This window comes from Pan paniscus, chromosome 8 (genome assembly GCF_029289425.2).
Source record: "Pan paniscus chromosome 8, NHGRI_mPanPan1-v2.0_pri, whole genome shotgun sequence".
NCBI lineage: Eukaryota > Metazoa > Chordata > Mammalia > Primates > Hominidae > Pan > Pan paniscus.
Window position 1 is genome coordinate 25,832,500 of NC_073257.2, and position 71,692 is coordinate 25,904,191.

Genomic DNA, 71,692 nt, shown 5'->3' on the forward strand with positions numbered 1-71,692 from the left:
ACCTGAGGTTGGGAGTTCGAGACCAGCCTGACCAACATGGAGAAACCCCGTCTCTACTAAAAATACAAAATTAGCCGGGTGTGGTGGCACATGCCTGTAATCCCAGCTACTCCAGAAGCTGAGGCAGGAGAATCGCTTGAACCCAGGAGGCGGAGGTTGCAGTGAGCTGAGATCACGCCATTGCACTGTAGCCTGGTCAACAAGAGCGAAACCACATCTCAAAAAAAGAAAGAAAGAAAAAAGAAAAGTCGATTCCAGCTGGGCACAGTGTCTCATGCCTGTAATCCCAGCACTTGAGGAGGCCGAGGGGGGCAAATCACCTGAGGTCGGAAGTTTGAGACCAGCCTGGCTAACATGGTGAAACCCCATCTCCACTAAAAATACAAAAATTAGCGGGGTGTGGTGGCGGGTACCTGTAATCTCACCTACTGGGGAGGCTGAGGCAGGAGAATCTCTTGAACTCTGGAGGTGGAGGTTGCAGTGAGCCGAGATCATGCCACTGCACTTCGGCTTGGGTGACAAGAGCGAGACTCAGTCTCAAAAAAAAAAAAAAAAAGGAAAGTCGATTCTGCCACAGCCTGTCTAGTGGCCCATGTTTGCTTTGTGCACAAAGCTTGGTAGCTAGTGGTGAACAGACCTTCCACCCTGCTGGCCCCCGCTTGGTATGGCTGTGTAAGCAATTCTTGCTCACTGATTTTAAAAATACCATGTTTGAGGCAACAGCTTTGCTTCATGGCTGCAAAAATCTCTCCCCTGGTGAAGAAGCTACCCCGTGGGTATACGGCCTTGTGGTGGGGAGAATAACGGTCCTTCCCAAAGATGTTCACGCCCTAATCCCTGGAATCTGTGGCTGTTACCTTACCTGGCAAAAGGGATTTTCCAAATGTGATTAACGTTAAGGACTTTGATAGGGGGATTACCCTGTATTATCTGGGTGAGCCCACTGCAATCATGAGTCCTGAAAATGGAGAAACGTTTCCTGGCTGTAGTAAGAAAGAGATATGCCAGCCAGGTGCGGTGGCTCATGCCTGTAATCCCGGCACTTTGGGAGGCTGAGTGACCCCCATCACTTGAGGTCAGGAGTTCGAGATCAGCCTGCCCAACATGGTGAAACCCCGTCTCTACTAAAAATACAAAAATTAGCCGGGCATGGTGGGAGGTGCCTGTAATCCCAGCTACTTGGGAGGCTGAGGCGGGAGAATGGCTTGAACCTGGGAGGCGGAGCTTGTAGTGAGCGGAGATCACGCCACTGCACTCCAGCCTGGGTGACAGAGCGAGACTCTGCCTAAAAAAAAAAAAAAAAAAAAAAAAAGAATTAAGCAACATATAGGACTGGATACTGGGTAATGATCAACGTTAACATTTTATAGGCCGTTTTAATTTTTTTTTTTTGAGATGGAGTCTCGCTCTGTTGCCCAGGCTGGAGTGCAGTGGCACGATCTCGACACACTGCAAGCTCCGCCTCCCAGGTTCAAGCCATTCTCCTGCCTCAGCCTCTCCGAGTAGCTGGGATTACAGGCACCCGCCACCATGCCCGGCTAATTTTTTGTATTTTTAGTAGAGACGGGGTTTCACCGTGGTCTCGATCTCCTGATTTTGTGATCTGCTGCCTCGGCCTCCCAGAGTGCTGGGATTACAAGCGTGAGCTACCGCGCCCGGCCTCATTTTTTTCTTTTCTGTTTTTTTTTTTTTTTTTTGAGACAAAGTCTCGCTCTGTCACCCAGGCTGGAGTGCAATGGCACGATCTTGGCTCACTGCAACCTCTGGCTCCCGGGTTCAAGTGATTCTCCTGCCCCAGCCTCCTGAGTAGCTGGGATTATAGGTGCGCACCACCACACCCGGATAATTTTTGTATTTTTAGTACAGACAGGGTTTCACCATGTTGGTAAGGTTGGTCTCGAACTCCTGACCTCGGGATCTGCCAGCCTCGGCTTCCCAAAGTGCTGGGAGGACAGGCGTGAGCCACTGTGCCCGGCCAGGCCCTTACAATTTTCTACGGGCCTATGCTTGTTCTAAAAATATAATAGTAGAAAACACACTGGCTTTTCTGCAATCAGATCACTAATAGAGTGAGTTTTCTGTTTTTTTTTTTGTTTTTTTTTTTTTTTTTGAGACGGAGTTTTGCTCTTGTTGCCCAGGCTGGAGTGCAATGGCGCAATCTCAGCTCGGCACAACCTCCGCCTCCCAGGTTCAAGCAATTCTCCTGCCGCAACCTCCCGAGTAGCTGGGATTACAGGCATGCACCACCATGCCTGGCTAATTTTGTATTTTTTTTTTTTTTTTTAGCAGAGATGGGGTTTCTCCATGTTGAGGCTGGTCTCGAACTTCTGACTTCAGGTGATCCGCCCACCTCGGCCCCCCAAAGTGCTGGGATTACAGGCGTGAGCCACCGCACATGGCCTTTTCTGTTTCTATGAAGCTTTGATAGGCTTCATTACATGCAGTTTCTCCTAAGCATAAAACTCCCTCTGAAAGCAACAGGACTTAGAAAGGACAAAAACCATGGAAAGCATCAACTGTGTGTTCAGTGCTGGATGTCATATTTAAGGACTGTGAAACATAGGGAAACTTACAGCACCTTCCTTACCCTGAATTCACAGACAAATCAAAGCATTTGGCATTGGCAGCAGGCTTGGATTCCAGGCAATTCCAGAACCAGTCTAGATGCCTATGGGAGCACCGTCTCACCTACTGCTTTACCGAATGAAAACCTTGTGTAATCCATCCACTCCCATCCTCATTCAAGACACAGAGATTTAAGCATAGATAACAGGATATTCCCAGGCTTCACTTTTAACAGGACATTGGTGATTTTCACTGTGCCCCTTGGCATATGTAATGACTATAATTCATATGCGGATTCTTAATGAGAAAAATTTACAAATTACTGTTCAAAGTAAATTATGTTGTCTATGCAACCACTGCCTAAGCTAGAGGAAAGGGTGGGCTGGGTGTGGAAGTGAGCAACTCAAGGATATATACACACAAATATACACAAAAACACACACACGGACACGACTGGTATCTGAAGCGTCGATGACTACGCTTGCTCTATTACCTAAAAATAAAGTGCAGCACAGTATAGCTATTCTGGTCTCTATACAATTAAAACTAAGATTGAGAACTCAGATATAACTCTTTTAAAGGGAATGCTAAATTCAGACTGAAAATGCCTGGCTCATTCATCTATAAACAGAACAATTTGAAACACATTTATTCATTATAAAGCATGCAGAACTTGGAAGACTATAATCAACTATTTTTAAAGACTGAGCCAAAAAGTACATATTGCTTATACAATATTTCAATTTTTCTTGGACTGAAACACAATACCTCAACACAGCCTGTGCAAATAAGCAGCTTCAATATTCCTTCAGATTATTCCTAGTGCCTGAATGACTCCACCATGATCCAGCTGCCTCAGGTTGTATTCACTAATTCTATGCATTCTAACAGACTGTATTTTTGGATGCAACTATACTATATGATTTACAGAAAACAAATCAGTATACCAAGATAAATACGCTTCAGTGTGAAGTTTTAAAGTGCTACCAGAAAGTCAAATCGACTACTTACTCTCCACTCACTTTTAAAATTTTATTTTTTGTAGAGACGAGGTCTCACTATGTTGCTTAGGCTGGTCTCGAACTCCTGTGCTCAAGTGATCCTCCTGTCTCAGCTTCCCAAAGTGCTAGGATTATAGACATGAGCCACCATGTCTGGCCTGTCCACTGACTTTTAAAATGTTCTGCATAGATTTTGCCAAGAACTCCAATATTCAGTGACAATCATTTGAGTCTTCATGGAGCTTCCAAAATACAGGTCTTTCTGCTGCCTTGCTGGGCCGTAGCTCAGATGTGGGAAGTAAACAGAATGGTCAAGATTTGGTCGGAATGGTCGGTAAGAGAATGGTCGAGGAAAAAATTCCTGCAAAATATGTTGCAAAAGGCTGGGCATGGTGGCTCACACCTGTGATCCCAGCACTTTGGGAGGCCAAGGCAGGCGGATCGTTTGAGCTCAGTTCGAGACCAACATGGCAAAACCCTGTCTCTACTAAAAATACAAAAATTAGTCAGGCTTGGTGGCATGCGCCTGTAATCCCAGCTACTCGGGAGGCTGAGGCGGGAGAATCACTGGAACCTGGGAGACAGAGGTTGCAGTGAGCTGAGATCGCACCACTGCACTCCAGCCTGGCTGACAGAGTGAGGCTCCGCCTCAAAAAAAAAAAAAAGTTGCAAAACCAGGTCCTCTTACTTTCCCTGCCTTCCTCTGCAACATTCCTTTTGAGATCAATTTTTTTTTTTCTATTATACTTTAAGTTTTAGGGTACATGTGCACAACGTGCAGGTTTGTTACATATGTATATATGTGCCATGTTGGTGTGCTGCACCCATGGTTCTGAAACTTTTTTGGCCATAGCCCCATAGGGTCCTTATTTAAGATATTCCCAAAGTCCCACACCCCAGAAATTCTGATTCTGTGAATCTGGAAAATCAGGGGCAGGAATGTTGCCTTCTAACACCCCGGGTGATTCTAACACAGGTGGATCTGGGCCACTATGCAATACTGGTTTTTGTTTGCTTGTTGAGACTTGAGTCTCAAAAGAGCTTGAGTTTGTTTCTTGAGACTGAGTCTCTGTCGCGCAAGCTGGAGTGCAGTGGTGTGATTGCAGGTTGCTCACTGCAACCTCTATCTCCCTGCTTCGAGCGATTCTCGTGCCTCAGCCTACCCAGTAGCTGGGAATACAGGTGTGCGCCACCAAACCCAGCTAATTTTTGTATTTTTAGTAAAGACAGGATTTCACCATGTTGGCAAGTCTGGTTTTGAACTCTGGACCTCTGGTCATCTGCCCACCTCGGCCTCCCACAGTGCTGATATTACAGGTGTGAGCCACCATGCCCAGCCAACACTGCTTTAAATACAAATTCTTCCTCTTGGGATCATAAGACTTACACGGACCTCTAAGTACCCAACATTTTCTCTTTATAAATATCAATCTTCACAAATATTATTTCCTTAAGTACATACTCCACTTAGCTCCCTCCTCTCAATAGGCCTGCCACTGAGGAAAACACCAGCTCTCATGGCACAGGCTACACTGAAGTTCAGTCATCGTTATTTAAAAAAATAAAAAAATAATAAAATAAAAAAAAGCTCAACAGTAGGTTTATCTTACTCAGAGGTTTCCAACACACTTTATTTTGCAGACCACTGGTTTGTAGCTTTTGAGGACCAACATCTGTATCAATTCCTATAAAATGTCCAATCAATTTCAGTTCCGTAGCAGGCTCTTCCATACTGCACACCATGCTTATGGCTGGAGGTCCAGTTACACATGCATGAAGGCTGCCTGGCCCGCTGGTTCCTGGAGGAGGGCGCGTCCGAGTTAAAGCCTCTTCCAGGAGCTTGAACTTCCCAGGGGTCATTTCCTTTGGCAAGAAGTCAGTTTACATGTGTGGCTTTGGTGCCTGCGAGCAGAAAGCACCAGAAATGGGCAGGATGTGCTGCTTTTTCTCTCATGAAGATGGGCACTTGAGGATCCAGCGCCCTTGTGCTTAATGACAGGAATCCCTCCTCATTGCTTAGTAGGTTAAAATATAAGGAAGCCTCCACTTTATGAAACACAGAGAACACCCTTTTAGATTGCCTATTTATTCTAGAACTACAAAATTTAATTCAAGAAAATATAGGTCCCATGAAAGACTTAAAAGTTTTATAAAACTAAAATCTAGTTTTTCCCGATAAATTGTACTTTAGGCAAAACCCTCCCAACGCTTCTAAAATAATACTAAAAGGGGCATCTCATTATACAAGAGCAATTTAAAAAATTAAATATTTATTTGAATAACAAGTTTAAGTTCGAGCTGCAATGTTGGCAATGCAGGTTTTTAACACAGATCACAAAAAGCGTGCACAAAAAAGTACTGGCGCAAAGGACAAAATAATGCTAAGAATTAGGCCAAATAGCTCCTGATTTTAAGAAAACAAAAGGCCTGAAATCACTATACAAAATATAAAATGTATTAAACACTACCATCCACAGAACAGTCTTTATTATTGATTATATTTAAAAATTATTTGTGTAATTATATATTGAATTGTAAATGAGTATTATACATGAACCTCCATTTGGAAGGCAATTCCTTGTAGCACTATAGAACATCTAATCACATTGCAAAAAGTATCCTTTTTTGTTATCGATAAAACAGTTAATGGTATTACTGTAAATATCAGGAAGGCTACAAAAAAAGAAATAAGATTTCTTTTTTGTCTTCAAAGTGTTTTCCATGCAATGAAGCACTTGCTGTGTTGAACTGAATGCACTACTGGAGAATGTTCTGGGTCCGAGATGCTCTTGAGAGACAAGACTAGGCTTTTCAAATCAAACACTCAAAGGAATCATGCAACCCTCTTATGACTGGGATACCGTCATGTGCCACTTACCAATGCTGTCTCTCCAGAAAACCATTCAAGACGCTTAAAAAAAAAAATCAGACTTATATGATAAATATACATAAAATGAAGACACCAACTGCTATTTGACACGACTACGGGTAATGCCTGTGCTATGTGAAAGCACCTTTAAAAAGAGCCTATGCGGCAAGAGATAAGTGTCTAAAGATTCAAAATGAATCAACAGTATTGGATAACAATATAATTCTCAACTCAGAAGCTGCCTCAAGATTAGGTGCATCTTCAGTTAATGTAACAGGAAAAAAAGGCAATGGATTTTATTTTATTAATTGTATCCACTTACAAACCAACCTAAGGTCACCCCGATGTGTAGACACAATGAGATTTTTGTTGTTTATAGTCTTTAATTGAAGTGATAAGGGAAATAGATCTATTTAAAAACAAAACCAAACAGCTATTTCTGTCTAGATTAAGAGGTGGCCCCGGGTGTGGGATTCACATTTTGAGTGGCCACTTGTGGTGCGACCTCGATGATCCGGGGTTTGTCTATGATTCTGGCTGTGCGGTTGCCCTTCTCTACAATCCCAATAATCCATGCTTGGTGGCCTTCACCATATTTGGGGGACTTTATCTCTGCACAGAACCGAGCTGCTTGCTCACGTGGTAAACAGATCAGAAGGCCGCCTGGCAAAAGAAAACAAGAATGACTGTTAGTGTTGACATGACAGCAGCTTCTCTGCCTCTGCTGCTTCTGCAGAGATCCAACTTCCATCAACAACTTGCTGCCACCTATATGCAAGTAGCTCTTCCCATTCAACTAAGCAGCTTTTTTTTGAGACAGGGTCTCACTCTGTGGCCCAAGCTGGAGTGCAGCGGTACAATCACAGCTCACTGCAGCCTCAATGTCCTGGCTCAGGTGACCCTCCCACTTCAGCTTTCCCAGTAGCTGTGATTACAAGTGTGCACCACCACACCTGGCTAATTTTCTGTAGAGACAAGGTTTCACTGTGTTGTCCAGGCTGGTCTAAAACTCCTGGACTCAAGCAATCCACCTGCCTTGGCCTCCCAAAGTGCTGAGATTACAGGAATGAACCAACACTCCCAGCCTAAGAGGCCTGTTCTATGCTGTAATTAAGCAATTGCTAGTAAACTCCTAACACACACACATATACACTCCAACTTTCAACTGTGAAAATGACCTATTCGTGAACCACATAACACTGTGTAGGGGTAAGGTGTTTGGGGCTTCAATAACCCATGTGGTAGCTATTTTTTCCAAGCTACACTGAAACAAATATTGACAAACAAAAGGGAACTTTTGATTCTCTACATTGACTCTCTCATTTTACCGAGAATGCTTTTTTGTATTTTTAGAAAATTTAAGACTCATGAAACAGTGTATGCCCCAAAGTATCTAGGTTCCAGTCATGACTCTGTCATTATATCCAAAAGACAAACACTATAAAATACATTAAAATAAACCTTTGTTGCTCTTTCCAGTAAATAGGCCAGAATTTTTTTTTTTTTTTTGAGATGGAGTCTCGCTGTCTCCCAGGTTGGAGTGCAGTGGTGTGATCTCGGCTCACTGCAAGCTCCACCTCCCGGGTTCACACCATTCTCCTGCCTCAGCCTCCTGAGTAGCTGGGACTACAGGCGCCCGCCACCACGCCCAGCTAATTTTTTGTATTTTTAGTAGAGACGGGGTTTCACCGTGTTAGCCAGGATGGTCTCGATCTCCTGACCTCGTGATCCACCCACCTTGGCCTCCCAAAGTGCTGGGATTACAGGCGTGAGCCACTGCACCTGGCCAAAATTTTTTATTTCTCTAAGTAGAAATAAGATGATGAGGAAAAACTGTAGTCTACTTCTACAAAATGTAAAAACCTTGTGGCTGGGCATGGTGGGTCACAAGTGTAATCCCAGCACTTTGGGAGGCCGAGGTGGGTGGATCACCTGAGGTCAGGAGTTAGTTCAAGACCAGCCTGGCCAACATGGTAAAACCTCGTCTCTAAATTAGCTGGGCATGATGGCACAGCCCTGTAATCCCAGCTACTCGGGCTGAGGCAAGAGAATCGCTTGAACCGGGGAGGGGGAGGTTGCAGTGAGCTGAGATCGCGCCATTGCACTCCAGCCTGGGTGACAAGAGGAAAACTCCATCATAAAATTAAAAACTTCCTATTTCTGAGGAAAGGAAACAAATTTAAATGGCTGGTAACATTCGTCAATTCATTCAATTTCCATTCAGTGCCCAATTATGTGGCAGACACTGTCCTGGCCAGAGCCTGAACCAGCAGGGGAAAAAAACCCTGCCCTGTTGGAGCTTACTTCTAGAAAATGGTTTGTTTTTTTAAACGGGAGGCTGAAGGTCCTCTATAAAGGCGGTGAGAGGCCTGGCAGAGTCCTGAAGCCCCCTCGCCACAGCACAGGTCGACGTGACCAGGGCTTTGTGGTCCCAGCACTGTGGTCCCTTGCCCCGGCCTACTACAGAATCTCCCAGGCAGCCTTCACAGATGCTGAGGCCCAGGCCCACCCGAGATGGATCCCACCGTTTTTGGGAGGCTGGGGCTAGGCATGTGTATTTTTCTTTTTTTTTTTGAGACAGAGTCTCACTCTGTCGCCCAGGCTGGAGCGCAGTGGGGCGATCTCGGCTCACTGCAACCTGTGCCTCCCGGGTTCAAGCGATTCTCCTGCCTCAGCCTCTGGAGTAGCTGGGATTACAGGGCACACGCCACCACGCCCCGCTAATTTTTGTATTTTTAGTAGAGACAGGGTTTCACCATGTTGGTCAGGCTGGTCTCGAACTCCTGACCTCGACCTCCCAAAGTGTTGGAATTACAGGCGTGAGCCACCAGGCCTGGCCGGCATGTGTATATTTAAAATCCTAAGGTGATTCCACTCTTTTGCGGGTAGAAAACTAGAGTTCTAGAGGAAAGGAAACAGAAAAAGAGAGAAACCGAAAAAAAGGGAAAAACAGGGAGACTTAAAAGATGAAAACAGTAAAGGTAAAGGGAACAAAGAGGGCAAAAGAAAAATGGTACTTCAGGAGGATGCGCCATCTGGCTCCAGCTGGGGCTGCGGGAGTGGGAACGAGCGATGGCGAGCCTGTAGGCTGTGGGTGGTGGCCTCGGCGGCCGGCAGGCCATGCTGGAGCATCTGCCATGATGAAGAGGACGACGTCTCACAAGTTCCGGACAGATGTGGCCACCAAATTAATGAGGAAACAAAAGGAGCTTAAGCTTAGAAAAATGATAAGGGATATAAAAGCTCCCTAGGAGTCAAACTACTGGGGCGTATGGTGTCAGACCTGCACTGCTGTCTGACGGCTCTCTCTACCTACGCTTGCTCCATCTCCCGTTTATCCTCCATTTATGTTTCCTCTAATAAATTACTGCACATCTAAGAAAAAAGAAAAATGGCACTTTAAAGACATAATATCCTATTGCATTCTTTTTTATTCTATATCATTCTCTTTTCTTTTCTTTTTTTTTTTTTTAAGGCAGAATCTCGCTCTGTCACCCAGGCTGGAGTGCAGTGGCGCAATCTTGGCTCACTGCAACCTCTGTCTCCCAGGTTCAAGTGATTCTCCTGGCTCAGCCTCCCAAGCAGCTGGGATTAAAGGCATGTACCACCACGCCCAGCTACTTTTTTTTGTATTTTTAGTGAAGATGGGGTTTCACCATGTTGGCCAGGCTGGTCTTCAACTCCTGACCTCACTTGATGTGCCTGCCTCAGCCTCCTGAGGTGCCAGTATTACAGGCAAGAGCCACCACACCTGGCCCCTTTTTTCTCTATCATTCTTAAACAACGTTAGACAATTTTCAAGGAAAAAAATATCACCTGTTCAAAGTAACCTAGGGGTATTACAGTTAATTTCAAATGCGAAGCTTTCGGTAAAAATTGAATGCTACCTTATTTACCCCATCACCATATTCTTGCATCAAAAAGAGCACAGGCCACTCAACTTCAGCAAGGCTGCTGGATCCGCCCAGGATGGCGGGGACCAGACCCACCGGGAGGAGGAAAGGCACCAGCTGCTGCGGAGGCCGAGGTCAGCAGCACGGAACTCGAACAGAGTGGGGGCCCACTCGGGGTGGGGCTGCTGCTTTCTCGCTGAGCCTTCTGTTAGCCTCACTATTTAGTCCTCAGACGCGCCCAGCATCCTGTACCTGAAGTCTCCGGGCAGGTCCCATGCATGAGGCCGAACATGTTTCCGCAGGCCTTGCTCACCGCAGCCATCTTGGCCAGCACCGGGAGGTTGTGAATTACAAACGACACCTCGTTCCTCTGCTGCTTGGCCAGGTTCTGTGCATGGCCCAAAATCCCGAAGCCCGTGATGTCAGTGGCGGCGTGGGCATTGAACGTGTGCATGAGTCCTGCAGCTGGGAGAGAGAGGGGGCGACTCTGAGAAAAAACACCTTTCCTCAACTCAAAAATCTTACGTCCACAATTAATCTGCAACTTCCTTACTTGTCAGGGAGATGACGTATCGGAATAATGAAAACGCAATGTAAAATCAACCAAAGACATAGTGAAATTCCAAAAGTTCTTATTTCAGTTTGAGCCACCTGAAAACTATCAGAAGCTTCAATCAATAGTAGTTTTCCAGTAAACTAAAAAAACTATGCAGAGGGATTATGATCTCAGTGGAAGGTAAACCAGCCAAGACCATCCTAAAACCAAAGACTGGCACTTTTTTCCTTTTTTGAGATGGAGTCTCGCTCTGTCATCCAGGCTGGGGTGCAGTCGTGCGATCTCGGCTCACTGCAACCTCTGCCTCCAGGGCTCAAGTGATTCTCCTGCCTCAGCCTCCTGAATAGCTGGGACTACAGGTGCGCACCACCACGCCCAGCTAATTTCTGTATTTTTAGCAGAGACAGGGTTTCACCATATTGGCCAGGCTGATCTTGAACTCCTGACCTCATGATCCGCCCGCCCTGGCCTCCCAAAGTGCTGGGATTACAGATGTGAGCCACCACACCCGGCCAAGACCAGCACTTTTTAAGAAGGCCTTGCTCAGCATCAAGGTACTCCTGCTAAAGGTGAATTGCGTGCAAGTTTATTTTTAAATTTCCTTTTTTTTTTTTTTAAAAGACAGAGTCTTGCTCTATTGACCAGGCTGGAGTGCAGTGGCATGATCATAACTCACTGCACTTGGGCTCAGGCAATCGTCCTGCCTCAGCCTCCCAAAGCGCTGGGATTACAAGTGTGAGCCACTGCTCAATAATATTCCATACTACAGATACACTACATTTTGTTTATCCATTCATCCACTCACCTACTATTATTTAATTATCCATTCACCCGACCTATTATTTAATTTTTAAAAAATTTATAGACTTTATTTTTTGGAGCAGTTTTGCGTTTAGAAAGAAATTAAGTAGGAAGTAACAAATCCTCAGTGCTCTACCTGATCCCCTTCCTCTCCGATAACCTCTGGCCACCACTGATCTTTTCTGCATCTCTACAGTTTTGCAGAATGTCATGCAGTTGGAATCCTTCTGTATGGAGCTTTTTCAGACTGGCTTCTTTCACTTAGTAATATGCACTTAAGATTCCTCCACATCTTTTCATGGCTTGATAGCTCATTTCTTTTTACTGCTCAATAATATTCCATCATACAGATACACTACATTTTGTTTATCCATTCATCCACTCACCTACTGAAGAAATGAATGGCTGCTTCCAAGTTTTGGCAATTATGAATAATGTTGCTATGAACATTTGTCTGCAGGCTTTTGTGTGAATGTAAGTTTTCAACTTTTTTGAGTGAATATCAAGGAGCACAATCGCTGCATCATATAATAACATATTTAGTTTCATAAGAAACTGCCAAACTGACTTTTAAAGTGGCTGTGCCAGTTTTCAGTCCTACCAGTAATAAATGAGAGTTCCTTCCTGTTTCTCTACATCCTTGCCAGCAGTTGGTATTATCAGTGTTTTTGGGTTTTTTTTTGAGACAGGGTCTCACTTTGTCACCCAGGCTGGAGTGAGGTGGTGCGATCACAGCTTACTGCAGCCTCGACCTCCTGGGCTCAAGGGATCCTCCCACCTCAGCTTCCCAAGTAGCTGGGACTAAGGTGCAAGCCACCATGCCCAGCTAATTTTTTGTATTTTTTTGGTAGAGATGGGGTTTCACCATGTTGCCCAGGCTATTCTCAGTGTTTTGGATTTTAGCCATTCTAACAGGTATGTGGTGGCATCTCAATCACTGCTTTAATCTACAGTTCCCTATTGACGTACCACACTGAAGGTTTCCTTTTATGCTTATTTGCCATCTGCGTTATCTTCTTTCATGGTGTCTGTCAAGGTCTTTGGGCCATGTTTAAATTGAGTTGTTTTTCATTATTGAGTTTTAAGAGTCCTTTGTATATTGTGGATACCTGACCTTGAACAGGTATGTGTTTGGCAAAATTTTTCTCCCAGTCTGTGGCTTGTCTTTTCATTTCCTTAACAGTGTTTTTCACCGAGCAGAAGTTTTTTATATTAATAAAGCCAAACTTAGCAATTTTTAAATAGATAGTGCTTTTGGTGTTATAAAGTCATCACCAAACCCAAAGCCACCTAAATTTTCTCTGATGTTACCTTCTTCCAGTTTTATATTGTTGTGTTTTATTTAGGTCTACGAATCATCAATATGGTCTGGCTCTGTGTCCCCACCTAAATCTCATCTCGAATTGTAATCCCCACATGTCAAGAGAGGGACCTGGTGGGAGGTGACTGAATCATGAGGGCGGTTTCCCTCGTGCTGTTCTCGTCAGGGTGAATGAATTCTCATGAGATCTGATGGTTTTGTAAGTGGCAGTTTCCCCTGCTCTTCTCTGTCCTGCTGCCTCATGAAGAACCTAGGTGCCTGTTTCCCCTTCACCATCTGCCACGACTGTAAGTTTCCTGAGGCCTCCGCAGCCATGTGAAACTGTGAGTAAATTAAACCTCTTTCCTTTATAAATTACCCAGTCAGCTGGGCATGGTGGCTCACGCCTGCAATTCCAGCACTTTGGGAGGCCAAGGTCAGGAGTTCAAGACCAGCCTGACCAACATGGTGAAACCCCGTCTCTACTAAAAATACAAAAATTAGTGGGGTGTGGTGGCGTGCGCCCTGTAATCCCAGCTACTCCAGAGGCTGAGGCAGGAGAATCGCTTGAACCTGAGAGGCACAGGTTGCAGTGAGCCGAGATCGCCCCACTGCACTCCAGCCTGGGTGACACAGTGAGACTCTGTCTACAAAAAAATAATAATAGGCCGGGCACAGTGGCTCATGCCTGTAATCCCAGCACTTTGGGAGGCCGAGGCGGGCAGATCACGAGGTCAGGAGATCGAGACCATCCTGGCTAACACGGTGAAACCCTGTTATCTACCAAAAATACAAAAAATTAGCAGGGCGCAGTGGCGGGCGCCTATGGTCCCAGCTACTCGGGAGGCTGAGGCAGGAGAATGGCGGGAACCCAGAAGACAGAGCTTGCAGTGAGCCAAGATAGCACCACTGCACTCCAGCCTGGGCGAAAGAGCGAGACTCAGTCTCAAAAAAAAAAAAAATAATAATAATAAATGAATAAATAAATTATCCAGTCTTGGCTATTTATAGCAGTGTGAAAACACACTAAACATTCATTTTGAGTTAATCTTCATGAAAGGTGTAAGATCTGCATCCAGAATAATTTTCTTCATGTGAATGTCCACTTGTTCCAGCACCATTTGGTGAAAAGACTCTTTTCTCCAATGAATTGCCTTTACTCCTTTGTCAAAAATCAGTTGACTAGGCCAGGTGCAGTGGCTCACGCCTGTAATCCCAGTACTTTGGGAGGCGGAGACAGGCGGATCACAAGGTCAGGGGTTCAAGACTAGCCTGGCCAACATGGTGAAAACCCATCTCTACTAAAAATACAAAAATTAGCCAGGCGTGGTGGCAGACGCCTATAATCCCAGCTACTTGGGAGGCTGCGGCAGAAGAATCACTTGAAGTCGGAAGGCGGAGGTTGCGGTGAGCCAAGATCCTGCCACTGCACTTCAGCCTGGGCGAAAGAGCAAAACTCCATCTCAAAAAAAAAAAAAAAAAAAAAAATCAGTTGACTATAATATGGACCTACCTCTGGATTCTCTATTCTGTTCCTCTGATCTATAACTTTTTTTTTTTTTGAGACATGGTCTCACCCTGTCACCCAGGCTGAAGCGTAGGGGTATGATCACCACTCACTGCAGTCTCAACATCCTGGGCTCAAGTAATCCTCCCACCTCAGCCTCTCGAGTAGCTTAGACTACAGGAATGCACCAGGCGCAGCTAAAGAGACGAGATGGGGTCTCACTATGTTGCCTAGGCTGGTCTCCAACTGCTGGACTCAAGTGATCCTCCTGCCTCAACCTCCCAAAGTGCTGGATTATAGGTGTGAGCCACTGTGCCTGGCTATAACTTTCTTACAAGTAACAACAAATTACAGAAAATTTTTATTTCCAAATGAATTGTAAAACAATAGGTAAAAGATAATTGTGGTACATTTCTCTGGTAGAACATTATTTAGTCATTAAAAATTATGTGTACTGTGGCTCACGCCTATAATCCCAGCACCTTGGGAGGCCAAGGAGGGTAGATCACCTGAGGTCAGGAGTTCGATACCAGCCTGGCCAACATAGTGAAACCCTGTCTCTACCAAAAATACAAAAATCCACCGGGCATGGTGATGCGTGCCTGTAGTCCCAGCTACTGGGAAGGCTGAGGCAACAGAACTGCTTGAACCTGGTAGGTGGCAGTTGCAGCGAGCCGAGATCACACCGATGCACTCCAGCCTGGGCGACAGAGTTAGATTCTGTCTCAAAAAAAAAAAAAAAAAAAAGTTTACTAGGATACATAATATGGGAAACATTAGTCATGTCAAAACAACAAAAGCAGGCACTCCAAATACATATACTTATACTAACCATTACATAGTGAAAACTTATACTAACCACTACTTTAAAACAACAATAGTAAATCACCAGCCAAACATGAAAAAAAGTCCTGGAAGAATACATAAAAATGCTAGCTGGAGCTGTTTTGGGTGGAGGGACTATGGACAACTTTTTTCTGTACTATTTTCCATTTTCTAAAAACTTTTCTATAATAAGCATGTAATTCTTTTATAGTAGAAAAAATGTATAAAATAAATGGGAAGAGAAGACATATTAAAAAACGCTTTCTAAACATAGTGTGCCATTGTAAACTGTGGTGAACACTTTGGAAGACAGTTTGGCACTATCTATAAAAGCTGAGCCAGTACTGATCTCTTACACGTGCCTCAGAGGGCTGGGCCAAGGAAGTCCCTAGCAGTCGCCCCAGTGTGAAAAGGAGAGCAGAGAAGCCAGTGGAAAAATCAACACAGCCAAAAGGAATCTACTACAGCTACATATAACAAGGAGACTCTCAGGAACAATGGTGAATAAAACAAGTAAAAAAAATGCAAAACTAATTTGCTGCTTAAGAACACAAGGGCTGTGCAATAAAAATATTCTAAAATGCAAGAAAATAAACACAAAATTCAGTGGTTACACCTAAGCAGGAATGCAGGGGATGGGTGGGAGTGGGGGCACTTCTAGACTTCCAAGGTTATGTTCTGGAAATAGCTCCAGTATCTTAAACTTTCTAAATTTCCATTCTGAATGGTTTGCTTCCAAATCTTACATAGGTAACCCACACAAATGCTTTCTAGAAATAGTTCCTCTGGTATGTCAGAAGTTAGGACTTCCTTCTTAATTATAAAGCACTGTAAGTCAGGGACCATCTGCAGTGATCTATGGAATGCCAACCTGGTACCAGGAGAAGACGGTCTGTAGTCACTGGCCAAAAACCTGGCCACCTACCCTGAGACAGTATGTGGCCAGAAAAGCCTAAGACATTTACTGTCTTGGACCCCTGGGACCGAAGCGCCCTTCCCACCTGTCATACCTGTCCTGTTGAGCCTCGCCATGTTCATCATCGCCTCCTGGTAGGCCAGCTCTACATCTTCTTGGGTGACCACTAGTTTAATCTTATTCCATTTCTCAGGCTGATAATAGAAATGTAGGTGAGGGAGAGAAAGAGAGGAAAATGTGATTAATCTTTACTTCTAGCAACTGAGAAAAACAGCAACTTTTTCTTATTTAACTTCTAGGGACTTTAATTCAGAAAACTGAATTTTCCAACTCTGGTTTTTCTGTGGATAGTATTTTAGGTGTCCATTAGACCTGTCAGCATGGCGTCTTTTCTGTTCTCATCCCACATTTCTGTAATCAAATGCTGTGATTTATTGGGTATGTGTAGTCTAGCGGGACACACGGTGGCACTGCTGTACATGCAGTGTAGTGTCCTGCTAGTGGAGAAAGGCTCCCCCATCCCTGACACTCCCTGCCTCACCTGCTTCCAGTTCCCTGCTAGCTCAGGCCTGGGAGGTGGGGCTGGAAGGCACCTCTGCGCAACATCCCCGCAGTGGCCTTCTGCTCTGCTCCCCATCACAGGGGGAGGAGGGAAAAACTGCTAAAGAACGTGGCAGCCTTAGAGAATTTCTCTACCCTGCTACATCAAAAGCTAAGATATACCAGGTTGATGAAAGACGTGCAATTATTGATTATTCTCTTTCAACTGTTTCTCAGGACTGGTAGTTTCAGATGATAGTTGTAGAAATTAAATGCACCATGATATGTGAGAATATACCCCAATCTTATTAATTTGTGAGTTGTTACGGCAATGAAGAAAACCAATCTTAAAGTATGATTATAGCTCACTGGAAAAATGACTCATGAGACATATCCTCATTATAGATAGATTCATTCTGCACAAGAGAATTATTTATCAAACTGTTCTGAGTTACTAATCAGTTTAAAAAGACAAAACTACCAAACAAAAACAACCAAAAACTGCATAAAACAATTTAAACTGTCAATAACCCTGGTTTTATTTATACCCCAAACACTACGCCTTCCACCAATTCTCTTTCATATTATTTCTTAGTGATGTTTAAGACATGAAAGACGAAGCTATCTCAGGGCCAAGTAAACAAAGCTAACCCCCTGCCGAGCAAATTCTTTACAGAAAAATCTTAAAGCTCCAAGCTGGGGCTTACCTACTGCAATCAAGCATTCAATATGCAAAACTGTTATTTAAAGACTATGAACAATTCCTAGGATTTCTTTAAGGACTTGACTAATATTAACTCCCTGGATATGAAACTAAAAAACCTCATTTCCCAAATCCGCCAACAAAAATTACCTGCAAACGTACCATTCCCCTCCCTCCCATCACAGCAGTGGTTTACTCACGATATCCAGCCACTGGTGCACAGCCACTGCCACCTGTGTCCCCAGGGGTTTTGTCAACACCAGCACGTCCCCTGGCACTGCATTGTCTGGCCTGAAGAAAAGAAAAGGGCATGTTCTAGCCAAACTAACCAAGGAGATGAGCTCATTGTTATTAACACAAGAGAAGGAAAAATCTGTCAAAAATATATCTGCCTTTGCATTTACTTAAATTGAAGCCAACTACCAGCATGTATGGGACAGAGCCTTGCAACCTGCTACTGAGGCTATTGCTGGAACAAAACATTCAGCCGTCAGGCTGGACACAGTGGCTCATTTCTGTAACCCCAGCACTTTGAGAGGTCAAGATGGGAGGATCACTTGAGCCCAGGAGTTCAGGACCAGCCTGGGCAACACAACAAGGACCCCATTTCAAAAATAATATACATATTTTTAAAAAGAATGAAACATTTAGCCTTCAAACGTTTCATCAGGCCCAGATTTCCCCTCGACCACATACGAGTGTATGTGTAATTTTCACTACAGACCCACTAGCATTCAAAAGCTTCTGAAACAGAGAGTGCTTCTTTATGATCACTGATATGCTAGAGACTCAGGACGGATTTTTCGGCCCAGGGGTTTGGTGGATTTGCAGGCAATCTGTGGGTCTAATGTCTTGGTGATTTCTGCCTCCAGGTTCTCAAACTCAGACTGACCGATGGTGAGTTTCCTACCTGGCACCCAGAAGCCTTGGTGGTCCCTGTCTTAGAGACAGAAGGCAATACTAAAAAGGCACCTCTAAAAGATGACAACTGGTGCCCCGAATGAAACATCTACCAGACTTGCATTCACACTACCAGGAAGCAGGTCTGAGAGTTGTGCCTTTCGCAGCTTCAGCAGCTGAGCTCCTGAATCGTTCCATTCCCCGATGCTGGCCTCCTCAGGTACTCACCCAAGTCGATGAAAACAAAGCCAGGGCCACAGACTTCAATACCAACACCCAGCTCCCCAGCTCAACCTATACCATTTGTATCCACTCTCAGCTTTGAAAAATAGAATTCTGTGACTACGCAAGAAACTTGTTTTCCAAAAACCAGACCTGAAGACATAAATGTCTTCGAATTCAGACTCAGTTGTACCATAAAGTTGATGTTCTTTTTTAATTTTTTAAAATTATACTTTAAGTTCTAGGGTACATGTACACAACATGCAGGTTTGTTACATAGGTATACATGTGCCATGTTGGTTTGCTGCACCCATCAACCCGTCCTTTACATTAGGTATATCTCCTAATGCTATCCCTCCCCCAGCCCCCTACCCCCGACAGGCCCTGGTGTGTGATGTTACCCGCCCTGTGTCCAAGTGTTCTCATTGTTCAACTCCCACCTATGAGTGAGAACATGCGGCGTTTGGTTTTCTGTCCTTTTGATAGTTTGCTTAGAATGATGGTTTCCAGCTTCATCCATCTCCCTGCAAAGTACATGAACTCATCCTTTTTTACGGCTGCATAGTATTCCATGGTGTGTATGTGCCACATTTTCTTAATCCAGTCTATCATTGATGGACATTTGAGTTGGTTCCAAGTCTTAGCTATTGTGAATAGTGCTGCAATAAACATATGTGTGCATGCGTCTTTATAGCAGCATGATTTATAATCCTTTGGGTATATACCCAGTAATGGGATTGCTGGGTCAGATGGTATTTCTAGTTCTAGATCTTTTTTTTTTTTGAGACTGAGTTTCACTCTGTCACCCAGGCTGGAGTACAGTGGCACGATCTTGGCTCACTGCAACCTCCACCTCCCGGGTTCAAACGACTCTCCTCAGTCTCCTGAGTAGCTGGATTACAGGCGCCTGCCATCGTGCCCAGCTAATTTTTTGTATTTTTAGTAGAGACAGGGTTTCACCATGTTGGCCAGGGTGGTCTTGAACTCCTGACCTCAGATGATCCACCCGTCTTGGCTTCCCAAAGTGCTGGGATTACAGGCATGAGCCACCACGCCCGGCCAAAAGACTGACTTTTCTTAACAAGACATCAAACGTGGAAAGAAACTTCTCCAAAGAAGATACACAAATGGGTGGTAAGCACATGAAAAGATGCTCGGCCTCATCAGTCATCAGGCAGACACAAATCAAAACCACAAAGACATTCCACTTCACACCCAGTAGTCTGGCTAGAATCCAAAAGAGACAGGAAAACAAGTACTGGAGGGGTCACAGAGAAAATTGGAATCCTCATACATTGCTGCTGGGAACGTAAAATGGCGCAGCCATGTTGGAGACCAGTCTGATGATTCCTCAAGTTAAACATAATTACCACATGACCCAGTCAATTCTTAGGTATACACCCAAGAGACTGGAACTTATGTCCACACAAAAACTTAGAATGTTCATGGCAGCATCATTCCTAATAGGTGGAAACAACCCAAAGGTCCGTCACCTGAGGAATGGCTAAATAAAGCAGGGTCCATCCATGCAATGGATTATACAGCCATGGAAAGGAATGCAATACTGATTCATGCCACAACACGGATGGACCCGGAAAACATTCCGCTATGGGAATGAAGCCAGACACAGCATGTCATACTGCACGATTCCATTTCTATACAATGTCCAGAACAGGCAAATCCTTAGAGACAAAAGCACATTCTTGGTTGCCAGAGGATGGGAGCAGGAGGGAAATGGGAGTGAGCTACAGGGCTTCTTTTTGGGGTGATGATAACATTCTGGAATTGGATAGTGGTGATGGGTGCACAACCTTGTCAATACTAAAAACCAACACATTGTGTACTTCAAAATGCTGAATTCTATGTTATGTGAAATTTTGTTATGTGAATTATACTTCAACTAAAAAACCTAAAATGTCAGCCGGGCGTGGTGGCTCACGCCTGTAATCCCAGCACTTTGGGAGGCTGAGGCGGTCGGATCATGAGTCAGGAGATCGAGACCATCCTGCCTAACATGGTGAAACCCCATCTCTACTAAAAATACAAAAAATTAGCCGGGCGTGGTGGCAGGCGCCTGTAGTCCCAGCTACTCGGGAAGCTGAGGCAGGAGAATGGCGTGAACCCGGGAGATGGAGCTTGCAGTGAGCCGAGATCATGCCACTGCACTCCAGCCTGGGCGACAGAGTAAGACTCCGTCTCAAAAACAAAAACAAAAACATCTAAAATGTCTTAAAAATAGGATTAAAATACTGACACATGCTACAAAATAGATGACCCTTAAAAGTATGCTAATACTATGCTAAGTGACAAAATCCAGGATGGAGCAGGAGGAGTGAACAGTGAGAGCAGAGGAGGATGGGGTTTCTTCCTGCAGTGATGAAAACATCCTAACATCAACTCCGGTAATGGCTGTACAACTCTGAGTATACTCCAAACCACTGACTCTTCAAATGGGTGAATGGTATAGTACGCAAATTATATCTTAATACATCTATTTTTTTTTTTTTTGAGATGGAGTTTCGCTCTTGTTGCCCAGGCTGGAGTGCAGTGGCGCGATCTTGGCTCACTGCAGCCTCCGCCTCCTGGGTTCAAGTGATTCTCCTGCCTCAGCCTCCCAAGTAGCTGGGATTACAGGCATGTACCATCATGCCCGGCTAATTGTGTATTTTTAGTAGAGATGGGGTTTCTCCATGTTGGTCAGGCTGGTCTCAAACTCCCGACCTCAGGTGATCCACCCGCCTTGGCCTCCAAAAGCGCTGGGATTACAGGCATGAGCCACCGCGCCCAGCCTTGCGTTCTTGTCTTTTTTTTTTTTTTGGAGACAGAATCTTGTTCTGTTGCCCAGGCTAGAGCGCAGGGACATGATCTCAGCTCACTGCAACCTCCACCCCTGGGGTTCAAGCGATTCTCCTGCCTCAGCCTCCAGAGTAGCTGAAACTACAGGCTTGCGCCACCATGCCTGGCTAATTTTTGTATTTTTAGTAGAGACAGGGTTTTGCCACGTTGGCCAGGCTGGTCTCAAACTCCTGACCTCAGGTGATCTGCCCGCCTCGGCCTACCAAAGTCTGGGATTATATGCGTGAGCCACTGCACCTGACCTTAATACATCAATTTTTAAAAAGAGAGGAGAGAGAAAAACAGGTCAGGTGATATGAAACAAAAATCAACTTACATGATAAATTCATTGGGCTGGCAGACAGTGGTAGCCACTCCTCCCAGGACAATCCAGGGGTTTAGTACTGTTTGGCCGCCTGTTACAGATGTTCCTGCTTCCTCAGCTGCGTCTTTAAAACCTTGGATAATCAGAGGCATCACTTTATCCCTTTCCTAAGGTTGAAAAAGGTACAAATAAAAAGTCAAAGAATTCTGTTCAAAACCCAGAAAAGAAGGTTTTTACACTTACCGTTATAAAAAGAACCATAAAATCCTAAAGGAAGTCCTCAAAGTTTACAGACAGGGAAGGTTGTTAGGGGCCAGGCATAATCGCTCAGGCCTGTAATTCCAGCACTTTGGGAGTCCGAGGTGGGCAGAGAGCTTGAGCCCAGGAGTTTAAGACCAGTCTGGGCAACGCAGACAGACCCCTTTCTCTACAAAACATGTAAAAATTGCTGGGTGACCGGGCACAGTGGCTCATGCCTGTATTCCCAGCAGTTTGGGAGGCTGAGGCGGGCAGATCACCTCAGGTCAGGAGTTTGAGACCAGCCTGGCCAACATGGTGAAACCCCGTCTCTACTAAAAATACAAAAATTAGCCGGGTGTGGTAGCATGCGCCTGTAATCCCAGCTACTTGGGAGACTGAGGCAGGAGAATTGCTTGAACCCGGGAGGCAGAGGTTGCAGTTAGCCAAGATCGCACCACTGCACTCCAGCCCTGGGCACAAGAGTGAGACTTCATCTCAAAAAAAAAAAAAAAAAAAAAACATTGCTTGGTGTGGTGGCATGTGCCTGTGGTCCCAGCTATTCCAGAGGCTGAAGTGGGAGGATGTCTTGAGCCCGGGAGGCTGAGGCTGCTGCAGTGAGCTCTCATCACACCACTGCACTCCAACCTGGGCAACACAGGGAGATCTTGTCTCAAAAACAAACAAAAACAAAAGCTAGAAAATATTTCACATTGTCATCATTTTATCCAATGCTGGAAGATGTTCTAGACAACAATGTAAATAAAGCCCAGACACCAACATTGTCTGGACTCAGTGCACAGGACCAGCCCTAGGTCTGATGACTGCTGGAAGCCAGCTGTCCAGTGCTCCTCGAGAATCTCAAGACTGGCTTCCTAAGCACAGGTCCCCTGCCCTGCAGTAGGCATCCATCCTACCAAGGCTTGGCTGCAGGCTATGAGTAACCCACACTGACAGAGCCTGCGCCAAGACCACCATGCACCACTGATGACTACAGCCCATGTTCAAGGGCAGGAAAGAGCCTACTGGAAACTCAAGTTTCTCTAAGGCAGGGCAAACTGCTGGGGGCTCTTGGGACAAAAACAAGTACCTGTCTATCTAAATGGGAATTCATCTCTGGTTCAAAGAACAGGTTCAGGCAGCAAGGGCACAGAATGCTAGGCGATGACACAGAGGTGTGAGCCCCTGGTGGCCCTATCCCCTGTCACCATCTACATCCACGACATCCCCAGCCACAGCAGAGGGAGTGCCCTCTAAGTGCCACGTGTCCCACATCTGTAAGGCTGTGCCTGATTCACACTGAGGCACCATTACTATGGCCAAAACTTTATTTTAAAAAATGCACAGGTCGGGCGCGGTGGCTCATGCCTATAATCCCAGCAGTTTGGGAGGCCGAGGTGGGCGGATCACGAGCTCAGGAGTTCGAGACCAGCCTGACCAACATGGTGAAACCCCGTCTCTACTGAAAATATAAAAATTAGCTGGGGGTGCTGGTGTGCCCCTGTAATCCCAGCTACTTGGGAGGCTGAGGCAGGAGAATCGCTTGAACCTGGGAGGTGGAGGTTGCAGTGAGCTGAGCTTGTGCCACTACACTCTAGCCTGGGTGACAGAGTGAGACTCTGTCTCAATAAAACAAAAAAATATATACACAAATGCCTTGGGCCGGGCACGGTGTTTCACGCCTGCAAACCCAGCACTTTGGGATGCTGAGACAGGTGGATTACCTGAGGTCAGGAGTTCGAGAACAGCCTGGCCAACGTGATAAAACCCTGTCTCTAATAAAAATACACAAATTAGCCAGGTGTGGTGGTACATGCCTGTAATCCCAGCTACTTGGGAGGCTGAGGCAGGAGAATTGCTTGAACCCGGGAGGCGGAGGTTGCAGTGGACTGAGATTGCGCCACTACACTCCAGCCTGGGCGACAGAGTGAGACTCCTGTCTCAAAAAAAAAAAAAAAGCCTTGGTTTCAGTCTACTGGGAAGAGAGAAAGGGAGCAGGTGGCAGAAGTGCAGAGATGAATAGGCCAGGCTTCCTCATTTTAATTTACTGGTAACTGCCAAAAAGTGGAGAGCCAGAAGGAGTGCAGGGAGCCATATGGCCTGGGCTCCTCGCTTTCTAGATGGGAAACCAAGTCTAACCAAGGCCAGAGATGCCACCGGGACAACACGGACCAGGCAGCAGCCGGGTAGCTCCTACTTACCCTGTCGGTCATTTTATTACTGACTCCAAGGAGCATCAGCATATTGTCACATTCCGTGACCCCCATTGCATAGAGGTCACTGAGGACATTGGCACACGCTATCCTGCCCTGGGAAGAGAGGGAAACGTGAGAAAGGACGACCGGGGACTTTCCATCTGCAGAAACTGAGTGAGCCATGGAGTGGACTCCACAGAGAACGTGGGGACTTTCCAGGAGTAGCAGCTACTGGGATGGGGTCCTCAGTTTCTATGATTTGCAGACTGGCAACCTTTCCTGCATCACAGAGTCACTAGGCCATTCGTTTTTTCTCAGACATTCCTGTTACCACCTCTTTCTTGTGCAGGACAAAGAATGTACCAGTTTTTCTCCATTCTAAATTTTAGAAGTCTGCAATTTATTTAGATAGGGGAAGGGGTATATGTGCAGCGAATGAGGAGGAGAAGCAAGGTTAGAACCGACAGTCTTGGGGGAAGAGCTATGGAGCGAAAAAGCCTGCAAACAACTCTCCTAAAGAAAAGTTGGAAACAGCCACATATCCCAAACAGATTCTAAAAATGGCTGGCTTTAGTGGTTATAGAGACGGAGATAGTCTTTGTGCACTTGGATTAAGTAATGTTTGCAGCTTAGGCTGGGTGTGATAGCTCACGCCTGTAATCCCAGCAATTTGAGAGGCCGAATCAGGTGGATCACTTGAGGCCAGGAGTTAAAGACCAGCCTGGCCAACATGGCAAAATGCTGTTTCTGCTAAAAATATAAAAATTAGCTGGGCATGGTGGTGCACACCTGTAGTCTCAGCTACTTGGGAGCCTGAGGCATGAGAATTGCTTGAACCTGCGAGGTGGAGGTTGCAGTAAGCTGAGATCGTGCCACTGCACTCTAGCCTGGGCAACAGAGCAAGACTCTGTCAATAAACAACAACAACAAAAAAAAAACAAAAAAAAATTTTGTAGCTTCTTTTCAAGGATGTATGAGATAAACAGAAAAATCACCTTAAGAAACAAATAAAAAAATACCCAGGGCTGAAGTCATATTGTTTTCAAAAGAAAAAGAAGCATTTCCCAGTAAATGATGTCATTTTATTAGGAACTTTAAAATACAATTCAACAGAAATGTGGTAATGAAGATTTTTTTATTGCCACTGGAGATTTTTAAAAGTTAAGTTGCCCTTATCTAAATTTTTATCTTTTGTAGACAATAAAGAGAAAATACAAATTTTCCTTCTGACATAAGGATAATCAAACTCCCAAGTGTTATCATTTCCAATGGCTGTTTAATTGCTTGCTTTATGCTTTCTTATACATTCCTGGAGGTCAGCAATGCAGCTCAACAACCATCTGTGGTGTGGCCGCACTTTCAGTACCATCAAGCCAGTCCACAAGGCCAACAGGTGGTCTACAACTCGCACAAGCCAATCGCTAGTTAGGGGGGTGGTGATTTAGCGCCCCTTCTGTTCTGGGTGTTCTCATTTTAGGAGACGCTGGAAAACAATGGACTGTGGTTTTAGCCATCCCTGCCACCTGGTCATGTGGGACCTGGGCTGTGGCTTACCTGCCCAGTCTCAAGAGTATTGCTCCAGAGGAGAAAACGGACGGATGTGCGGAAGAAATATAGGTTTCCAATAATCTGGTATTTGTCACTGGTACCTGAGGGTGAACACCCCCCACGTGGCTGCCTCATGATAAAGTCCCTACAGTGCAGCCTGATCCCACTGTCCTTGCCACACACGAAAAACACCTGGCATTTTATAGCAAACCGGATTTTCCTAGTCTCTCCACTGGCTCCTCCTGGGTGGTAGCAAATTGGGGTTAAAGGTTGGGTGGATCAAAGGGTGGCTGGCTGCAACTACGCAGTGAACAACTGGGGAACACACCTCAGCAGTGTATCATCAGTAGCCAGGAACTTTAACTCAGTGGTCAGAAACCTACTATGTACAGCGGCACATCACACGGTGGTGGGTGTGCAGGTGGCTGGGTTGAGTGAATTAACCAGATATCCGAATTAATGTTTGAGGCATCTAATTGTGATGAGATACTAGCTCCTTAATCTCTTGAAGGAAACATTTAGGATCAGTCCTATTACAGAGGACAGTAACATCTCCAGCCTAAAACACAGGGGTGATGGAGGTTACCAATGTCAAAGAAGAGAAGGTGCAAGAAAGAAGAAAATGACAAAAACAGGCCATTGACACGCTACTAAACAAGAGGTGTTCTTACTCACAGCATGTACTCAGGTGCAACAGCAGCAGAGGGCCTTCCCTGCTTCCTCCCTAATTGCTTTATGCCCAGTGCCAAGTGTGGGCAGGGGACAGGCCCGACTTCAGCAACTGCAGGAGTCTGGGTAGGGTGGGGCAGTATAGTCGGGATATAACAGAAATAAAACCAAAACCCCACAGATACATACAAAACCCCAGCCACAACCCAAACCAAACGAATAAGCCCTTCCAGTCACAAAAACACATCGGCTCACGCTTACCATCATGTAAGGGTCGTCTACGATCGGGTAAATGTAATCTGTGGTTTGAACCAAGGAAAGCCCACCATGCCTCAAAGGAATGACACAAGTATCCATTCCAATGCCTGTGGAGATGGAAGTCATTAGCATCCAAAAATAAAACGGGAAAGCCATTTCATTTTATATCACCAGTGCTCTGAACAGGAAGAGCTCATAAGATACTTATGGAAACTGCAGGCTGCCAATGAAGCCATGTGTTTCCTATCAAGAAGCGTAACTGAAATAAACGTGAAACATATCCAGCTTAGGATGGAAAATACCAATGAAAATGTTACTCATCAAGACTCAACTCCAATATGGCATAGTTTTAATCCTTAATGATGCCTTGAATAAAAATCTTTTTCACTGTATGACTTTTATTATTTTACTGTATTACTGTAGCGTGTGACTGGTACCATATACAACTTCTTTGAAGATGAGAATCCTATAAATGGAACTTGGGTTATCTTAACTATAGTTATTTTGCGTACATCTTTATAGACATTATCGTATTGTCCCATCAGAAACTATGTAAAATATTTTTACATTGAAAAATGCTATTATTACTTATACATTTTAGTCAAAAGTGAAAATGACACACACAGATGAAATGAAAGGACAAATCCCAATCGACAATTCAACGGAAATTTCCAATCAAGCCTGGATATAAACACTCTGGCATCTATGTCAGAGGAGTCCCAAGACCACCAGTAGTAGTCAAGATAGGCTACTCCTTGTCTTGGAGATAAGGCTGTACTCCTTTCAAAATTACTTGTAATGCAGGCATTTTACAAACTCAGACTAGCATTCCCACCAAGAAAGCTGAACACAGTGAGCAGCCCTACACCCCTCAGAAGGACACTCTTCTGTCCTCTTATGAGGACAGCTGTTCCTTGGTATCTGTGGGGGACTGGTTCCAGGACTCCCACAGACACCAACATCCACAGATGCTCAAATCCCTGATTTGAAATGTCCCAATATTTGCATATAACCTACACACATCTTCTCACATACCTTAAATCATCTCTAGATCACCTATGACACCCAATATGATGTGAATGCGATGTAAGTATTTGTTATGCTGTACTGTTTAGGGAATAATGACAAGACAAAAAAAAAGTCTGTGCATGTTGAGATGCAACCATCCACTTCTTTCCCTGCATATTTTCAGTCTGTGGTTGGTTGAATCCCCCACGAGGATTCCGCAGATACAGAGGGGGATGCTGTACTTCTACTTTGCAGCCCAATAGCCAAAAGCAGGGAAAAAGCCAGAATGAGGACAAAAGGAAGCAAATTATGTGCCTGAATCTACCCTGTAAATTCAGAATTTCAAACAAGTTTAAATCATATCTGAATCGCACTAAAACGACCTTTAATATTCTGCGTAAGTGAAAGGGCCGTGAAGCACTGCCTCACTCGGTCTCATGACAGCAGCAGACCTCACAGAGGCCGGTCATGGAGGCACCAGATCTTTCCTGCCGCAAAAATGAAATCGCACTCAATAAAAAGCCATAGTCTGTGAAGACAGGCTGATTTTTATCACACTACATAACAAAGCAGAAACTCTTGCTGGAAGACCTCGCTTAGGGAATGGAGAAGTGAAGTGAAGTTCAGAATGGCAAGTTTCAACAATTTCAGGCACTGGATCAGTTTTCATTTGTCAGAGGAGAACGTGTGAGATAATTCACGTAAACAGCCCATGGGCACAACCTCTCAGAAATTTGTCTCACCACACTCTTTAGCACCTAAATAGAAATACCACTCTTTAACTCAATGGATTCTCCCTAAATGGATAATTCCGACAACTGGTTATTCTGAGTATATTATTATTCACTTTGGAAAACAGTAAGAGGCAGTTTTCTTTCAGGCTTCCATTTAAACTGGAGGACTACTGAAAGAGACACTAAAATTGTTGCTGAATGTTAGCTTTAAATGTTCTTAATTTGAATAATCTTAAATTTGAATTACATACATTTGATTTGTAAAGCGCTTTATTTCTAAACTTAGCAAGTCCTTTGATCAGAGTAACGGGGGACTCTTGAGCACGCCCCTAGGGCTGAAAAGCAGCTCTGTTATCCATGGTTTCTCTTTCACACCTGTGCCACCATAGTCTACTAGAATAGGGTCTGGTGCTGTCCAATGTGGTTGACACTAGACACAGGGGGTGGCTGCGCATCTGACAAACAGGTGCTGTAAGTATAAAACAGACAACTGATTTTAAACACCTAGTACCAAAAACCAACATCTCATTAATAATGTCTTATATATACATACTGAAAAGACATTTTTATATATTGTGCTAAATAAAATAGCTTATAATTAACTCCACCTGATTTTTGTTATCGGGTTTTTAAAAATATTACTTTAAATTTGAAAATTACACATGTGGCTTGCATTGTATTTTTGGACAGCATTGGTCTGCAGTGATTGGTTTAGAAATCACCAATCACATTTCAAGGAAGGAAGAGAGAAGGGGTGAGCCTGAGATGCCCATAGGCCTTGAAAAACTAGCGTTTCAAATGGAAAGACAGAGGGACGGTCCAGAGGGATGGTAACTGGGAACAGAGGAAAATGCCACAGGGTCGGGGAAGCCTTAAATACTAGACAGAACAGTTTAGGTTTAATGACCAGGAGGCAATGGGCAAACTTGCTGGAAGGTTTTCAGCAATACTGACATCCTCCATCAGAAAGACAACCTAAGTTATCACACCACTACCCACCCCCAACCCCCGCACCGCACCCCCAGCAGCAGCAATCATTACTTGATAGCTCCTAGGCACCAGGCAACAAATGTCTCTGGTTCTAAGGCACACTTCTTTCAACATTTCTTTAATTAGGACACATTTAGTAATCGTGTGTACATTTAAAAGCTATTTTGGTTAACCCTTCAATTAACACCATTTTTGAAGCCAGAAAACATGACATTTAATTAGAAAAAAGTTAAAAACATAAACAGGCCGGGTGCGGGGGCTCATGCCTTTAATCCCAGCACTTTGGGAGGCCGAGGTGGGCGGATCACTTAAGAGTCAGGAGTTCCAGACCAGCCTGACCAACATAGTGAAACCCTAACTCTATTAAAAATACAAAAAAATTAGCTGGGTGTGGTGGTGCGCGTCTGTCATTCCAGCTACTTGGAGGGAGGCTGAGGCATGAGAATCAGGCCTGGGAGGGCCTTGAACCCGGGAAGCAGAGGTTGCAGTGAGTTGAGATTGCACCACTGTACTCAAGCCTGGGTGATGGAGTGAGACTCTATCTCAAGAAAAAAAAAAAAAAAAAAAGATGGCCGGGTGCAGTGTCTCAGGCCTGTAATCCCAGCACTTTGGGAGGCCGAGACAGGTGGATCACGAGGTCAGGAGATCGAGACCACTGTGAAACCCCGTCTCTACTAAAAATACAAAAAATTAGCCAGGCATGGTGGCCGGCGCCTGTAGTCCCAGCTACTTGGGAGGCTGAGGCAGGAGGACGGCGTGAACCTGGGAGGCGGAGCTTGCAATAAGCGGAGATCGCGCCACTGCACTCCAGCCTGGGCGACAGAGCAAGACTCCGTCTCAAAAAAAAAAAAAAAAGTTAAAAAAATAAACATACAGCCGGGTGCGGTGGCTCACGCCTGTAATCCCAGCACTTTGGGAGGCTGAGGTGGGTGGATAACCTGAGCTCAGGAGCTTGAGACCAGCCTGGCCAACACCGTGAAACCCCGTCTCTACTAAAAACACAAAAAAATTTAGCTGGGTGTGGTGGCATGCGCCTGTAGTCCCAGCTACTTGGGAGGCAGAGGCAGGAGATCATTGCTTGAACCTGGGAAGCGGAGGTTGCAGTGAGCTGAGATTGTGCCACTGCACTCCCGCCTGGGCGACACAGTGAGACTTCATCTCAACAACAACAACAAAAAAGGTCAAAAACACCCATACATATATACCATATATACTGGTGTACAGAGAGTATACACATACATGTATTATATATGTAAGTACAGACATACATGGCACACCTACACACATTTTTGGTACAACAATGCAAAACAGTAATCTTTTTTTTTTTTTGAGGCAGGGTCTCACTCTGTCTCCCAGGCCGCAGTACAGTGGTGTGACCTCAGCTCACTGTAGCCTCTGCCTCCCGGGCTCAAGGGATCCTCCCACCTCAGCCTCCCGAGTAGCTGAAACTACAGGTGTACACCAGCAAGCCCAGGTAACTTTTATATTTTCAGTAGAGACGGGTTTCACCATTTTGCCCAGGCTGGTCTTGAACTCCTGACCTTGAGTGATCCGCCCATCTTGACCTCCCAAAGTGCTGGGATTACAAGTGTGAGCCACCGCACCCAACCCCAAACAGCAATTATTATTTTATAGATTAGGAAGCTGAGGCTCAGGAGGGCTGGGTGACATTCATGACATTATATGAGTGACTAGTAAGTAACTGTGCCAGAGGAAGTTATAAATAGTAATTCTTACTTTATCCCGTAATGTTTTAATTTCATTGGTTTTTGAGCATTAAGTATTAATAGCTTTTTTTCTTGACAGTTATCTAACAGCTTCCTCAGTATATTCTCATTTCTCGACAAATAAGCCAACATCAAACCCAGCTCGCTCACGTGGTATTTCTCCACAGCTTGGCCATCAGCTGGACGGCAGGAACTGTTTTCAAACTGAGCTCCTCAAAGTCCTGCAGGTCACCAGAGACTGGGGTGTAATATTTCTTCCTTTCCAACAAAAGCAAGTCTGCTTTTATCTGCTTTCTCTATCTGGGAGTAAAGGAGACCCCAGGCTCATAACCAATGAACCTTACAAAATAATGGGCAAAAACAAATGAAATGAAAACCTTGGCTGGGTGTGGTGGCTTACACCTGTAATCCCAGCACTTTGGGAGGCTGAGGCAGGCAGATCACCTGAGGTCAGGAGTTCGAGAACAGCCTGGCCAACATGGTAAAACTCCATCTCCACTAAAAATACAAAAATTAGCCAGGCATGGTGACAGGGGCCTATAATCCCAGCTACTCAAGAGGCTGAGGCAGAAGAATTGCATGAACCCAGGAGGCAGAGGTTGCAGTGAGCCAAGATCACGCCACTGCACTCCAGCCTGGGTGACAGAGTGAGAATCCATTACAAAAAAAAAAGGAAGAAAACTGATTAAGTCACACAGTAATTATCGAACATCCAAACCTCCGAAACTATGCGTCGAACACAAGAAAAGTGATCACAGTCTTGTACTGTGTACTTAATAAACTGCACAAGAAACATGAATAAACAATATCCCAGGAGCCCAGAATTTGTTTCTAAGCTCTGTGTTTGGGAAAAGTGAAATCACTCATGACATCAGGAATGTAGTAAAGAAAAAGACATTGCCCTGGTTCCAGATGACATCCTGGGGTCAAGAACGGATCCATCCAGTCCTGGGTCTGGAGCAGTCCCACCTCCTCACCACAACACGCTTTTCGCCCGATGCACCCTGCAGAGAACCCCAATGCCCTCCTGACACAGTCACTGCCATCCAAGTACGGCACAAGAACCCTAAGGCTGGAACCGCCTTTCCTAGGGCAATGAAGGGAATGTGAGCATTTTAGGAGTCCTTTTAGGAAAAGGGAATAAAGTATTTCTGCTTAATCTTCAGCTAACAGAAAATTCAATTTAATTAAAATTGAAAATAAAAATTAAAAAGTTTTTACTGTAATAACAATCTCAATTGCATACTCCATGATTTAAAAACTGTCAAGAGTACCCCTCTTGATGCGTTTCAAGTACTTTCTCTACATAAGTTACAAGAACATAACATAGCAATCATAACATTGATTGCTCTTCTAATCCTTCCCACAAAAATTAAAAAAAAATAAAAGAGGGGTACGATGTACACTATTTGGGTGATGGCTACACTAAGAGCCTAGTCTTCACCATTATGTAATATATTCATGTAACAAAACTGCATGTGTATTACCCAAATCTATAAAAGCAAAAAAATTAATAATAAAAAATAAACAGGCAATATGGGAGGCGAGAAATCCAGTTTTTGACTCACTGATTGGATCACAGACCATCAAAGAAACACTGGGTTACCTACCAAGCCTTGGCATAACGGCTCCCAGAAACTGCTCATCTTCTTGGAAGTGGTTCTCCTGTAAAGATTCCAGCAATTTTTGCAGGACATCTTGGGGCACTTTGCAGCCTGTGCCCTTCAGTTCAGTGAATCTGGTTAGCCGGAAGCTTTTGTCCAATTCGTAACTTTCCGGGTTAAAGGACTCCCGCGTAGACATGGTTCTTGGGCCCCGCTCTCCTCACAGCTCAGCCCCTCCCCTCCCTCTGCGGGTTGGCTGGGTTCTTTATGGATCCACCTGGGTGTCACCAAAACACAAAGATGCCATGAAAAGAATTCCCACTGGAACCTGCCAGCGAATCAAGTGAATACATGACAGCGAAAAGTCAATGTGACAAGGGCTGAAATCATCAAGACCACTTATATTCACCACAGCAGTGCATATGACAAAATAGATCTTTTCATAAAGGGACTGTGTCAGCACAGACATCTATGCAAAATCTGACATCTGGACTGTGGTTTTAACTGTGGCAAGAGGGCCAGCCTGCAGGTTCACATGACACCATGCCACCTTGAACAGCAAACCCCAAAGGTTCTTCTAGGACTCAGCATTAGAACAGCACCTCTGGGCACTTCATGTGTCAACCTGGAAGCACTGTGGTTCAGAAAGCGGCGGTCCTCGCTAAGGTGACTTTTCCGCAAAATCTTTTGCTTCATCACATAGAAGAATGAAACGCCCAATACAAACTTGTCAGAAAAGGGCATTAATGTAAATGCATTGGACAAAATTCTTCACGATGCTAAATCCTAATTTTAGAAAAACACGTTTTCCCTCTGAGCCCAAAGAATATACAACACAAGGTTGGGCGTGGTGGCTCATGCCTACAATCTCGGCACTTTGGGAGGCCAACGCGGGTGGATCACCTGAAGTCAGGACACCAGCCTGGCCAGCATGGCGAAACCCCGTCTCTACTAAAAATATAAAAATTAGCTGGGCGTGGTGGTGCGCACCTGTAATCCCAGCTACTTGGGAGGCTGAGGCAAGAGAATCGCTTGAACCTGGGAGGCGGAGGTTGCAGTGAGCCGAGATCGAGCCACTGCACTCCAGCCTGGGCGAGAGTGAGACTCCGTCTCAAATAAAAAATAAAAAAATATACAACGCAATCCAAAACTAATAGGAGTCCTCTCTAAAGGGCACAACTTAAAAACTACAGTGGCAGTTTAACACAGTAAGGTCTGTGTTCTTCAGGCGAAAGCCTGGAAAGTTCTCTGATGTTTTCACGCAGTGCTATTTCCTAGAAAGCAAACATCCAGCCCAACAAACTAGTAACACATCATTGACAAAATATGCTACTCCTCATTAACATTTCATTGCAGAACCGAAACAATAAATTAAGCCATACTAAATCACCAGCATTTCGGCCCTGTGTACCACCGTTAGGTTTCTGGAACAAGCACTCCTACGTTTTTTAGCCTTTGGGGCTAAAGGAAAAAACAACATGTGTTCCTCGAGTTTACAAACCTCCAGACTGATACTTTATTGGGACTAGAATTACAAACACCCCAAGTTTTAAGGTCGGTTTCCCCTATAAAATTTATGATTAAGAACATAATTCCCATTTATAGAGTTTTCCATCCCTTGGGACGCACATCGCTCATAAATCTCACGAAGCCCGAGTTTGGGCAGTAATCCAAACCGTCTTCACGAAAACACGGTTTGAGATGAGCAATGATTTCGGTGGGAAACGTAACAACTGAACAGGAGTCAGCCTTCGAACACGATTCCAAGAAGTCTCCCTGCCCAAAAAGAGCAGGCGCTGGCCGCAAGTGACAAGAGACGAGAATTTTGAAGCCATCTTAGAGTTATGGGAAAGTTTGAATACCACTTTGACTTGGAAGGCGTTTCAACAAAAACAACAAAGTCCTTTCCTCAAAAAACACCTCGCATTTAACACAGCCTCACCCCTACCAGGAAAAAAAAAAGAAAAAGAAAAAATCCAACTCACGAGGCATCCAGTTATTTTCCTACCTCCTATCTATTCCTCTCCTGGCTCCCAAAAAGGTGGGGAGGGGAATTGTGTGGCTATCACTTCCTTTTAAATTACTATCTTCTCAAGAGTTTTAAGGGTGGAAAAAAGTTTAAAACACCTTGTATCAGGAAGGCGCTCAGATTTAAAATTCCAAATGGTACTAAGGACACAAATCAGCCTCACATCCTAATGAAAAAAGTACTAGATTCTTACATTTTTGGAGGGCATGGGAAGGGAGGGGGGTGCTGGGGGAAATGTGCAGTGATTAGGGAACCAGGGGGATCCATTTGCATTAATAAGGGACGGTGCCCGGCGACCCCGCAGCCACATGTTTACGCCTTTAAAACAATGGCATGAATATTTAAAGCAACGTTTAGCCCTTTCCTTCCCGGGCACATTTCCATGGTTTGGTTTTTTTTTTTTCCTCCAACGAGCGTGGGGAGCCGGGGAGCCGGTCAGCGGGGTGGGCCCGGCGTGCTGCCCCGCCAACCCCGGACCTACCTCCCCGCCGGCCCCGCACAATGGGGCGCGCTCTCCAGGACGCCCGCGTCGGAGGCGGCCGGGGAGGGGAGCAAGGAACCCGGGGACACCTTCGGGCTCAGGCTCAGGCCCTCGCCGCCGCCTCGGAAGGCCCAGCAGGCCCGGGCTGCGGGCCGGCGGCGGGGCGGAGGCGGCAGCTCGGGGCCCCGGCCGGGCCATCCCTGTTCGGGCCGGCGGGAGGCGGCGGGAGCCGGCGGGCACCGCGCGTGCGGCCCAGGAGCCGGGGAGGACGCCGGCACCCACCCGCCCCGGGTCGACAGGGCCCGCGCGGAGAAAAGGGGAGGCGGGGAGGCCCTGGAGGCACGCCGGGACCCCAGGCCGGCCGCTCCCGCCGCGCGCACGGGCCGCCGCCGCCGCCGCGCAAAAATGTCGGCGGGCGAAAAAATTAACCCCTGCGTGGCCGCCGCCGCCCTCCCCTCCGCTCCTCCCCGCCCTCCCTCCCTCCTTCCCCGGCCCCGCGCGGCGGCGGCGGCGGCGGCGCGGGCGGCGCTTCTTTTTTAAAGCGGCCCCACCAAGCCCGGCGCTGCCCCTCTCCAGGCAGGGCTGGCGGGGCCGGCGGCGCGCGGCTCCCCGGCGGTCCCGGGCGGCCCGGAGGGGGATTTGCAACGGCCGCCGCGGGCCTGCGGACCCAGATTCCCCTTTAAGCCTGCGCCTCCCCCCCGCGCCGGGCCCGCCGCTTACCGGCTCGCTTTGCGCCCTCCGCCTCCTCCCGAAAACGGGCCGCGGGCCGCTCCCACAATGCACCGGGCGCGGCCGGGCTCCCTTAAGCGTCGCCTGAATAAAAATGCCGCGCCCGACGGCGGCGGCGGCGGCGGGGGCCCGGGCCCGCGCCTGGGCGCCGCGGGGGCTCGCCTGCCTCGGCGCGGCCCTGCGGGAGCCGGGCCGCCGCGCTCCCGCCGGCTGGGCGCGCGGGGGTCCTTTAAGGCCGGCCACCTCCCTTTAAGAGGCGGCCCGGGCTGCTGGGTGCGGCGTGCGGCCCGGGAAGGGGGCGGGGGCGCCGTGCAGCCCCGAGCGCGGCAATGATTGGTCTCGGGGGAGGGGTGGGGGGTTGCAAACCCGAGGAGCGGTGGCATCCGTTGCATGATGCAAAAAAGGATTGATTTCAAAAGTTGCGAGTTGCATTGGCAGCCGCCCTTGGCGCCCGGGCCACCTTTTTCCCGGGCCCCGCTGCAAGGGCCGGGAACGTTTCCGCCACCTGGCCGGGCTCGACCGCGCGGCGCTCTGCGGGGCGCTGTCCCTGCTCCCCGAATGCGCAGCGGAGCGTCCTGGAAGACAATGACCATGGGAACAATTTGCACAGGAGGCTAGGAGCCCAGGAAAAACCGCTTGGGCGCCAGGCAGAGGTTTTTTGAAAACACAAATGGCGCGTTAGATGCTTGGGGACTCCCAGCATCTGTCCTTCCTATTGTTTAGCTCGGCTCCGGAGTTCACGGGAGCCTCGTGAAATGTGGAGACGTCCTGCAAAGTTTCTTGAACACTCCATGTGCGTGGTAGGAAGTCGAGGAAAAAGGTTTACGGTTCCCCCGCTGGTTGCATTGTTTGTCCTGCGCATGTTCGAGCGAACATGGCAGCCGCAACCCTGGATGTGTTCGAATTGACATCGAGGGGGGAGCTTCACGTCGTGAAATAACTTTTTTCCGGGCTGTCGAGATTCTAAAGCATTGCTGATGAAAATAAAGCAAATGCTTTCAGATATCGTTTAGGGCTTCCCTCTAAAACAGCAGTGTGCAAGAATGCCGATCGAACTTTTCTAGGCAGTAGGTCAGCATTTTCCAAATGTATTTGGGAGCAGAAATGTTTTGGGTCGCTGGACCGTGCTTTACGTGGCACGGCAGGTTGGCACGCTACGCAGATGCCCTTTTCGTTAACATTTCCGCTTGCCAGTTGCTCCGGGTTTTAATCCTGGGCTGGATGCAGAAGTGATGCCACCTCGAAGACAGGCTGCTCCTGTCTTTGTGTCCTTTCTTCATACCCTGTAGTAAGTTTGCAAAGAACGTGTTAGCCTGCATTCTTTTATTTGATTTTATTTTATATTTATTTATTTTGAGACGGAGTCCCACTCTGTCGCCAGGCTGGAGTGCAGTGGCGCGATCTCGGCTCACTGCAACCTCCGCCTCCTGGGTTCAAGTGATTCTCCTGCCTCAGCCTCCCCAGTAGCTGAGATTACAGGCGCCTGCCACTGGAGGATGGCTTCTCCCAGAGGGGAAGACAGGGTCACGGTTCTCATTAAGAGGGTATTGTACTAGTCAAGCCCGGAGATGTACTTGAACTGAAAGCAAGGGGAATGCAGCCCAGGGAAGGGATTTGGTGTGATTTAGCACGTAGGAAGGAGAGGAAGAAGGATAAGATGACCCCCAGGTTTCCAGTTTGCGGGGGTGGGGGGTGGGGGAGGGAATGAGGAGCGATGCTAATAATTTATCTAAGAACTGCTGAAAGGCAAACAAGTTTCGGGGTGAGTTCAGCTTTGGAAATGTTAAATCTGAGGTCTGCCGGATGGTGTGGGGGTGGGGCTCAGAGTTGCAAATCTCAGGTCTGCCGGATATTCCAGACCAAAGTTAATAGGGAAACAGGTCCGGAATTTGGTGTGGGGATGGGGCTCAGAGATGCAAATCTGGGTGCCATCAGCATGTAAATGGTGTTCGAAGCCTCCATAAGAGGTGAGATTAACCCCGAAGGGAGAGCTCAGGAAAAAAGTGAAAGAGACCTTGGACAGAGCTCTGCAGAACTTGGAAATCAAGCGGCTGGGCGGGACAGAGGCTGATCCCCGCTGCGTCGGTGGGAGGCCACCATCCTCAGAACCGACTCTTCCTCCCCGCCTCCACCCACCACGAGCTCACCGGGAAGCAGTTCTCTGCCGCAGAGGCCGTAAGCCACAGATGCCTTACTTCATCCAGGGCCACACTACAGCCTTGGCCCAGATCATCTGGCAGAGTCATGCATCCTTTTCTTTGCCGCTGATGAGAGCTTCTTCCTTGGGTACTGCTTTGAGCTAGTCCTACGCTCCCCCGCAACTCCCGGGCTCACCAGAACCCCATTCTAGGGAGCCATCCCCGCTGGATTCTCAGGCTCTGCTGGTTCCGTCCGAGAGATGGTTCTCCTGGGTTGCATTGTCTGGTTGGGAAGCCCCAGACAATGCTTATTTTTAATAAGCTTAAAAATACCAGTTTACCGCTGAGCAGGGTAGCTCAGGGTGCCTGTAACCCCAGGGCTTTGGGAGGCCAAGACAGGAGGATCACTTGAGGCCAGGAGGTTGAGACCAGCCTGGGCAACATAATGAAACCGCGGCTCTACAGAAAATTTAAGAAGTAGTCAGGTGTGATGGCGCATGCCTATAGTCCTAACTACCTCAGAGGCTGAGGTAAATCATTTGAGCCCAGTAGTTCAAGGCTACATTGAGCTGTAATCATGCCACTACACTCTAGCCTGAGTAACATAGAAAGACCCTGTCTCAAACAAAACAGAGCAAAACAAAAAGAACTAATTTACCAGCCTCACTCACTTGAAAGATTACAGCTAGCAGATACAATGGGATGAATTATGTCCACCACAAAAGGTGTGTTGAAATCCTGACTGCCCCCCATACCTGTGAATGTGGCCTTACTTGGAAATAAAATATTTGCAGATTTAATCAAGGTAAGATGAAGTCATACTCAATTGTGATATGCCCTAAATCCTATGGCTCATGTTCCTAGAAAAAAAGGAATATTTGGGCTGGGCGTGGTGGCTCACGCCTGTAATCTCAGCACTTTGGGAGGCCAAGGTGGGCAGATCACTTGAGGCCAGGAGTTTGAGACCAGCCTGGCCAACATGGCGAAACCCCATCTCTACTAAATGTACAAAAATTAGCTGGGCGTGGTGGCATATGCCTGTAATCCCAGCTTCTCGGGAAGCTGAGGCAGAAGAATCGCTTGAACCCAGGAGGCGGAGGTTGCAGTGAGCTGGGATCATGCCACTGCACTCCAGCCTGGGTGACAGAGCAAGATGTCTCAACAAAAAAAGAAAAGAGAAAAAGAAAGAAAAGAAAAGGAAGATTTGGAGACAGCGGCACAGAGGAGACACAGGGAAGATGGCCATGCATGTGAAGACCGAGACAGAGGTTGGAGCAATGCAGCTACAAGCTACAGCAGAGGTTGCCGTCAGCACCAGAAGCTGGGAGAGGCAAGGAGGAATTCTTCCCTAGAGCTTTCAGAGGGAGCGTAGCCCTGCTGACACCTTGGCTTCCCGCTAGCAGCCTCCAGGATTTAAACTACCCAGCTTGCGGTCCTTTGTTATGGCAGCCATGGGAAACGACTCCAGCAGGTCGGAGGTGTATGTGGTGGGGAAGGGATGTGAAGAATCCCCATTTTGCCAGGCTCCCTGGGTGATTCTGATGCTTTTGAAGAACACTGACCTAAGAATTCCACTTCCTCTGAAACCCAGAGGGACGAGAGGCTGCCTGTTCTATACCCCACATCCTGCTCACCCTAAAGCAGCAAAGCAGCTCCAGTGACATCACCTTCCTGTCACCTGCCCTTCTCATTCGGGGCTCATGCCATCCAACACTGCCACCATCTGCTGCCAGAAGTGTCACTCCCCTGCATGGTTTGAGTCATGCCCATTCAAAAGTGGCCCCTGCTCTGTCATCCCAGGGGATGGAGAGGGTCCATTCTCAGGAATAGCACCTGCTAGATGATGGATGTGCAAATCTGATGACCTTGACCTTAACTCCACTTTAGACACCCATTCTCTTGGCCGTGCTGTGAACCTTCTCGGCCCTGGAAATCTTTCATTTTTTATTCGTTTAGAGATGAGCTCTCGTTATGTTGCCCAAGGTGGTCTCAAACTTCTGGGCTCAAGCAATCCTCCCACCTCAGCCTCCTGAGTAGCTGGGACTACTACCATGCTTAGCTAACCCTGGAAATCTTAAACACCAACACCCTCTCCCCCATCCCTGAGTCCTCTCCCTTCTTTACATAGGACACCCACACTCTAACTTCATGGGGGCTACCGGTCTCCTGAAGTGGATCCGTTTCATTCTGTTCAGCTTGGACCCTCTGAGGGTAGTTCTGCAGCCTCATCTCCCCTCAACCCTTTTCATTGACCATGTTCACCCCCACATGTCCAAACTTAAGCCCCTCTACCTGCCTTCTTTGTCCTTCCACTGGGCTGGAGGAAACTCAGAACTTAGAGATCCTGCCATGATGGGCATGTCAGCCCCCAGTGCCAGCAGGGCTTTTCTGACAGCGCAGAAATCATTGAGTATGTTATTCCTGATGTTCATTATTCTCCCCAAGGGCTGGTTCACTCTTTGCTGCCTTCAAGAGCAGATGCACCTTACAGAAAAAAATTCATGTCCTCAGAGGAAACCCTGTAATTCTCCCACCCTTCCCTGGCCCCACTATACTCCTCTGACCTCCAGGGTCAGTGTCTCAGAGACAGGACTGCCCTCTGCCTGTCCCAGGCTGGTCCCTGCCTGTACCCTGACTTCCACCCCTCCAACAATAGCTAACCTTTGTTGAGGATTCACTACATACCCCACTGCACAGTGTTTTAAAGCATTGCTTTTAGAATTCTCCCCACAGCCCCCTGCGGTAGGTTTTCCTTTCATGGGGATGGGAACCAGGGTTCCGACTAATTAAGTAATTTATCCAAGGTCACTGTCTTAGTTTGGGCTCCCCCAAAATAGACCTGGAGACAAGGATTAGGGAGAAGGGAGTTAGTTAATTTGGGAGGTGATCCTAGGAAACATAAGTCATGAAGCAGACAGGAGGAAACAGAAAGGAGAAAGCCGGAAGGAATGTTAGAGTGGCCTACCAACCGTGGGCACCTGGGACTCTGCCCTGTTGAGGCTGATCTGAGAAATGGTACGGACCCCCTAGGGCAGGCAGACGAATGACGAACTCCAGTAGGTCTATGTCCCAAGCCCCAGAGCCTGTGACTATGTTATGTTACAAGGCAAAGAAGAATTTCAGTTGCAGGAATTGAATGTACTGATCAGAGCCAAGTGTTGTAGCTCATGCCTCTAGTCTCAGCTACTCGGGAGGCTGAGGCTGGCAGATTATTGGAGCCTAGGAGTTCAAGGACAAAGTGAGGTATGATTGTACCATTGCACTCCAGCCTGGGTGACAGAGACCCTGTCTCTTAAAATAATTAAAGAAAAATTTGCTCATTATTTGAGCTTAAAATAGGGTGGTTATCTTGGATAATCTAGGTGGATCCAAGGTAATCACAAGCCTCCTGAAAAGTGGAAGAGGGAATAGAGAGCTGGAGAGATGGGAGCCTGAGAAAGAATTAGACGGACATTGCTAGCTTTGAAGATGGAGCAAGCGGCCACAAACTGAGGAAAACAGGTGCCCCCTAGAATATGGAAAAGACAAGCAGGTTCTCCTTTAAAGCCTCTGGAAGAGAATACATCTAGCTGATAGCTTGATCTTAGCTTAATGAGATCCGTGTCAGACTTCTGGTCCACAGAACTGTCAGATCATAATTCAAGCTGTTATAGGAGAGGGGCCCTGATCCAGACCCCAAGAGAGGAATCTTGGATCTCGCACAAGAAATAATTCAGGGCAAGCTGGGTGCGGTGGCTCACGCCTGTAATCCCATCGCTTTGGGAGGCCGAGGCGGGTGGATCACCTGAGGTCGGGAGTTCGAGACCCGCTTGACCAACATGGTGAATTCCTGTCTCTACTAAAAATACAAAAATTAGCCAGGCATAGTGGCAGGCGCCTGTAATCCCAGCTACTCGGGAGGCTGAGGGAGGAGAATCGTTTGAATCCAGGAGGTGGAGGCTGCAGTGAGCCGAGATTGTGCTATTGCACTCCAGCCTGGGTGACAGAGTGAGACTCTGTCTCAAAAAAAAAAAAAAAAAAAGAAAGAATTCAGGGCAAGTCCACAGTGCAAAGCAAAATAGCAAAAGCAAGTTTATTTTATTTTATGTATGTATTTTTAAAAAACAAGTTTATTAAGAAAGTAAAGGAATAAAAGAATGGGTACTCCATACACAGAACAACCTTGGGGGCTGCTGGTTGCCCATTTTTATGGTTCTTTCTTGATGATATGCTAAACAAGTGGTGGATTATTCATGCCTCCCCTTTTTAGACCATATAGGGTAACGTCCTGCATTGCCGTGGCATTCGTAAACTGTCATGGTGCTGGTGGGAGTGTAGCAATGAGGGCAACCAGAGGTCACTCTCATCACCATCTTGGTTTTGGTGGATTTGGGCCGGCTTCTGTACTGCAACCTGTTTTATCAGCAAGGGCTTTATGACCTGTATCTCGTGCTGACCTCCTATCTCATCCTGTGACTTAGAATGACTTAACCATCTGGGAATGCAGCCCAGTAGGTCTCAGCCTCATTTTACCCAGCTCCCATTCAAGATGGAGTTGATCTGGTTCAAATGCCTCTGACAAAGCCACAAAGTTTGTGATAATTTGTCTCAACAGCAATAGCAACAAATCTGTCCCCTTAAACTCATGCTACTGGCAGGAAAAGAAGCCACGGCTTTATCCACTGACTCCTGTCCTTTGGTGGTTAAGGGTTGCCCCTGGATGTTAATTCCCCGGAACTCCCCGCATGTCCTCTCACTGGACTGGACAAGACTGAGAACTTCAGGGCCAGCAGAGCTGCCCTGGAGTGCTGGGCAGGCAGGTGATTGACGTGGGATGCTCTCAGCGGGCTGGCCCCTGCAGCTTTGGGTAAGATCAGTGAGTCAGATGTCAATGGCGTGGGCAGTGCTACCACAGTGCCCAGCTGTAAGTAGTGAAAACAGGATTTGAGCTTGGGCTACGTCTGGAGCCCATGCACCCAGCCTCCAGCATTTGCTAGTCCCACTCTTTTGTTTGAAATTTTCAGGCAGGGCACAGTGGCTCATGCCTGTAATCCCAGCACTTTGGGAGCCTGAGGCGGCTGGATCACCTGAGGTCAGGAGTTCCAGACCAGCCTGGTCAACAAGGTGAAACTCCGTCTCTACTAAAAATACAAAAAAATAAGCCAGGTGTGGTGGCAGGTGCCTGTAATCCCAGCTACTTGGGAGGCTGAGACAAGAGAATTACTTGAACCCAGGAGGTGGAGGTAGCAGTGAGCCGAGATCGTGCCGCTGTACTCTAGCCTGGGCGACAGAGTAAGACTCCATCTAAAAAATAATTGGCCAGGCATGGTGGTGGGTGCCTATAATCCCAGCTACTGGGGAGCCTGAGGCAAGAGAATCACTTGAACCTGGGAGGCGGAGGCTGCAGTGAGCCAAGTTCACACCAATGCACTCCAGCCCGGGCAACAGAAGAAGACTCCATCTCAAACACACACACACACACACACACACACAATTAAAATTCGTGTCACCTGTTTCTTTTTACTTTTTTTTTTTTTTTTTGAGACGGAGTCTCGCTCTGTCGCCCAGGCTGGAGTGCAGTGGGCGATCTCGGCTCACTATAACCTCCACCTACCGGGTTCAAGCAATTCTCTACCTTAGCCTCCCGAGTAGCTGGGATTACAGGTGCCTGCCCCCATGCCTGGATAATTTTTTTTTTTTAATTTTTGGTAGAGATGGGGTTTCACCATCTTGGCCAGGCTGGTCTTGAACTCCTGACCTTGTGATCCACCCACCTCAGCCTCCCAAAGTGCTGGGATTACAGGCGTGAGCCACCGTGCCCAGCCACACCTGGCTAATTTTTGTATTTTCAGTACAGACGAGGTTTCACTGTGTTGGCGAGGCTGGTCTTGAACTCCTGACCTCGTGATCCACCCACCTCAGCCTCCCAAAGTGCTGGGACTATAGGCGTGAGCCACCATGCCTGGCCACACCTGGCTAATTTTTGTATTTTTAGTAGAGACGAGGTTTCACTGTGTTGGCCAGGCTGGTCTAGAACTCCTGACCTCGTGATCCACCCGCCTCAGCCTCCCAAAGTGCTGGGACTATAGGCGTGAGCCACTGTGCCCCACCACACGTGGCTAATTTTTGTATTTTTAGTAGATATGAGGTTTCACTGTGTTGGCCGGGCTGGTCTAGAACTCCTGACTTCGTGATCCACCTGCCTCGGCCTCCCAGAGTCCTGGGATACAGGTGTGAGCCACCATGCCTGGCCTCTTTTTACTTTTTAAAATGGGGCCACTTGAACACTTAAGATGACACATGTGGTCACATCCACTTTCTAGTGGACAACACTGCCTTAAAGGATTCCTGGTTCCCAGACCCCAGACACAGGCATTTGGGCACCTACATGAGTGTTACACAAACACTTCACATTCAACATGTTCCAGACCAAAATAATCATTTTCCTTCCCACTCTCCCTGTCCCATCACTCCCCACTATGTACTCTCTTGGCTGGTGGACAATCTCCTGTGTTGCACATGGTGGAACCCTGGCCCTTATACTGAACTCCTCCCTCTCTTTCCAGTCCCTATTCTGAGTCAATTCTACCACCTTGATATTCATCTCTCATCCCCACTGTTGTGGACTTAGCCTTCTTTACGGTCTTTTGCTGTTTTGCTCATTTCCATCAGCCCAAAATGATCCATGCGGCTGGAATGACATTTATCAGGGGCAAACCTGATCATGTCCTTTCCTTGCTTAAAACCGCACAGTAGCTCCCGTTGCCTGTGGCTCCATTTCTCAAAAAGTCTGGTCTTCATTCGTGGGTGTGCATGGATGAGTTAAGTAGGACATGGAAGAATATTTTATTTTTGTAGTTAGGGGTATTCATTTCAACACCCACTGGAAGGATTTAACTGAAACATAAAACCTGTGATTTCACGGACATTATTGTTCAGAACAAAAGTGAGTCAATTTAAATAAAAGTTTAAAGAAACAATAGCACAGGCTGAAGTAATAGCACTGACCAGGTAAATAATAGCTACAGGATAAATTTCAGACTCCTTAATATGGTAAAAAACTAAGCAAACAAAAAAATAAACGCTTTGTGACCAAGCCTCCTTCTCTCCCTTCCCTCCTTCTTTCCTTCCTTCCTTCCTTCCTCTCTCCCTCCTTCCCTCCCTTCCTTCCTTCCTTTCTTTCTCTCTTTCCCCCTCCCCTCCCCTCCCCTCCCCTCCCTTCCTTTCCTTTTTAACAGAGTCTCACTGTGTTACCCAGCCTGGAGTGCAATGGCGTGATCTCAGCTCACTGCAACCTCCACCTCCTGGGTCCAAGCAATTCTCCTGCCTCAGCCTCCCGAGTAGCTGGGATTACAGATGCCCGCCACCACGCCTGGCTAATTTTCATATTTTTAGTAGAGACGGGGTTTCACCATGTTGGCCAGGCGGGTCTCAAACTCCCGACCTCAGGTGATCCGCCCGCCTTGGCCTCCCAAAGTGCTGGGATTACAGGCATGAGCCACAGCGCCCAGCCTACTTTTCTTTCTTTTTTGAGACATGGTCTGGCTCTGTCACCCAGGTCGGAATGCAGTGGTGTCACCATACAGCTCACTACAGCCTTGAACTTCTGGGCTTGAGAGATCCTCCTGCCTTGGCCTCCCAAAGTGCAGAAATTACAGGCGTGAGCCACCGCAGCCAGGCTTCTACTTTTCTTCTCTAATCTAATCTACCCTCTTCAGCCCTACAGCCACACTGAGTGGCTTCCAGATCTCCGGGCTCACTTCTCTTTCTTCACGAAGTGTCTCAGCAAGTACTATTTCTTCACCTGCTCTCCCTCTTCCACCCTCCTCACTTCTGGTGAAAATGGATAATAACTAAACTTGTGAGATTCAGCTCCAAGAGTCTCCTCTCTGAAGGGCTCTCTAGATACTCTGGGAGAGTGAACACCCTATTCTTGGTAGACAGAGTAATAATCCCTGAAGATACCCTCATCCTCATCTCCAGAACCTGTGAATGAATATAGTATCTTCCGTGGCAAAAAGGGCTTTGCAGATGTGATTAAACTAATGATCTTGAGATAGGAGACTATCCCAGATTATCCAGGTGAGCTCAATGTCATCACAAGGGACACAGGAGGGTCCTTAAGAAACGGATTCTCCCCTGAAGCCTCCAGAAGACACACGGCTCTGCCCACCTATTTTTATTTTTATGTATGTATGTATGTATGTATTTGTTTGTTTTTTTGAGACGGAATCTCGCTCTGTCGCCCAGGCTGGAGTGCAGTGGCGCGATCTTGGCTCACTGCAACCTCTGCCTCCTGGGTTCAAGAGATTCCCCCATCTCAGTCTCCCGAGTAGGGATTACATGCCTGGGATTACAGGCATGCGCCACCATGCCCGGGTAATTTTTATATTTTTAGTAGAGATGGGGTTTCACCGTGTTGGCCAAGCTGGTCTTGAACTCCTGACCTCAGGTGATCTGCCTGCCTTGGCCTCCCAAAGTGCTGGGATTATAGGTGTGAGCCACTGCACCTGGCCTATTTTTATTTTTATTTTTTTTACTATTTACTTATTTATTTATTTATTTTGAAACGGAGTTTCGCTCTTGTTCCCCAGGCTGGAGTGCAATGGCGCAATCTTGACTCACTGCAACCTCTGCCTCCAGGGTTCAAGCGATTCTCCTGCCTCAGCCTCCCCAGTAGCTGGGATTACAGGTGCCTGCCACAATGCCTGGCTAATTTTTTGTATTTTTAGTAGAGACAGGGGTTTCTCCATGTTGGCCAGGCTGGGCTCGAACTCCTGACCTCAGGTGATCCACTGGCCTCAGCCTCCAAAAGTGCTGGGATTACAGGTGCGAGCCACCAAGCGTGGCTTGCCCACCCATTTTAGACTTCTGGGCTCCAGAACTATAAAGTAATAGATTTGCATCTTTTTAATAGATTTAATAAGCCACCACTAAATTTGTGGCTTATTTGTTAGAAAAGTCAAAGGAAACAAATATTCCATTCTCTGCACCACCCTATCCCTTGTACAGTCCTCGTCATGGAACCTATCCAGCTGACTTGCAGTGGTGTTCCCTGTACCTAGCCTGTTCCTCCAAAAACCCCATCAAACCATGAGTGTCTTGCAGAAACTGTCTGGAATGTCTTTGCCCCCCAGTGCCTAGCACACTGCTTGAAATATGCTAGGAATGGCAGGAAAGTGACATTCTGGAATTTGGTGACAAAGAAGATTTCAAGAAGGGAAGAATATCGGACATTGCCAAATCTACAGAAAATTAAAGTAAGATAAGGAATTGAAAATAGATCATTGGAGCCGGGTGCCGTGGCTCACGCCTGTAATCCCAGTACTTTGGGAGGCCCAGGCGGGTGGATCATGAGGTCAAGAGATCGAGACCATCCTGGCTAACATGGTGAAACCCCGTCTCTACTAAAAATACAAAAAATTAGCCAGGCGTGGTGGCAGGCGCTTGTAGTCCCAGCTACTTGGGAGGCTGAGGCAGGAGAATGGGGTGAACCCGGGAGGCGGAGCTTGCAGGGAGTGGAGATCGCACCACTGCACTCTGGCCTGGGCGACAGAGCAAGACTCCGTCTCAAAAAAAAAAAAAAAAAAAAAAAAAAAAGAAAAGAAAATAGATCACTGGATTGAAGAGAACCCTAGTGGCCCTGGGGCTGGTTCCTTCCACAGGACCACCCCACTCCCTGTAGACCTGGCTTTGCAGCTCTAGAATTGTCTGTCAGCAGGGATTAGGGCCAGGGGACAAGTGTCAGAAGGTAGGTGTCTAAGGGGAGCAGAAATTCAGATCCAGAACCAGGAGCTTCCGAGGTAATAGATTCAGGGCTAAGGAAAGCCAGAGAACCAGGAAGGCCAGATGGGGGCCCTGGTAGGTCAGGTGGGAAAGTGACACAGCCTGGACTATATCCCAAAGTAGGGCCTGGGACCAGCTGTGTATGCCCTGGAAGCCAGCATTTTCCTGTGGGCTGATACTGTAAAAGAGCAAGACCATTAAGGCAAATTTTAGGTTGCATTTTGATCTTTTGGAGCCCTCTCTGTTTTCCCCTAGGCCCCTGCCTGGGGTTATTTATTTATTTATTTTATTTTTTTAGAGGCAGAATCTCGCTCTGTCGGCAAGGCTGGAGTGCAGTGGCATGATCTCGGCTCACTGCAACCTCCGCCTCCCAGGTTCAAGCGATTCTCCTGCCTCAGCCTCCAGAGTAGCTGGGATTACGGGTGTGTGCCACCACACCCAGCTAATTTTTTTTTGTATTTTTAGTAGAGATGGGGTTTCACTGTGTTAGCCAGGATGGTCTCAATCTCATGACCTCATGATCCTCCCGCCTCAGCCTCCCAAAGTGCTGGGATTACAGGCGTGAGCCACGGTGCCCGGACTTGCCTGGGGTTATTCTTGTAACTACATAGCTTTCTAGATCAATTGAACTCTTCCAAGGGCAAGGGTTTTGGATCCCTCTCTGTATAAGACAATCTGGGCCAGATGCAGTGGTTCATGACTGTAATCCCAGCACTTTTTGAGAGGCTGGGGTGGGAGGATCGCTTGAGCCCAAGGTGCAGAGAGCTATGATCTTGCCACTGCACTCCAGCCTGGGCAACAGAGTAAGATCCTATCTCTAAAAATAAAAATAAAAAAAGAGAAACTGGTCCTGTTTTTCCATGCTATGAAATTCCCAAGTGACCTGAATTCCAACAAAAATGGATACCGCTGAAAGACCAATAAAGTTTTTTTTCTTGAACAAGAGAAATAAGCTTTCTCCCTACTTCGTTTTTTTTTTTTTTTTTTTTTTTTGAGACAGAGTTTCATTCTTGTCACCCAGTCTGGAGTGCAATGGCACGATCTCGGCTCATCACAACCTCCACCTCCCAGGTTCAAGTGATTCTTCTGCGTCAGCCTCTTGAGTAGCTGAAATTACAGGCATGAGCCACCATGCCCGGCTAATTTTTGTATTTTTAATAGAGACGGGGTTGGTTTCTCCATGTTGGTCAGGCTTGTCTCAAACTCCCGACCTCAGGTGATCTGCCCACCTCAGCCTGCCAAAGTGCTGGGATTACAGGCGTGAGTCACCACGCCCAGCCTCTATCTACTTCTATATATCATTTGTCTTTGTCCACCACCCTTGCCTACAAAGTCAGGTTAACAATAAGCCTTAGCACTGAGCAACTACTAGTTTCCAGGCACTGGGCTGGGTACTGGGATCCCGTGAACGTTGGAATCCAAATCAGTGGACGGGAATTGTGGAAATATGAAGTGCTAAGTGGAGATTGCAAGAGATGCATTTTTTTTTTTTTTTTTTTGAGACGGAGTCTCTCTCTTTCGCCCAGGCTGGAGTGCAGTGGCACGATCTCTGCTCACTGCAAGCTCCACCTCCTGGGTTCACGCCATTCTCCTGCCTCAGCCTCCCAAGTAGCTGGGACTACAGGTGCCCGCCACCGTGCCCAGCTAATTTTTTGTATTTTTAGTAGAGACGGGGTTTCACTGTGTTAGCCAGGATGGTCTTGATCTCCTGACCTTGTGATCTGCCCGCCTCGGCCTCCGAAAGTGCTGGGATTACAGGCGTGAGCCACCGCACCCGGGCAGGAGATGCATTTTGTTTTATTTTACATTTGAGGGGAGAGGAGGGAATCCATGAACCTTCTGAAATGATGAGCAAAATTGTGTTTCCTCGTCATTTCTGGGAAGAGAGTTCCTCGCTTCCACTAGCTCCTCGGAGGGGTCTGTGACTCCCAGCCTAAGTATGGTGGTAAGTACTGTGAGAACAGCAGTTGCGTTTGAGGGAGACCTTTGAAATATAGGGAGGACATTACTATTCCATTAACTCATTAATATTACAGTAATTTCAGTAATCATCATTCCTCTTCATCAGTGGCCTTACGATCTTTGGTAGAACCATAGCTTTTTTGACAAAAATAAAAAAGGTCACAACAGCTGGGCGCAGTGGCTCACACCTGAAATCCCAGCACTTTGGGAGGCCAAGGCAGGAGGATTGCTTGAGCCCAGGAGTTTGAGACCAGTCTGGGCAACATAGCGAAGCCTCATCTCTAAAAAAGTTTTTAAAAATGGCCAGGTGTGGTAGCTCATGCCTGTAATCTCAGCACTTTGGAAGGCTGAGACAGGCGGATCACGAGGTCAGGAGTTCGAGACCAGCCTGGCCAACATATTGAAACCTTGTCTCTACTAAAAATACAAAAAATTAGCGGGGCGTGGTGGCGGGCGCCTGTAGTCCCAGCTACTCAGGAGGCTGAGGCAGGAGAAGGGCGTGAACCCGGGAGGCGGAGGTTGCGGTGAGCCGAGATCGCGCCACTGCACTCCAGCCTAGGCAACGAAGCAAGACTCCGTCTCAAAAAACAAAAAACAAAAAGATCTCACACCACTGTGCGGTGGCAGAACGGAGGCAGGACACAGGACTTGAACTCAGTCTAGACAGCAACGCAAGGGGGCATCTATGCGATTGACAATGGCCGGAAGCACACCTCCATGCGATGCGGTGAGGGGAGTACGCGCCACTGAAATATAATCAATCAGAAGATGCTTTCCAAGATTCTAGCTCTGCAGCTCCCTGAACGTAGCCACATTCCACCAAAATCCCACCGTGCCTGCCATGGTGTTTGCCCAGTGAATTCCGCGTTTTTAACCCCCCCAAAATGATTCCTTTTGTGTATAAAATGAAGATTTCCTTGCACCCAGAGAATATCAAAGGCTACAAAATTATTGTTTCTTGGCCGGGCGTGGTGGCTCATGCCTGTAATCTCAGCACTTTGGGAGGCCGAGGTGGGCGGATCACTTGAGGTCAGGAGTTTGAGACTAGCCTGGCAAACATGGTGAAACCCCTTCTCTCCTAAAAGTACAAAAATTAGCCGGGCACGGTGGTGTGTGCCTGTAATCCCAGCTGCTCAGGAGGCTGACGCTGGAGAGTCGCCTGAACCTGGGAGGCGGAGGTTACAGTGGGCTGAGATCGCGCCACTGCACTCCAGTCTGGGTGAGGGAGCGAGACTCCATCTCAAAAAGGAAAAACAAAATAAAAATTGTTTCCCCTTTTTTGATAGGTGAAAGATAATATTGAAAAACACCTGGTTTATTTTCTTTGATTGCATTTTCATCGACCCCACCCCCGCCCCGTCCTGCCTCCACTAATTAAAATGAGTGAAATCTTGCACATCATTTCAGAAAGTGCAGACGCCCCTCTTCTAAATGAGATCTTGGTAGCCACTCACTTCTGGTTATTATCTAAGTCCAAGTCCTTTCTTTTGAGACAGGGTCTCATTCTGTGGCCCAGGATGGAGTGCAGTAGCACCATCATAGCTCACTGCAGCCTTGAACTCCTGGGATCAAGTGATCCTCTCACCTCAGCCCTCATGAGTAGCTGGGACTACAGTTGCACGCCACCATGCCCAGCTACTTTAAAAAAATTTTCTGGCCGGGCGCGGTGGTTCACGCCTGTAATCCCAGCACTTTGGGAGGCCGAGGCCGGCGGTCACGAGATCAGGAGATTGAGACCATCCTGGCTAACACGGTGAAACCCCGTCTCTACTAAAAATACAAAAAATTAGCGGGGCGTGGTGGCAGGCCCCTGTATCCCAGCTACTAGGGAGGCTGAGGCAGGAGAATGGTGTGAACCCGGAAGGCGGAGCTTGCAGTGAGCTGAGATCACGCCACTGCACTCCAGCCTGGGTGACAGAGTGAGACTCTGTCTCAAAAAAAAAAAAAAAAAAAAAAAAAAAAAAAATTCTGTAGAGATGTAGTCTTGCTTTGTTGCTCAGGCTGATCTCGAATTCCTGGGGTCAAGCAATTCTCCCACCCTGGCCTCCCTAAATGCTGGGATTATAGGCGTGAGCCACCGTGCCCAGCCTAAATGAAGAGTCATGATCACCTCGGTCTAGATGCATCCTCCACATTGTTCTTTTTCTTTCTTTTTTTTTTTTTTTGAGACAGAGTCTTGTTCCATCATCCAGGCTGGAGTGCAGTGACACGATTTCGGCTCATTGCAACCTCAGTCTCCTGGTTTCAAGCGATCCTCCTACCTCACCCTCCCAAGTAGCTGGGACTACAGGCACGTGCCACCACACCCGGCTAATTTTTGTATTTTTAGTAGAGATGGGGTTTCACCATGTTGGCCAGGCTGGTCTTGAACTCCTGGTTTCATGTGATCCTCCCGCCTGTGCCTCCCAACGTGCTGGGGTTACAGGCGTGAGCTATGCACCAGCCTCTTCACATTTTTCAGAATGAAATTGTGATAGGCTCTTCTTTGTCCCCCAGTGTTGAAGACTATCTGCATGTGGTCACATTGTATTGAATGATGATTGTTAGCATGCAGCTCCCAGCTCGTGTTTATTGGGTAGGGGAGGGGCAGAAAGAGGGAAAAGGAAGGAGGAGAGAGATGCAGAGAAAATAGATCGAAAAGACAAGTATATGTGGATGTATGTTTCAGGCTGACTTCCTGCTCTAAATTCTTGAATAAAAATGGAATCCAGAACTAAGTCCTCAGTTAACTAGAGTTCATTGTTCTCCAAGCAAGGGAGCAGCTATTTCTCCACATTCTTTGTCTCCAATGTTTAATCCATGGCAGACTTTACCCTTTGCCCCATGATTACCGTCTTCCTTAATTATTTCCTCTGGTTAGAGGCCACTTGGGAAAAGAATTACAACGTGAGTTCATCCCACCCAACTGTGACTGTCCTTGTTGGATACTTTCTCTGTCAGCAGTGTCGCCAGCCCTTATGCTGAACATGGTTCAGGAGTAGACTCGACTTCAGGGACTCCAGACTCAAAGTTGTATACAGACTGGATGCAAGATGAGGATAAGAGGGGCTGGGTGCGGTGGCTCACACCTGTAATCCCAGCACTTTGGGATGCCGAGGAGGGTGGATCACTTGAGGCCATGAGTTTGAGACTAGCCTGGCCAACATGGTGAACCCCCATCTCTACAAAAAATACAAAAATTAGCCGGGCCTGGTGGCGGGTGCCTGTAATCCCAGCTACTCTGGAGGCTGAGGCAGAAGAATTTCTTGAACCCGGGAGGCGGAGGTTGCAGTGAGCCGAGATCTGGCCACTGCTCTTTAACCTGGGTGATAGAGTGAAACGCTGTCCAAAAGAAAAAAAGAAAAAAGATGAGGATAATAAATAAATAATGGTGGAAGGAAAAAAATAGATTTCAACTCTCTCAGAGCTCCCACATCTGGATTGCAGGGACCATTTCTCATTTTGGATGTTGTTCAGGTTTGACCTCCTTGGCTGGAATTTCTCCGAGCACAGCCAGTCCTCCATCCTATGAGGTGCTCTGTTTTCTTTAAAGAGAGCGAGGGGAATGTTTCCATTCCAATGCTTAGCAGAGGGGTCCAAGCAGCAGATGTGTTGTTGTACTTGAGCATGAAGATCCTTTCCACGCTGAAGATTCTGTGATTCATTTGGTGCGGGGTGGGGGGCGCCCCTGACCATTTGTTGGTGGTGATTTCCTCAGCTCAGTCTGGCTTCTTGTTGATTCTGCTTTTCTGAATATTACTCAACTCCATCCACATTTGTCCTTCTCCACGAATTTAACCTTCATTCACATTCCATTTGTCTGAATGACCAGCAGTGGTCTCCTAACTGAAGTCTCTGCTTCCCTACTCTACCTACCCTCTTACGCCTCTGCCCCAAGATACCCTCCCGAAGCACAGCTCAGATAAAGCCACACCCAAGTCTGAAAACCTGGAGGTGCCCCGCCCCAACCCTTTTTTATCTTTTCTTTTTTGAAGTGGAGTCTCACTCTGTTGCCCAGGCTGGAGTGCAGTAGCCCAATCTCAGCTCAGTGCAACCTCCGCCTCCCAGGTTCAAGTGATTCCCCTGCCTCAGCCTCCCAAGTAGCTGGGATTATAGGCGCGCACCACCGTGCCTGACTAATTTTTGTATTTTTAGTAGAGATGGGGTTTCACCATGTTGGCCAGGCTTGTCTCAAACTCCTGACCTCAAGTGATCCACCTGCCTGAGCCTCCCGAAGTGTTGGGATTACAGGCATGAGCCACTGTGCTTGGCCTTTTTTTTTTTTCTTTTTTGAAGCAGAATCTTGCTCTGTCACCCAGGCTGGAGTGCAGTGGCACAATCTCGGCTCACTGCAACCTCCACCTCCTGGATTCAAGTAATTCTCCTGCCTCAGCCTCCCAAGCAGCTGGGATTATAGGCGCGCACCACCGTGCCTGACTAATTTTTGTATTTTTAGTAGAGATGGGGTTTCACCATGTTGGCCAGGCTTGTCTCAAACTCCTGACCTCAAGTGATCCACCTGCCTGAGCCTCCCGAAGTGTTGGGATTACAGGCATGAGCCACCGTGCTTGGCCTTTTTTTTTTCTTTTTTGAAGCAGAATCTTGCTCTGTCACCCAGGCTGGAGTGCAGTGGCACAATCTCGGCTCACTGCAACCTCCACCTCCTGGATTCAAGTAATTCTCCTGCCTCAGCCTCCCAAGCAGCTGGGATTACAGGGGCGCACCACCATGCCTAGCTAATTTTTTGTATTTTTATTAGGGTCGGGGTTTCACCATGTTGGTCACGCTGGTCTCAAGCTGCCCCCATTCCTTGAGCCCAAGTAACCAAGCTCGGCCAGTGGTGAAGTACGTGTTAACCGCCTTGTCATTAACCCATTGTCAAGACTCCAAGAACCCTCCCCCTGGCTGGTGAAAGAAAGTCCTGCCTTTTGCAATGCCTCCTGCTCTGAAATTCCTGTAAATGCCAAGGTGCTTCCATGTCCCAAAAATCAAACTTAGTTATGGCTCACCAATACTCTCATTATCACCCTTGAAATGTGAAAGGTGGGCCAGGTGTGGTGGTTTATGCCTGTAATCATAGCACTTTGGGAGGCCGAGGCAGGTGGATCACCTGAGGTCAGGAGTTCGAGACCAGCCTGACCAACATGGTGAAACCATGTGTCTACTAAAAATACAAAAATTAGCTGGGCATGGTGGCACGCTCCTGTAATTCCAGCTACTCAGAAGGCTGAGGCAGGAGAATCACCTGAACCCTGGAGGTGGAGGTTGCAGTGAGCTGAGATTGCAGCACTGCACTCCAGCCTGGGCGACAGAGTGAGACTCCATCTCAAAAAAGAAAAAAAAAAAAAAAAAGAAATGTGAAAGGTGAATGCCAGAGACTCAAAGTCGTCAAGAACAACCAGCATCTCTTCCAGTTTTTTTGAGATTTTGTGCTTTAATTAATCAATTATTTATTTTTAGAGAAAGGGTCTTGTTCTGTTGCACAGGCTGGGTACAGTGGTGCAATCATAACCCATTTTTATCTCAAACTCCTTCCTTCGCTCAAGTGGTCCTGTCTCAGCCTCCTGAGGAGCTGGGACTACAGGTGCACACCACCTTACCTAGCTAAATTATTTTTATTTTTCTTAATAGAGACAGGGTCTCTCTGTGTTGCTTAGGCTGGTCTCAAACTCCTGGCCTCAAGTGGTCCTCCTCTCTTTTTAATTAAAAAAAATTAAAACTGCCAACGATTACAAACATAAGCAGTATAGTTAAAGCGTATATGTCTAATAATTTAATGCTTTTCACACACACACGCAAATCAGTGCAATATAATTATGCTGTTTACAAGACAATTAGGAGCCTTACAATAAAAGTACACCTTTGCATTTCAAAAATATGAGACTTTGACTTCAGAGTGAGAAGAATTTTTTCTTTTCTTTTTTTTTTTGAGACAGAGTCTCAAAAAGAGTGCAGTGGCAAGATCTCGGCTCACTTGCAAATTCTGCCTCCCAGGTTCAAGCGATTCTCCTGCCTTAGCCTCCTGAGTAGCTAGGATTACAGACATGCACCACTACACCCAGCTAATTTTTGGAAATTTAGTGGAGACGGGGTTTCACCATGTTGGTCAGGCTGGTTTCAAACTCCTGACTTCAGGTGATCTGCCTGCCTCAGCCTCCCAAAGTGCTGGGATTACAGGCTTGAGCTGCCGCACTAGGCCTGTGAAAGATTTCTTAAACAAGATACAAAAAGCACAAATCAGAAGGAAAAATTTTGATAAACTTGACTCTATTAAAGCTTACACTTTTTGTATAATAAAGAGGTACTTAAACCACATTAAAAGACAAGCCAGACCAGGCACCGTGGCTGAAGTCTGTAATCTGAGCACATTAGGAGGCCAATGTGGGCGGATCGTTTGAGCTCAGGAGTTCGAGGTTGGCCTGGCAAACATGGTGAAACCCCATCTCTAGGAAAAATGACAGAAAAGTTACCCAGACATGGTAGTGCACGCCTGTAGTTCCAGCTATTGGGGAGGTTGAAATGGGAGTATTACTGGAGCCTGAAAGCCAAGGCTGCAGTGAGCCAAGATTGTACCACTGCACTCCAGCTTGGGTGACAGAGCAAGGCCCTGTCTCGAAAAAAAAAAAAAAAAGCCACAGAATGAGAGTAGATAGTCACACCGCATATAATCAACAAAGGAGGAACACTTTCTAGAATATGTGAAGAACTAAAAATCAATAAAAAATATATCCAATCAAAAAATAACAAAGTTATGAACAGGGAATTCACAAAAGAAACCATCTAAGTTGTGAATAAATACATGAGGCAGACGCGGTGGCTCACGCCTGTAATCCCAGCACACCAGGAGACAGAGCAGGGTGGATCACCTGAGGCTGGGAGTTCAAGACTAGCCTGATCCACATGGAAAAACCCTGTCTCTACTAAAAATACAAAATTAGCCAGGTGTGGTGGCACACGCCTATAATCCCACTTACTTGGGAGGCTGAGGCAGGAGAATAGCTTGAACCCCGGAGGCAGAGGTTGCAGTGAGCCGAGATTGTGCCATTGGACTCCAGCCTGGGCAACAAGAGTGAAACTCTGTCTCTAAATAAATAAATAAATACACGAAAAGATGCTCAACCTCACCAGTAATCAGGAGAATGCAAATTAAAGCTAGATATCACTTTACAGCCACTGCACTGGCAAAAATTAAGTCCAGTGAGTCTTGACCACATATTGTGAGGAACATGGGGAAATCAGAGGTCTCTTATGCTCAGGGCAGGACTGTACATTAGTAAAGCTGTTTTGGAGGGCAATTGGACACTTTCTAGTAGAGGTGAAGATACATATATCCTCTGATTCATTAGTGCCGCTTCTAGGTGGATGTTCGTGCACAGAGTTGCGTACAAGGATGTTTGTAATAGCAAAAAATCGGAAATAAATGTTCATTGAAAAAGGAGTAGAAGGCCAGGCATGGTGGCTCATGCCTGTAATCCCAGCCCTTTGGGAGGCCAAGGCTGGCGGATCACTTGAGATCAGGAGTTCAAGACCAGCCTGACCAACATGGAGAAACCCCGTCTCTACTAAAAATACAAAATTAGCCGGGCGTGGTGGCGGGCACCTGTAATCCCAGCTACTTGGGAAGCTGATGCAGGAGAATTGCTTGAACCTGGGAGGCGGAGGTTGTGGTGAGCCAAGATCACAGCACTGCACTCCAGCCTGGGCAACAAGAACGAAAGTCTGTCTCAAAAACAAAAAAACAAAAAAACAAAAAACAAAAACAAAAAAAGGAGTAGAAAAAATAAATGTTGCACATTCATATCACAGAATACTATATAGCAGTCAAAATTATGAAGCAACTCTAAATGTATCAGCATAAAGGAACCTTAAAACGATGTTAAGGAAGCTGTTTAATGAGTTTGGAGTTTCAATTTAGGATGATGAAAAAGTCCTGGAGATCGGTGGTGGTGATGGTAGCCCAACAGTGTGAATGTACTTAATGCTACTGAACTGTACGCTTAACATGGTTAAAACGGTATTTTTTTTTTTTTGAGGCGGAGTTTCACTCTTGTTGCCCAGGCTGGAGTGCAGTGGCGTGATCTCAGCTCACGGCAACCTCTGCCTCCCAGGTTGAAGTGATTCTCCTGCCTCAGCCTCCCAAGTAGCTGGGATTACAGGCATGCACCACCACACCCGGCTAGTTTTGTATTTTTAGTAGAGACGGGGTTTCTCCATGTTGGCCAGGCTGGTCTTGAACTCCCGACCTCAGGTGATCTGCCCTCCTCAGCCTTCCAAAGTGCTGGGATAACAGGCGTGAACTACTGCGCCTGGCCTAAAATGGTAAATTTTATGCTGTGTATATTTTACTATAATTAAAAAGCATAGTGTTAAGTGAACAGAACAAGTGCAAGATAAAATGCATTATATGATGCCGTTCGTGAAATTTGAAAACACTAAATAATAATACTACTACATACTTACTGAATGTGTTTATCTATGACCAGAATGAGAAGGAGTCACATAAAATACATGATATTCTGACTTTTGGGAGGGAGGGAGAAAAACCAGAAGTAGAGGTTATGCTTGAACTTTATAACATTTTATTTATATTTATTTATTTATTTAAGATAGAGTCTCACTCTGTCACCCAGGCTGGAGTGCAGTGGCGCGATCTCGGCTCACTGCAACCTCTCTCTCCTGGATTCAAGTGATCCTCCTGCCTCAGCCTCCCGAGTAGCTGGGACCACAGACGCCTACCACCATGCCTGGCTAATTTTTGTCTTTTTAGTAGAGACGGGGTTTCGCCATGTTGGCCAGGCTGCTTGAACTCCTGACCTCAGGTGATTTGCCCGTGTCGATCTCCCAAAATGCTGGGGTTACAGGCGTGAACCACTGTGCCCAGCACACATTTTATTTGTTTAAAAAAACTAAGAAAGGCTGGGCACCCATGCCTCTAATCCCAGCAGTTTGGGAGGCTGAGTTGGGAGCATTGCTTGAGCTCAGGAGTTCATGACCAACCTGGGCAACACAGGAAGACCCCATCATTATTAAAAAAAAAAAAAAAAAGAAAGAAAGTATTTTAAGACCAGGCCTGATGGCTCATGCCTATCATTCCAACACTTTGGGAGGCTGAGGTGGGGAATCACTTGAGTCCAGGATTTCGAGACCCACCTGGGCAACACAGAAAAACCACATCTCTACAAAAAAATTTAAAAATTAGCTGGACATTGTGGTGTGCACCGATAGTCCCAGCTGTCAGAAGGCTGAGATGGGAGAATCACTTGATCCCAGGAGATCAAGGTTGCAGTGAGGTATGACTGTGCTACTACACTGCAGCCTAGGTGACAGAGCAAGACCCTGTCTCAAAAAAAATACAACAAAAAAAAGAAGTGTAAAGGACAGAGTGTTGAGACACAGCAATCATATCCTCCCCTGTTCTAGATGGGAAAAGACAGAAACTTATATAAGGTGAAGGAGAGAAATAAGTACAGTTTCACAGAACCTGGGGGAAAAGTATGTTTCTGTAAGAATGGAGTTATAAACAGCATCGAAAGCCAAGTAGACAGGTGACTGGCAAAAGGTCACCATGACTGTGAGGTTTATTGTGGAAAATATACACAAAGTGGATAATCCTGAGAACAAAGAAGACACCCTGCCTTGCAAGGTCTCCCATGAAAAGCACCTCTTAGAATTTGAGGCTTGGTTGATAAGTGAACTTTGTCACTTGATTGATTTAGAATGGCGTTTCTCAATCTGGAGACTGCAGACATATTTAGACGAGATTCCCCTCCCTGCCCTTTAAAAGAGTCTGTGTATTAATCCAGATGAGACCTGTGGGTTTTGTACAGATCCCCACTATGGCCGGTAGGAGGCAGCATAACCTAATGCTCTGAGTCAGGATCCTGTTGCTGGAGTCTGTGCTCTGGCCCAGGGGAGGAGGAGCAGCTCATCAGCTCTGTGCTTATGTTTCTTTCTCTGTATCCTGCAAAAGGCAGGAATTAACAGAGCTAAACACCCTCAAAATATTAAATGCTGCGGGGGCGCCAGGCATCACTGTAGAAACCACAGCTGAATATAACACTATTCTCCCTGCTGCTCTCTGGCCCTAGGATCAGAAAAGCTCAACACTTTTTATTTTTTTAAATAGATAAATAAATTTATTTTGAGACAGAGTCTCAATTCTGTCTCCAACTTTTATTTTCGATTCAGGATGTATATGTTCATGTTTAGTATATTTCCATGATCCTGAGGTTTGGGGTACGATTGATCCTATCACCCAGGTACTGAGCATATCACCCAACAGTGGGTTTTCAGCCATTGTCTCCTTGCCTCCTCCCCCCTTTCCCCCTTTTGGAGTCCTTAGTGTCTACTGTTCCCATCTTTATGTCCATGTGTACCCAAAGTTCAGCTCCCACTTATAAGTGAGAACATGCAGTATTTGATTTTCTGTTTCTGTGTTAATTCGCTTAGGATAATGGCCTCCAGATGCGACTTTGTTGCTGCAAAGGACGGGAGCTTGTTCTTTTTTATGGCTGTATAGTATTCCACGGTGTATATACACCACATTTTCTTTATTCAATCCACTGTTGATGGGTACCTAGATGATCCCACGTCAAAAATTTTACATTCAGCTGTGGCTCACATTATATTTCTATTGGACAGAGATTATATTTCTATTGGACAAAGCTGCTCTGAGCTATTAATAAGCTGGAAGTGTGTTGTGCATCTCTAAGAGGAGGTCATAGTAGGCAGGCAAGGTTTGGAAACACATTTGACCACAGAAGCATTTTTCACATAATATCTGGTTATCTATTTATTCTCCTTTATGGGGTTGCAAAACAAAATCATGCCCATTAATTTCCTTGATCTGCTTGGAGTCCCATTTAGTGGATGTCTACCCAGAAGTATGCTTCCCAAAGAAGTTAATTTTTTGTGTGTGTGTCAGAGTCTCACTCTGTCACCCAGGCTGGAGTACAATGGCGCGATCTTGGCTCACTACAACCTCTGCCTCCCGGGTTCAAGCAATTCTCCTGCCTCAGCCTCCCAAGCAGCTGGGATTATAGGCACCTGCCGCCACGCCCAGCTGATTTTTGTATTTTTAGTAGAGACGGGATTTCATCATATTGGCCAGGTTGGTCTCTTGGCCAGGCTGGTCTCGAACTCCTGACCTCGTGATCTGCCTTCCTCGGCCTCCCAAAGTGCTGAGATTACAGGCGTGAGCCACTGTGCTTGGCTTAGAAGTTAATTTATTAAAACAAATCAATGGAGGCTCTGCAAAGAAGCTCCTCATTGTTCTGATAGCTGTAACATGATGAAGACCGGCAGAAGCATCCTTCATGTAGGTGTCCACTGTGCAAGCAGTTTTAGCAAAACCAAAATGAAAGTACATTTTATCATTTCATTGTATCTCAGAGAATCATAGAAATTGAGATTTGAGAGGTATCTAAATCCAATACCCTCAAGTCATATTCTTGATTGGGAACCAAACACCCAGCTGCCAATCCTATGTCAAATGTTTATTGAGCATCCACTATGCTCCAGACACTTGTTTTAAACTCACCAACAAACTTACCAAGCTGATTCTATAATGATCAGTACAATTTTGTAGGTATTAGGAAGATCAGAGAGGTTGGACCACCTCTTTGAGGTCACACAGCTGGAGGGAGGCGCTAGCATGCTTCTCCACTATGTTCTGCTGCCACTGGGAAGTGAAGAGACTTGCAAACATACCAGATAATTAATAATATTCCAGCCACTACAAATAGCAATATACAATGTTTGCACTAGACCAATGACATTTGTAATACAGTGAAAAGAGTAATCATTTTTACCAGTTTCAGAGTACTAAGACAATAATGTGGAAATGAAAAAACTGCCAGGCTCAGTGGCTCATGCCTTTAATCCCAGCATTTCAGGAGGCCAGGGTGGGAGGATCCCTTGAGGCCAGGAGTTCAAGACCAGCCTGGGCAACATAGCAAGATCTCATCTCTACAGAAAAAATTTTAAACTTAGCCAGGCATGCAGTGTGTGCCTGGGATCCTAACTGCTCAGGAGGCTGACCTGGGAGGATGGCTTGAGCGCAGGAGGTCGAGGCTGTAGTGAGCTATGGTGGTGCCACTGCACTCCAGCCTGGCAGCCTGGGTGACAGAGCGAGGCCAGTTTCTAAAAGAAAAATATTGAAAAAAATAAAATAAAAAGTCTTGGGCAGGGCATGGTGGCTCATGCCTGTAATCCCAGCGCTTTGGGAGGCCAAGGTGGGTGGATCACTTGAAGCCAGGAGTTCGAGACCAGCCTGGCCAGTATGGCGAAACTGTGTCTCTATTAAAAATACAAAAATTACCCAGTCGTGGTGGCAGGTACCTGTAATCCCAGCTACTCGGGAGGCTGAGGCAGGAGAATTGCTTGAACCTGGGAGGCGGAGGTTGCAGTGAGCTGAGATCGCACCATTGCACTCCAACTTTGACAACAGATCGAGACTCCATCTCAAAAAAATAAAAAAATAAAAAAGTTGAAATTTAAGAAATACTTACAGTATTAAAATAAAATGTTCTAATAGCCACATTGAAAAAGTAAAAAGAAACAGATGAAATTAGTTTTAATAATATATGTTATTGAACCCAATACACTCCAAATAGTCTCATTTCAATGTGGAACTAACATTTTTTAAATGGTTAAAAATGTCTTATTAGGTCTTTTAAATACGATGCAAATTTTACACCTAAGAGCTCATCTCAAGTGCACAGTACCTATATGTGCCTAATGGCTGCTGTACTGGATGGTGTAGGCTCAGAGATTAAATACTGCAAGGAAACCCCAAATAGAACCTGAGAAGTCACCACGAAGTTACAGGGAAAATAATGGAAATGAGTAGAGGATACAATTGGGTTAATATAAAGGCCGAGATGTTAGAAGACAGCCTGTCCAGGAAAAGGCTTAGCTGACAGCACAGTTAGGTTAGATTAAAATGGACTCTGTTGCTGGGCACAGTGGCTCACGCCTGTAATCCCAGCACTTTGGGAGGCCGAGGTGGGCAGATCACAAGGTCAAGAGATCGAGACCATCCTGGCCAACATGGTGAAACCCTGTCTCTACTAAAAATACAAAAATTAGCTGGGCGTGGTGGCGCTCATCTGTAGTCCCAGCTAGTCGGGAGGCTGAGGCAGGAGAATTGCTTGAACCCGGGAGATGGAGGTTGCAGTGAGCCAAGATCGTGCACTCCAGCCTGGGTGACAGAGCAAGACTCCATCTCAAAAAAAAAAAAAAAAGTGGGGGGGCTCTGTTATGCAAAAATGAAAGCTCACTGAGTTAATGACTGTTCCCAGCATTTCTCTTAATACTCCGGGCAGGGATCAGGAGAGACACTTGCGGTCTAGGCCAGGAGGTGGTTTGGTCTTGTGTTTATTTGTTGCTTTGAATTCTAGTTGAGTTGCTGCCGCTGTGTGTTTATAGGATGAGGCTGTGGAGAGTTTAGCCATTTTTTTTTTCAACTGCAAATGATGTGTGTCTATATGTACATGTGTGTATATAGAGTTTTTGTTTTTGCTGTTGTTTTTGTTTTTTGTTTGTTTTTTAAGAGACTGGGTCTTGCTCTGTTTCCCAAGCTGGAGGGCAGTGGTATGATCATAGCTCACTGCAACCTTGACCTCCTGGGCTCAAGTGACCCTCCCACGTCAGCCTTCTGAGTAGCTGGGACTATAGGTGTGAGCCACCACACCTGGCTAATTTTTAACATTTTTTGTAGAGATAGGGTCTTGCTATGTTGTCCAGGCTGATCTCAAACTCCTAGGCTCAAGCAATCCTCCCACCTTGGCCTCCCAAAGTGCTGGCATTACAGGCATGAGCTACTGTGCCAAGCTTGCAAATGATGTATGTTAACAGTAACTACTTCTCAGACTCTTTAGCGAGAGATAATTTTAGCTCCCTGTCCCATTCTAATTCACTGGTTTCCAAACTTGTCACTGTGTCTTCATGCTGACATTCTAGGCACTCCTCGTCTCGGCTCCCCTATCTTTATTTCATCTTTGGGCTAGCTTTCCTCCCCCAGACAGAAGCAGCCTGGATGCTCTGCCTGTAGCTCTTATTAAACAGGCTTGAAATACCTGGTCCCCTCTTAACCTGCTCTGAAATATTTCTTCTTACACACCTCTGTAAAAGCATTTTACGATCCCCCATATTAATCCCTGTTTTTTTTTTTTTTTATCAGCGCTGCATAATTGTACCATGAGCCACGATCCTAAGTCAAGAGACCTTTCTCTCACCAGTGCAGATGATTGCTCCCTCCAGGTGTGTAGGAGGGAGGATGGCATGGCTTTCATCAAACCGTGAGCTTTTTCAGAACTTCCAACCCACCATAAAGCTCATCTGAAGAATGTTTGCTTTTCCCTGTCAAATATTTCTCTGATCCAAAGTCTGTTAACAATTTAAACGTCAAATCCCCCTCTAAGGTTACTGAACGGGTATCTCTTTTTGTTATGAAGTGAAGGTGTGTAATTATTCCAGCCAGGTTCGAAGTCACCTGATCTGAGCTGGTCTCTCTCCTGGGGATGCTCTGTGTGTATTAAATTCCCAAGTTCCCTTCCCAAGCTGGCAGTGCGACATAAGCAAACAGCTATCCGATAGCTGCTTTTGGAAGGCAGCAAACTTCTGCCAGGCTTAGAGGAACCTGTTTCACGCAAACATGCGCAGCTTATGGGGGATCATCTTGGGACTAGTGTGCAGGCCCAGGCAATTGAGTAAGAACTACGTATTTCAATAACTTTTTGACAACTAAGCCTTTCTTCTTGAAGCCAGGATTTCTCTTATCTTTTCCCTTTCTTAGCTGCAAGAAAAGCATGTACATATTTTGTTGTTTGCAACCTTTCAAAAGTCCACTTTCTGGTTTTTGGTGCCTGAAACAACTTTTTTTTTTCTTTTCTTTTTTTTTTTTTTGTTTGGGATGGAGTCTTGCTCTGTCGCCCAGGCTGGAATGTAGTGGCACGATTTTGGCTCACTGCAACCTCTACCACCTGGGTTCAAGCAATTCTCCTGCCTCAGCCTCCCTGGTAGCTGGGACTACAAGCATGTGCCACCACGCCTGGGTAATTTTTGTATTTTTAGTAGAGATGGGGTTTCACCATGTTGGCCACGCTGGTCTTGAACTCCTGACCTCAAATGATCCACCCGCCTCAGCTTCCCAAAGTGCTGGGATTACAGGTGTGAGCCACCGTGCCCGGCTTGACTTTTTTTTCTTTCCTTTTTTTTTTTTTTTTGAGACAGAGTCTTGCTCTGTTGCCCAGGCTTTAGTGCAGTGGCACGATCTTGGCTCACTGCAACCTCTGCCTCCCTCGTTCAAGTGATTCTTATGCCTCACCCTCCACCGAGTAGCTAGGATTACAGGTGCCCACCACCATGCCTAACTAATTTTTATATTTTTTAGTAGAGATGGGGTTTCACCATGTTGCCCAGGCTGGTCTTGAACTCATGGCCTCAAGTGATCTGCCCACCTTGGGCTCCCAAAGTGCTGGGATTACAGGCATGAACCACCACGCCTGGCCCTTTCTTTTCTTTTCTTTTCTTTTTTTAAAACAGATACTTGCTCTGTCACCAAGGCTGGAGTGCACTGGCATGATCTTGGCTCACTGCAACCACCGCCTCTCAGGTTCAAGTGATTCTCGTGCCTCAGCCTCCCAAGTAGCTGGGGCTACAGGTGCATGTGCCACCACGTGGCTATTTTTTTTTTTTGTATTTTTAGTAGAGACAGGGTTTCACCATGTTGGCCAGGTTGGCTCCTGGCCTCAAGTGATCCAATGGCCTCTGCCTCCCAAAGTGCTGGGATTACAGGCATGAACCACTGCACCTGGCTCATCTCTATTTTCTTTCGCCAAGAATCCTTTGTAGTACCCAAATTTCGTGATGTCATGGGAGTGGAGTTAAATTGGAACCACTTACATTATATGACCAATTAAAGTCCGCTTTAACTACAATGACTAATAGGTCAATCCTGTTAGTGTAACATTCTGTTCCTGTCAGGAAGTGGTTATATAATGCACAGCGGGACTGGTAAAAATGTTGGGTTTGTTCGTTTCTGGATAGTAAGTAATTAGCTTTAATTTGACTTTAAAAGTATTAGGAGGTGGCCAGGAGCAGTGGCTCACGCCTATAATCCCAGCACTTTGGGAGGCCAAGGCAGGTGGATCACCTGAGGTCAGGAGTTCGAGACCAGCCTGGTCAACATGACGAAACCCTGTCTTTACTAAAAAATACAAAAATTAGCTGGGTGTGGTGGCATGCATCTGTAATCCCAGCTACTCAGGAGGCTGAGGTGGGAGAATTGCTTGAACCTGGGAGGCAGAGCTTGCAGCGAGTACAGATTGTGCCACTGCACTCCAGCCTGGGGGACAGAGCAAGACTCCGTCTCAGAAAAAAAAAAAAAAAAAAAAAGATACAATGGTCAATAAATGCATGAAAAGATGTTCAACATCGTGAGTCATTAGAGAAATGACAATCAAAGCCCCACTAAGATACCACTTCATACCCACTAGGATGACTAGAATCAGAAAGACAGACAAAAGCAAGTGCTGGTGAAGACACAAAGAAATTAGAATCCTCATATGTTGTTGTGGGGGATGTAAATGATGTAACCAGTTTGGAAAATAGTTTGGCAGTTCCTCAAAAGATTAAAAATAGCATTACCATGTGAACCAGAAATTCCACTCCTAAGGATACAACCAGGAGAAATGAAATATATGTCCACACATATATGTACACGAATGTTCCCAGCAGCATTATTCACAACAGCTAAAAGATGGAAATGACACAAATATCCATCAGGTGACAAATGGATAAACAAACGAGTTGTTAGAAATACCATTTGACCCAGCCATCCCATTACTTGGTATATACTCAAAGGATTATAAATCAAGCTGCTATAAAGACACATGCACACATATGTTTATTGCGGCACTATTCACAATAGCAAAGACTTGGAACCAACCCAAATGTCCATCAATGATAGACTGGATTAAGAAAATGTGGCACATATACACCATGGAATACTATGCAGCCTTAAAAAAGGATGAGTTCATGTCCTTTGTAGGGACATGGATGATGCTGGAAACCATCATTCTTAGCAAAGTATTGCAAGGACAAAAAACCAAACACCGCATGTTCTCACTTATAGGTGGGAATTGAACAATGAGAACACTTGGACACAGGAAGGGGAAAGTCACACACCGGGGCCTGTCATGGGTGTGGGGAGGGGGGAGGGATAGCATTAAGAGATATACCTAATGTTAAATGAAGAGTTAATGGGTGCAGCACACCAACATGGCACATGTATACATATGTAACAAACCTGCATGTTGTGCACATGTACCCTAGAACTTAAAGTATAATTTTAAAAAAGTATTTTTAAATAAAAGCCCAATAAAAAAAACAAAAAACAAATGAGTTCTATATAACCACACAATAGAATAATACTCAGCCATAAAAAGGAATCAAGTGCTGATCCATGCTACAAAATGGATGAACCTTGAAAACACTATTCTACGTAAAAGAAGCCAGGTGCGAAGGATCATATATTGTGATGCCTTTTCTAGGGCATATCCAGAATAGGCAGATTCCCACAGACAGAAAATATATTGCTGGTTGCCAGGGGCTGGGAAAGAGGGGAATGGGAATGACTACTATTGGGGACAGAGATTCTTTCGGGGGGTGACAAAAATGTTCTAGAATTATATGGTGGTGATGGTTGCACATCATTGGAATACGCTGAAAACCACTGAATTGTGCTCTTTGAAATGGTGAATTTTATGATATGTATATTATATCTCAAAAGCAATCATAGGGCATAAATTACCTTGATCAGCTTCTTTTCTGAGAGCAAACATTAACTGGGAGGAGAAAGTAAATTCTTCCGGGCACGGTGGCTCACGCCTGTAATCCCAGCACTTTGGCGAGCGGATCAACTGAGGTCGGGAGTTCGAGACCAGCCTGACCAACATGGAGAAACCTCGTCTCTACTAAAAATGCAAAATTAGCCAGGCGTGGTGGCGCATGCCTGTAATCCCAGCTACTCAGGAGGCTGAGGCAGGAGAATCACTTGAACCCAGGAGGCAGAATTTGCAGTGAGCCGAGATTACACCATTGCACTCCATTATGGGCAACAAGAGCGAAACTCCATCTCAAAAAAAAAGAAAGAAAGAAAGAAAGAAAATATAGATGAGTGAAGCCTCTGCATGGTCTGGATTCATGTTTGAGGCATGTCCTACACCACCATCCATGGACTCTTGTCAAATTGCTGCTATTGTCAATGAAAACATCCACGTGGCCTATGCTCCATCCCAGTGGGAAAAAGATACTCCCTGGCCTAGCGCTATTCCAGCTCTAAACATCTGCGATTCCGCAGGTTCTTAGTTTACTTCTGTAGGGAAGTGCTCACATTTGTTTCTTATTGGAACATTTGGGGAAAAAATGTATATGAGAAGAGCCAAAAGGAACATCAACTTGGGAACACCCTTTTGGAAATGAGGATGGAGCTGTGGCTTAGACTTCAAGGAAGCTGTTGAAACCTAACACAGGATGAGGCCCCCAAAGAAAGCTTGTGGTTGAACCCCAGGATTCGGCAGTCCAGTCACTGCTTACAAGAGTTGCTATTCCTCAGGGCATCTCCTTGCTTCCATTTCTTTCATTTGTCCTTACGGGGATAGTGGGTGAAATCGAGGAGGAGAAACCAAGGGGTCCCCACTGTGAAGGTAAAGAACAGAATTTTTGGCCAGGTGTGGTAGGGCAGAAGGCAGGAGGATTGCTTAAGCCCAGGAGTTTGAGAGCAGCCTGGGCAACATGGCAAAACCCCATCTATACAAAAAATACAAAAATGAGCTGGCCATGGTGGCGTGCACCTGTATTCCCAGCTGTTTGGGAGGTTGAGGTGGGAGAACCACCTGAGCCTGGGAGGTCAAGGCTGCAGTGATCTGTGATTACGCCACTGCACTCCAGTGTGGGCGACAGATCAATACTGTCCAAAAACAAATAAACAAACAAAAAACAGAATTTTTTTTTTTTTTTTAGAGAGAGACATTTTCTTGCTCTGTCGCCCTGGCTGGAGCGCAGTGGCATGATCATAGCTCAGTGTAGCCTGGAACCCCTGGCTTCAAGCAATCCTCCCACCTCAGCCTCCCAAGATGCTGGGATTATAGGTGTGAGCCACCGTGCCTGGCCCCAGAATAAATTTTAAACCAGAATGTACAGTGGCAAGTGCGAGAATGAACTGACAAGGGAAGGAGGGTGAGATTATAGAACTGCAAAGTAATTGAGTCATCTGGAGATCAGATTCAAGAAGGAAAAGGAGGCTGGGTGTGGTGGCTCATGCCTGTAATCCCAGCACTTTGGGAGGCTGAAGTGGGCAGATCACCTGAGGTCAGGAGTTCGAGACCAGCCTGACCAACATGGCAAAACCCCGTCCCTATTAAAAAATACAAAAATTAGCCAGGCGTGGTGGTGGGTGCCTACCCTAATCTTATTATGCAAGTGAATTCTCCCTTTGTCTGGTGCCATCTTGTCTGCTCCTTAGTGTACACGTGGCTGGCAGAGAAGGGAAGATGGATCCGCCATGCTGAACATGTCTAGCTCCTAGTTCCTGCTCGCATTCACCTGTGCAAGCTCCCAATTTGCTTGTCTATGTCTGCAGACTTTACACGCTGCTCTTTGTTAGAAAGTGATTTGGGACTGCTTTTCATTAAAAAGAAAAAGCCTTACTGAGGACTTCCATACCCTCACTATCTGCCTAAGTGATTTCTTCCTAACTCCTATATCAATGTCTCTCGTTTTCCGTAAGATAAAAAGGAAACTCCCTAACAAAAAGGGACTTACATAGTTTAGAAAGGACCACCACCATTTAGAAAGGACATTTGGACCAGGTGTGGTGGCTCACGCCTATGATCTCAGTGCTTTGGGAGGCAGGAGGTGAGAAGATCCCTTGAGCCCAGGAGTTTGAGGCTGCAGTAAGCTATGATGGTGCCACTGCACTCCAGCCTGAGCGACAGAGCAAGACACAGTCTCAAAAAAGCCCGGGTGCAGTGGCTCACGCTTGTAATCTCAGCGCTTTGGGAGGCTGAGGTGGGTGAATCACCTGCGGTCAGGAGTTCAAAACCAGCCTGGCCAACATGGTGAAACTCCGTCTCTACTAAAAGTAGAAAAATTAGCCAGGCATGGTGGCATGATCCTGTAATCCTAGCTACTCGGGAGGCTGAGAGACGAGAATGGCTTGAACTCAGGAGGAGGAGGCTGCAGTGAGCCAAGGTTGTGCCACTGCACTCCAGCCTGGGCGACAGAGTGAGACCCCGCCTCAAAAATAAATAAATAAATAAATAAATAAATAAATAAATAAATAAATAGACATCTGATCACCTGTAAAATATTCCAAGGCAAAAATTTTGCGAGGAGAATTGAGATGACAAAAATCTCTCCACTGTAATCCTCAAAGACACAATTTTTGAAATTTAGAAAAAGTGTGTTACTAACGGCGAGAATTCATGACACGCCCTAAAAAATATATGGGGATAAAAAATGGGAGCCTCTGATTTAGTCTTGCGGTTGCACCACACCAAGCCGGACAAGAAACAAACACTTCTCCATCTTCAGTGAGACAGGAAGCTGGTATGAAAGACGCCGTTTTAGTATGGCTAAAAAGACACGGCAATGCCAGCCAAGTAAAATACTTAGCGGAACTCGGGTGTGGACAGGAGAATGTAGGCTTGCACATGGGAGGTGGTGGAATGAGCCTTCCACCTTGGGGAGCAGAGCCACGTTCCCGGGTTACTGAGCTGAGCTGGGCGGTTACTCAGCCTACAAACACAGGTTTCCCAGCACTTGAACTTGAGACTCCTGAAACCGACAAGGTGGTTCAGAATTCCTTGGAGGAGCTGGGGAGATGGTATCATCTCTGTCACTTGTGGGACTAAAGACCATTTCATTTTGCCCAGCAATAGCCTAGAATCTGGCACCTGTAGGACTAAAGACCGGGAATAGCCTGGAAGAAGTGGGTGGGGAGCGCCAGGCAGGGCAGACCAGATCGCAAAGGAAAAAACCCTGGCGTGCAAGCACCGATAGGAGAGGAAATGTTTGCTCAGCTGTAAAGGAGGGAGAGAAAAGGGAGAAAGCACAGGCGGCGTGGCAGGTAAGTGTGATCACGCGTGAGACAGAACCACTGTGAAAAATTCTCCGATTCTCCCACGGCAAAAGCCTCAGCCAAGCCAACGGCAGATAAAGGAATCCGAGGCTGATCGCCAACGACCGGAGGTTAAAGACACAGGAAGAGTTCAGAAGTTCAGGAAAATAAAAGCAGATTACCATTCAAGGGTTCTGTGAAGCAGAGAAAAGGTGAAATGACAGGAGGACCTGAGAGTGGCCGGGGTGGGGGCGGGGAGGAAAGCGATCATTCCAGGTAAATTCCACCCGGAGGTGCGGCTGGAGAGGCAGGGAGCCAAGGCGCGCAGGTAGCGGGGTGCGCCCTCTTCACTCGGAGCACCCTGTCGAGCAGAGCAGCTCTAAGCAAGGCCAGGCTGGAGGGAAAAGTGCAGGACTGTGCTTCTGGGCGGCGTTCACTTTTATACCATGGGGAAAAAAAATGCCCAGCTGATTTTTATTTTCTTCTTCTTCTTCCTTCTTTTTTTTTTTTTTTTTTTTTTTTTTTTTTGAGACGGGGTCTCTGTCTCCCAGGCTGGAGTGCAATGGCGCGATCTCGGCTCACTGCAACCTCCGCCTCCCGGGTTCAAGCGATTCTCCTGCCTCAGCCTCCCGAGTAGCTGGGATTACAGGCGCCCGCCACCACCCCCGGCTAATCTTTCATATTTTTAGTAGAGACGGGGTTTCACCAAGTTGGCCAGGCTGGTCTCAAACTCCTGAGCTCAGGCAATCCGCCCGCC

The 71,692-nt window shown here is 46.5% G+C and overlaps 1 protein-coding gene across 3 annotated transcripts; it reads right to left on the reverse strand.

Moving 5' to 3' along the window:
* Window positions 1-5,166: 5,166 nt before the first annotated feature.
* Window positions 5,167-36,252, reverse strand: SEPHS1 (selenophosphate synthetase 1). Of its 3 annotated transcripts, none has more exons than XM_034929976.4 (9): window positions 35,959-36,252; window positions 32,735-33,005; window positions 26,669-26,772; window positions 24,197-24,304; window positions 21,771-21,925; window positions 17,677-17,767; window positions 16,328-16,427; window positions 10,581-10,787; window positions 5,167-7,098 (listed from the first exon to the last, which is right to left on the reverse strand). In XM_034929976.4, exons 2-9 carry the CDS (start codon window positions 32,925-32,927, stop codon window positions 6,884-6,886), a joined length of 1,173 nt encoding a protein of 390 aa, XP_034785867.1. In that variant the 5' UTR covers window positions 32,928-33,005; window positions 35,959-36,252; the 3' UTR covers window positions 5,167-6,883. The 3 variants fall into 3 exon arrangements, with proteins under 3 accessions (XP_034785867.1, XP_034785866.1, XP_003806799.1); XM_034929975.4 differs by having other exon boundaries at window positions 10,581-10,793; XM_003806751.5 differs by lacking the exon at window positions 35,959-36,252 and adding an exon at window positions 35,239-35,378 and having other exon boundaries at window positions 10,581-10,793.
* Between the last annotated feature and the right edge of the window lie 35,440 nt (window positions 36,253-71,692).

Coding starts and splice junctions, on each gene's coding strand:
- SEPHS1 (XM_034929975.4), bottom strand. CDS start 32,927: ATGTCTACGCGGGAGTCCTTTAACCCGGAAAGTTACGAATTGGACAAA. Junction 21,926..24,196: donor GTAATAAAATGACCGACAGG/GTAAGTAGGAGC, acceptor TTTCAACCTTAG/GAAAGGGATAAAGTGATGCC. Junction 17,768..21,770: donor CAGCCCAATGAATTTATCAT/GTAAGTTGATTT, acceptor TCTTTTCTTCAG/GCCAGACAATGCAGTGCCAG.